General features: G+C 39.7%; 3 protein-coding genes across 3 annotated transcripts; 2 read left to right on the top strand and 1 right to left on the bottom strand.

Moving 5' to 3' along the window:
- Positions 1-3,774: 3,774 nt before the first annotated feature.
- steap2 (STEAP family member 2, metalloreductase) lies at positions 3,775-15,256 on the bottom strand. Its single transcript, XM_051410251.1, has 6 exons — positions 14,781-15,256; positions 11,820-12,276; positions 11,297-11,463; positions 7,733-8,260; positions 6,907-7,071; positions 3,775-6,164 (listed from the first exon to the last, which is right to left on the bottom strand). The coding sequence occupies exons 2-6, from the start codon at positions 12,208-12,210 to the stop codon at positions 5,871-5,873; spliced, it is 1,545 nt and encodes a 514-aa protein (XP_051266211.1). The 5' UTR covers positions 12,211-12,276; positions 14,781-15,256; the 3' UTR covers positions 3,775-5,870.
- A 1,774-nt stretch (positions 15,257-17,030) lies between these two features.
- On the top strand, positions 17,031-29,051 carry alg14 (ALG14 UDP-N-acetylglucosaminyltransferase subunit). The gene is made up of 4 exons (XM_051410287.1): positions 17,031-17,233; positions 18,593-18,744; positions 20,199-20,321; positions 28,516-29,051. The coding sequence occupies exons 1-4, from the start codon at positions 17,086-17,088 to the stop codon at positions 28,744-28,746; spliced, it is 654 nt and encodes a 217-aa protein (XP_051266247.1). The 5' UTR covers positions 17,031-17,085; the 3' UTR covers positions 28,747-29,051.
- A 3,493-nt stretch (positions 29,052-32,544) lies between these two features.
- Positions 32,545-53,477, top strand: cnn3a (calponin 3, acidic a). The gene is made up of 7 exons (XM_051410272.1): positions 32,545-32,781; positions 49,663-49,784; positions 50,075-50,141; positions 50,390-50,527; positions 50,644-50,760; positions 51,543-51,689; positions 52,429-53,477. The coding sequence occupies exons 1-7, from the start codon at positions 32,725-32,727 to the stop codon at positions 52,768-52,770; spliced, it is 990 nt and encodes a 329-aa protein (XP_051266232.1). The 5' UTR covers positions 32,545-32,724; the 3' UTR covers positions 52,771-53,477.
- The last annotated feature ends 200 nt before the right edge of the window (positions 53,478-53,677 follow it).

Raw genomic sequence — 53,677 nt, 5'->3', positions numbered from 1 at the left:
AATAGTTTTTGGAGACTTCGGTCCCCCAGGTGGTGTTGAAAGAAGATGTATCAGCAACAATAGGGAGACAATTTCTTGTAGGCTGAGGAGAAACAGTCACAAAAAAAACTGAAAACTCTTCAAATGTAATACTTTGAAAGTGTGAATGAGAACAAGGAGGCATTATCAGTTTTAAACAGTTGTCCATCTATTGCTCATATTCTTTATTATCTTTACTTTCAGAGACACAGAATGAACTGAATTCTAAACGTATCTAATTCCTAATTTTAAAAATAGTCATAAATGATGAATGAAGCAACTGTAACTGCAGTTATAGAAAATGATTTTAAAACAAGCAAAACAAATACAACTCACTTGTTTCCCCATCAGAGAGCCTTGGCTTCAAGAACAGTTAGAGTAAAGTCATGTTTCACCTTTGAGAAAGAAAATATTAATTATTAATTACTAGTATCAGAAATACTTTCAGATTTCAAGTAAAAAAAACTAAACATTTCATTCCCAACTTACCAATACCTACATACATACCTTTTGTATCCAGGAATCTTGGGAAGGTGGAGAGGATATCAACATTTCTACTTGGGTCATTAACAAGCTTCTGAAAGGTCTCTCACCTCTGCTGCAGTGCTGGTCACACAGACAACTACACAAAACACATTGCAACATGTTTCTGTGACCCCTATGGCCTCTCTGTATGTTAAACTGTGGTGAAGGCAAAAAAGGACTAGCGACTAGCTCTAGCCCTTAAACAAGATTTTATACAGTAAAAATCAAAGATTTTATTTGCCACAGACTGCTAGCCAACTGTTAGCTAATCACCTGAAAGGGGCTTTGTAAATGACATATTCTCTGTAGATGTTTAATCTATATGCTGCAGTTCACAGCATCAATCATTTCAGTAAGTTTGACTGAATTACTGTGTATATGGTACCAACTTGTCTCCAACTGAAAAAGTCAAATGCATTTCTTCTGTGGGCGTAGTTTAATTACATCTATGCAGAGTTGGGCTAACACCAGAGAGGGTTTGCTAACACTGACATTATCAACTCAAACGTCAAATAACTCCAACACTGAACAACATTTAACACAGAAAGTGTTAGAATTACACTTTGGGGGTGAAAATCAATTTGCAAAATTTTAACCCTGAAATTTCAACACTCAATTATTTACTGTTATATGTATTGTATTGCAGCCTGCCCAATACAAATATTCACACACTTAGGGAACTGATATAGAAAGCTGCAGTATGTAAAAAAAACTGTTTTGTAATATTTGCTGAAACTTTCACTTGAGACAGATAATCTGTGAAAAAATCAGGTCAATCAGATTTACAAGAATCCACCAACCCGAACCAAAACATCCAATCAGAGCCGAGAAGGATACAAAGACACTTTGGGCAGCTTCAAGATTCTTATTCTCAGCATTGGTATATGTTAAACTGGGAATGAGACTCAACAATCAGCTACAATATTTCTGGGAACTGATTGGCTGTTTTCATTAAGGATCGGTGGATTCTTGCAGATGCCATTAGGAGCTCTTTTTTTTCACAGATTATGTGTCTCATGTACTACTGTCAGGGTATTGTGAAAGTTTCATAAAATATGACAAAAGTTATTATTTTTTGTAAAAGTTAAGTTTAAATGTCTTTATACTTTATTCGTTATACAAAACTCATCAGATATACTTCTTACTATGTTTATGGCTTGTGAATCAAAGTTTAGGACCCAGTCTTAAGACAGTTTCTTAGAAGTTATGAACATATTTGCTTAGGTGCATATTTGAATCAGGATGTTAATGGCCAGGGGAAAATATGTGAGTATTAACAAATATTAAATTAGTAGGATGGGGAAAGTAGGACAAGTGAGGACAGACTCATGCTTCCAGCTTTCATTGACAGACAGCAGAGGTCACTGCTGCTTCAGAAATCAAAACAGAATATCAGACGATGTGATAGCACATTATAGTTTACCTGCAGCACATCTGACACACAGTGTTACTGTTTTATAGAATACAGTATGTATACAGGTATAGAATGGCCTAGCTTCTCAGTGCATTTAAGTGCTGTGTGGAGAGGACAGGTCAACTCTTACTAGTAGTGTTAAAATGAAAAAGTGTTCTGCAGATATTGTTTTTTTTAAGACAAAAGGGGCATCTTCATCATAAACATTAGGAATAGTTAAACGTTCTATATTTTATGCAATCAGAATTGACCACCGCACACTGGAATAACTTTAAACTTGAAACTGTGTTTTATTTAAGAGCAAGTGACACGTTTAGCTTGCAGCTATCTCAGGTTTGCTCAGTTCTATATTTTATATACCAGCCAGGAACCAGCTGCTGGTCCCTCTTGGAACTGCCATTCTTCTTTTTCTTCTTACCAGGAAACCTTCTTCCCCTTTGTACATGGGTCCAGTTTACAACTTCGTCTTGTAAACGTCTTGGTAGCTCACCTGGTAGAGCTGGCCCTCCACGTACCAAGACTGAGTCCTTCCTGCAGAGACAATGGGCCCTTTGCTGTGCATCATCCCCTCTTTTTCTCCCCCTTTCCTGACACTACTGATTAAAGGCAATAAAACTCCTATACTTGATACACACACACACACACACACACACACACACACACACACACACACACACATATAAAAAATGTATGAAACCTGTCTCCTCCCACATTCTTTTGCCCAATGTACACCAAACTGCACAGCATCTTCAGACTGAATGACCAAACATCAAGGCCACATTGCATCATGTTTTACTGTAACAAATGAAAGTAAATTCTCCAAAATAAATCTCCAGCGTTGTTTTATGTTGTGTAGGTTAGGTACAAAAATTCTCAGAATGTTTAGAATTTTTGACACTAGTTTGAAATCTGCCTTTAGATACACAGACGACTATTGTCACAACCCTGGTGGTTGTGTAAGTCTTAGTTTTTCAGTTCAAGACCCAGCTGATACAGATAAACATGTTATACATACTCAGGTATTGTGATGTGTTAATTAGAAACACATGCCTTAGATGTTTAATGATAAATTTAGTTCCTCCTCTTCCTCCCCTTTCTTCTTCCTCCTCAAAATGCCCGTCCAAACTCACTGCTGTGCAGCAGCACTTTATGTTATAATTCTCCCTTTTTTTCAATGCAGTCTGAACAAAATGCTACTGTTTCACAGCCAGGCCACCACTGCTTTTTACACATTTCACTACAGTCTGATAATAATCATAATTTAGAGTAGTGGTTCCCTTTTTCCACTTTTCTATGTAGTAAACTTTCTCAGTGACATATTTTAAGGATATTTCATATTATAGTCAATGCATAACAATAACACAAGAGAACAACTGATAAAATGTACAATGAACCCAAAATGAGTTTTCCTGATATTTTTAGGAACTTTGTATACAATTGTCTGTCTGTAGTATGTTGTTTTTTAACAGTCATACATACTGAGGCTGCCTTTTGACAAATTCAGTGTTTTCTTCTCATTCCTCTATCAGCTCTTTGTTTGTTTGTACTTTTCTAATGCAGGACGAGGCGTTTTTATTAGAGTAACTAAAGTTTACATCTTAAATAATAATCTAACTTTAAAAATAACTATTTCTAACTTTTTTAGTTTTCTTCACAGAAATGCTGAGATAGCTGTGTATACCCACTGTATATTTTTAAAGATTTCTTACACACCTTAAAATCAAGATTGTGACACCCTGTTAGCTTTGGCGACCCTAGTGTGGGTCCCGACCCTGAAGTTGGAAACCAGTGCTTTACAGATGATCCATCACATCAAATGAACATCACATTTTGCTTTATTTCCTGTTACAGTTACATTACTGCTGCGTGGTTATGCAAGTGAAAGGACTGGTTGATTTAAAAGGTTTTGAGAGTTGTGATTCAGATAAGGAAATTTAACTCAATAAAATGAATGAACTGAGTAGTTGATGATATTTGTTACACACTGTATACAAGGGGACAGTATGGGCCCACTATAAAACACTGGCACACATACATCTAATACACTGAGAAGGACCAGGGTTATCTATGTATAATGTGACTAACAAACTGAATTTGCTGTAATTCAGTGACAGCTTCACAAACTGCATCAGCTGCTCTCAGTAAAGAGACAAATAATATGTTAAAACACAATGCCATGGATCTCATTAATCAAAGCATGACAGATGGACACAACATTCTTTTCTACAGTAATACAGACAGACAGACAGACAGACAGAAAAAACACAACACTGTGATATTGCAGAATCATCAAATACTTCATAACATCTCTTTACAGTATGAAATGTGACATTGTCACCAAAGATAAGAACAGCACAGAAAGAGATAACAGGAACTACTAACCTGATAAATAAATGATTTTTTTCTGTGTCCTTTACACGTTTTCCCATTATTTTGCTGTGAGAATAAAACCACCACTGAAAGACATTTATATTGTATGAACTTTGTCAACCCACAAGCAGAAAAACTGTGCATAATTAAAGTGGTACTACAATTTACTATTGCACTTCCATGAAGCGAGGAGACAGATAAAAAGAAAAAAGAAAAAGTCTGTTCCTAGTATGGACCAGAAATACTGGATCATACATTTCCCATAATACAACTCAGCAGTAAGCTAAAAAACACTGAATCATACATTTCCCATAATGCAATTCAGTAGTAAGTTCAAAAAACACTGGATCCTAGGCAGTGGTGGCCTAAAGATCGGTTCTGACTCTTAATGGGAAAAGTGAAAGGCAGCACTTGCCCCTCCCTCATTACCAGCACCTCAGTGGTGGTAGTGGAGCTGCTCAGTGGCCTGACTGTGGTTGTACTGGGTAGCTTCCAGATGTGAATAGGCTCATTCGAGATGAACTGTGCCCCGCCTGGAAAGTGGACGAGATTGGGCGGCAGCAGCAGGAGGCGGTGACAAAAAGCTGCAGTCGAGTCAGTTTCCAAAGAGCAGCCTTCAAAGAATAAACAGGAAGTTATAGTTTTGCATCCTGTTAGATCATCCTTAGGCTACCTATAGTTTGCAGACTATGTTTGGATATACTGTATAAATAAACTTTATTATTATTATCAACCACACAAGATCTGTTTAACAGATTAAAACTTCATTGCACAACATGAGACATGAAACAGCAACAATCTAGAGTTAAATATTTAAATCACACAGAAAATTAGGAAAATATTATATATAATAGTTTATTGTCAAAACTAAGAGCCAATCAGCTCTTTGATCAAGTGATGGCCAGGCGATTCTTGTCATGCCCTGGGACACAAATCTAACCGGCAATAATTGTGCAGCAATTGCAGCAAAGGTTTTACACTAGATCCTCCACTTCCCATTATGCAACTCAGTGGTAAGCTCCAAAAGCACTGGGTCCTACAATTCCCATAATGCAACTTATATTAGTATTGTCTTTTCATTGGACCATCCCTGCTTACTGTTCTGAATCTATATTCTCCACCCTCCTTGACATCATATGGGTTATTTACCTAGACATGGCACATTATACTGTTTTCACAGGTTAAGTAGAACTAGTAAAATGACCCTTTGAAGTACTAATGATAAACACTCAGCACACTATAATGTCTGTCAGAACACAGGGACAGGAACAAAGTATCGGTGAAATATTGTCAAAGTACTGTCATGGGAAGAATATTAATTTTTACAGTTCAGATGTGCAAACTGTAAGATAATGGTCATACAAGATCAATAACAGCTACGTACACAAGTACACACTGCACATGTCAGCAAAAACAGTTCACAGTCACAAAGTAAGGATATGCCCTCTCAATGGGAATCACATTAATAAACAGTGTTCATTTGCTAACTATGGCAGTATGTGTAAATCCCAATACAAGAGCAGACAGCTCTGTTCTCCAGTGATCACATGATAGTAACTCTCTCAGGTGAAACCTGAACAGCCAAGCCCGCCGGCTCCATCCGCTGACACCGGTACTGACTGCTGTCCATTCCCCGGCGGATCTGGTGGAGCTTGCGGGCCACGCAGGGGAGCAGCATCAGCACCTTCCCCAGTATCACGCACACTGGCAGGGCCAGGGCCACCACGAAGCTGGGGGGCAGGTAGAAACGGTATGCCTCCTCGTCAAAGGCTCGCTTCCAGCCGAACAGCAGGCCGTGGAGGGTGGCGATGAGCAGGGCAATGTAGCCCAAAGTGGACTGGAGCAATGACAGGAAGACTCATGATGGTACATGCAGTAACAACTCCTGTGATCATACAGCAAACACCAGATCACACTTAGATTTATCCATCTAGACTGTATATCGGCCGTGAAGACACCTGCCCTCCCTCCAATACAATTGAACCAGATGAGGTGATCAAAGCATCAAATACTTCCTACATAAAACTGCTCACAACAAGGTCTGTGGATGACCTTGATGAACGTGGTCATGATTTCTGGAGACATTGCTGTTGACTTTTTCAAATGTACATTTTTGGTACTCTGAGCACCACAAGCTGAGTGCTTCTGGTTACATTATATTGGAGAGAAGGCAGACGTCTCTATAGCCGATATCTCCAAAACTCAGCAACTCACAGCAAAGCAGTCTAGATGGATAAATAACACTACAGTCATCAATCAATCATATCAATCATATGCATTTTTGATTTGAACTTGTCCCTTTAAATTACTTTAAAAGTGCCCAGTTTGCATCATAAACCATACTCCTTTCTATCTGATCCATAACTCAGTCAAATCTAAACAGATACATATTTAGTGTAACTTACACTTTCTGGGGATATAATTATCTCCATGTCCATTGTGGATAAATCAGCTTAGAAATCATGGTAACAGAGAAAAAGCTCAGCTTTGTATAACCCCAGAACTTGTGAGAGCCATCACGTTATTTACAGGATCAGAGTAATCCAGTGTCAGAGTTTGAAAACCTGGTCTGTATGTACCTGTATGAAGCTGAACTCCCTCCAGTTGAGTGTGCTATGGACAGATGGGATGGAGGTGATTGCCAGGAGTGACAAGAGCCCAAGGCTCATGATCCCAAAGGACACGTACATCTCCACCCTCCACACCTCTTCCTCATTCCACGCATTCTCCACATTAGCATGGACCTGCCAACACAGAGGATGCTCCACAATCATTATATTTCTTTCAAGTTCTTTACGTGAAATGAAAAATGAGAAATCACATTTATCAAAAATACTAGTCCATGCTTTGTTACTAGGCTGGATTACAGCAATTCCTTATTATCAGACTGCCCCAATAACTCCATTATGACATTACAGTTGATTCAGAACGCTGCAGCATGAGTATAGACAGATACTATGGAAAGAGATCATACTTCTTCAGAACTAGCTCTCTGTACTCTGTAATATACACCTTTCTAGTCTTCCAGGCACTTACGTTTACGCTACATGTCACACACATTCATCACTGATGGCAGCGGCTGCCATGCAAGGTGCCAACTGCCTATCAGAAATGGAAACTAAGGCCATTTACACACCAATGCACAACATTGGGAGCAATATGGGATTCAGTATCTTGCTCAAGGACATACAGTGGGAGGAGCCAGGGATCACACCGCCAACCTTCAGATTAGTGGACCTCCTACCTCCTACGCCTCAGATACTGGTATCATTGTAGAAAAATGATTTCTTAAAATGTTGAACTACTCTTAATTTTTGAACGAAAATGCCTGCTTTGACTGGGTAGAAGGTCAAATTTTTGAGTAACAGTGTAAACACAGTGTTCGGAATCCTGCCTCCAACTGACCTGCTGGTAGGCGGTGTTGAGCAACAGGTACCTCTCAGACCTCCTCATGGGCAGACACAGGCTGTAGAGAACGTGGACAGCAGCCAGAAAGAAGCTCAGGAGGCCCAGCTGTTTCCGACTCTGCAGCCAGCCTTCCAGCCAGTGTGGGAAATGTCTGTACTTGGTACCGTAGTAGAGCTGGTGGGCGGCCGCCAGCTGCCCTGCCAGGTACACCAGGGCCAAGAGAGTGATGGCAACAGTGGGCAGTGTTCGGTTCACCATCTCTATGGGGATCTTGTAGAAATCACTCTGCTTGTATTTCACATATGGGTGAATGATGTCTCTTACAAAAGAGTAGGCAAAAAAAAAGATGGAGAGGGCCACTGCAGCGAGGACAGGGCCCTTCCAGCCAGGAAATAACTGTATGGGCATGTTCTCAATGTCTCGCGAAGAAGACAGGGTCCCCATATCCACTGGCTGGAAGTTGAGATGGCGGGCAAGTTCCATAATTTGCTGTCTAGCTTCCACTGAGTCACTGCAAATGAACACCTACACAGAGACAGGATTACAGAGAGAATGACTGATTAGAGCTGCAGTGAAGTCAACCGGGGGGATGGAGCAAAAGGGCATATAGAGTATATTTTCTTCCTCTGTACCACAGAGCTCCATTGATGCCATAAAAGACATCAGTGAGCCATGCTGTTGCACTGGGTGATATGTTCCTTCATTATCATGAACACACACAGTACTTTATTTAGATTCAGTCCTAAATACACTGTCCTGCTGCCCCCAAATACTTGCTTAAGTAATCTGCCACTGAAAATATTCCCCAACGAATGCACAATTTCCTCCTGTTTGTGCAACATTTTATAAAAACTACAGTGGTTAGCTCTTTTGAGAAAATACTGGGCCTTTTTTAACAGTGAAACTATTCTTACTAATTTGTGAGGTGTATTTAAAGATTTACATACAAACCAATGACCTTGGAGCTGAGAGCAACAGACAAAGTAGGGATGTCAGAAAGTATTAAAGGATCAGTGTGTAGGATTTAGTGATATCCAGTGGTGAGATTGCAGATTACAACCAACTGAAACCCCCATGACTCAACCAAGTGTGTTGGAAAAACTAGGGTTGCAACAAAACTCGCAAAAAAACGCATAAGGCCCTATCTAGAGTTTGGTTTGTCCATTCTGGGCTACTGTAGAAACATAGCGGTTCAACACACCAGACTCTATGGAAGGTGACCCACAGCATCTGTAGCATTCTTATTTTCAGGTGATTATGTACTGATCAAAAAATACCTGTGAATATTATATATTATATATTCACTTACAAAAACACACCTTTTTAAAATTGCTTTTAATGTTGCATAGTCTGATGTGGTTTTAATGTTTTACTATTTGATGTTGTTTTGCTGCTTTTATGTTTTTATGTAAAGTGTCTTTGAGTATTTAGAAAAGCGCTTATAAATAAAATGTATTATTATTATTATTATTATATTCCATTTCTGCCAATAGATTTTCCTAAATGTTACACACTGGACCTTTGAGAAACAGAATAACATGTTGTTGGTTGGTCCCCTTGCATGGGATTTATTGACAATAAGAAAAACATAGCAGCAGTTACACATGTGCCCTCCCTGTGTGTCAAAAAGTAATTTTCTGTCAAAATATACCATAAATGTTATTTATTTCATTCAACATTCAAGTGCTCGATTTTCTTGATACTAATAACCTTACTGTTTCGTTTCAAATTACTGTCAGTTAGAGTTGGTCCAATACCAAATTCCTCCAGTGTTGCCTAAAAATTGGGTATTTGCAGGTACGTTTGTCTGTGCACCTCATTGTGTTTAATAAGTATGTATCGGATTGTTACTTGGTATTGGCAAATACGCAAAGTTCAGGAATTGGAACTGGTAAAGGGAAGGAATATATAGTCTCTACTGTCAATCAATGTGGGTCAAGGTTGAAAACCACTGTTATTACAGATCATTAGGGCTGAGTATATCTGGCGCTATGATAGGTATTTCAATACAGGGGTTACAATTCAATGTATTGCAATATATTGCGATTCTGTGAGCAAGACGATATATTGTGTTTTTTTTTTATAAAATTTTAGGAAAACTGTAATATTCTAAAGAACTCACGACTATATGCATAAACTGAATGAAAGGATTTTTTTATGCAACTCCACACATTTACAACACTGCTGTCTAGTGGTTTGGGGTTTAAACACCAACATTGATAGCGTTTTTGAGAATCGATACAGTGTGCCAAACAAAACATGATGCAATATTTTTCAATATTTATATTCCTACAGTTACAACCTACAGCAAGTCCATCAGAAATGTTGCTACTTATTCATCCAAAACTATGTATGCCTATTCAGGAAAGCATCGATGTTGATATGATCTAAAGCACTGCTTCCCAACCTTTCTGCATGGCTTGTGACTGAATATAGCTGACTATAAGCTGTGAACAGTTAAACAATAAGAGTTGTTCCCTTCTCAGCCCGTTTAATTTGAATGGATTTAAGAGTTCTGAAAGGGTAAAACATCAGCTGTTCTACACCAATGACGAGAACCAATGATCTCAAGTAAAGATGGAACTTGGGAGTTGCCATAACTTGTTCACTAGCAGATACATCTAGTGTTTTTTTCCCTTGCTGAATCCTGAAATGAATATTTTTTTTACAGCTGCAATATTCCTGATATAAAGAGTTCTCCATGAAATTTATCACTAGCTTTAATGCCTTTCATTTTAGTTTTAAGAAGCTTCTTAACAGCAGGGCTAAAGTTGTGACCTGCAGTTTTATAATCCAAACTGCTGATAAGGACAGCTGACTGGCTGGGGGATTAATTCAGGATTTATTCTTACATGCAGGAGCTCCGCTGTTGTGAGTGTCCTGTATAGGAATTAATTTGCTCTGGATGTGAAGGCTCGCTGGGCTTTTTTTAATAATTTGTGCCTAAATTAAAACAGAATTAATGTGTCAGAGAGCGAGAGAGGCAAACTGTCACATGGCTGGCTGCCAACTCTTGCTTTAAGAGAAAACGCAGATCTGACAAATCATGATGCCTTGTAGTGAGCTTTGAAATGGACTCTGAAATGGAGTCTGCCCCACTGCTTTCCAATGCACATTGACTTGTTTCTACTTTTACTGAAACAAAGTGCATCAAACTTAGACACAGCAATCTACAATACTCTGAAAGGCAACATGTGAGTATGGATGTTTATTTTTTGACCTTTGGAATTTTGACAAAATAATTATCACCAACAAGCGTGTTTTGGAGCTTTTAACAACAAGCCATGGCCTTCTTCAGTGGATGGAGTTTGCTCAGTTGTCATGCCATCACAAGATTTAAGTGTGGCACTTCAGTCACATGAAAATAGGGCCTTTTTTTTCGCCCTGTTTTTACACAACCACCTGTGAGCATGTGACTGAAGGGCCATTGACTTGATGATAACTGAGCCACCTTGCTGAACAAAACAAACAACTCCATTCATTGTTGACGGCTGTGGAAAGTCACTGATAACTCCAGAAAAGGCTTGTTCCTTTCAAAGAATAGAATATGTTTGATAGTACCTGTGTGCTGGCATCTTTGGGACAGCTCTGCTGCATGGCCCAAGCTGAGATGACATTGAATCCTTTGACCACGATGGAGTCTGGCAGCAGCGATGCCAGATACTCAGCATTAGATTCTGGATACTGGTTCACCCTCCTGTTGTTGCTCACATCCACCAGGACCTTGCCTGCAGGACAAAAAGACAAACACACGACTTCTGTAGTTAAAGGCATTAAATAATATAATGAATCATTTTATAAGGAGTACGGTCTAGACCTGCTCTTTTTTAAAAGTGTCCTGAGATAACTTTTGTTATGAATTGGCGCTATACAAATAAAATTGAATTGAATTGAATTATATTCTAAACTTGGGCTGTCAGCTACAACTGCAGCGGCACATAGGTCTCCCTAGGCTATATGGGATTGGTGATGACTCTGACTCTAACTACCCTTGTGTTTAGCGATGTGTAGTATGAATGTGATCCCTTTAAATTCTAGTACATTGTTGCATACAATTTTGGAGACTATGTGTGTTGGTGTCTACCTTCCAGTAGATGCTTGAGGTCCCACAGGACAGAGTAATGCTCACGGCGGATTGCCAGGAACACAATGCTGGCCTTCCCCACTGCGTCTTCGTGGTGCGTCACATCCACCACATGGGGAAATGACTGGGCTGCCAGTTTGGGATGGCGGCTGCCCACTACCACATGGAAGCCGCAGCGCAGCAGGCGTATGGTCAGGCACTTGGAGAAGTCACCTGAGCCCAGGATGGCCACTGCGGGTTGGGCAGGGAGACGAGCGCTCCCCACATCTCCTACTCCATTCTTCATGCCGTTGGGCAGAAAACAGGCCTGGGCATGGTGGAGGTGGTGGGAGGAGGAGGCTGTGAGGAACACAGGACTCCTGCGGCCGGCCATCATAGAGATGGAGTCCATCCTTCCTCCCTGTCAATTCTTCTTCTTTGTTCTTTTTTTTTTTTGCTTAGGAGGATTTCACTGTGTCTAAGGGAGGTAGGAGGAAAGCACTGTTAACGGATTAGGATTTCTTGGAAATGTATTCTTGCCACCCTACACATGATCACAGGCAGGATGATTATGCATTGACTCGGGCCATTAGCTGTTTTCCTGTAGCGGGAGAATGAAATCAAACAGCACAGCAAACAACAGCAGCATACAATGAGTGATACACATGCTCCGATTGTATGCCTTTTATTTAAATTTTGACTTAAAGGACCAGTGGCATTTAACGGTGAAGCAGATTGTAGCCAACTGAAACTGCTTGACCCAACTAGAGTGTAGGAGAAGCTATGTTGGCCACGAAACTCGCGAAAAACGTGATAAGCCCTATGTATAGCCAGTGTTTGGTTTGTCCATTCTAAACTAGTGTAGAAACATGGCGGTTCAACATGGCCGACTCTGTAGAACAGTACCCACTCCCTCTGTAGATAAAAATGGCTCATTCTAAGGTAACAAAAACACAATTATTCTCATTTTCAGGTGATCATTAACTAATGAAAACATATCTATAAATATTTTATTCCATTTCTGACAATAGATCCTTCTTAATGTTACACACTGGACAGACCTTTAATATTTACATTCTTACCAAATTTATGAAAATCAGCATTTCACAGGTTGAAAATAGTTCAACACGCCCTCTACTGTTTTAAATCAACCTGAACCCTGCAAGGCCAATGCTGACATAGAGTCAACCATTTGGGACTACTTTAGGTCATGACGTTTATATAAAAAAAACAGCGCTCTAATCAGAGGAGGGCAACCCACCTGCCCAAGCCATCACTTAAAATGTGGGAGTCTGTGAACGCTGCGCTCATTTTCAAATGTAGACTGATGGAGACGCATCATTCACAGGTTTATGGTAGCATTGGTTCCGACTTTAGATGCTGCAATCTTTAACTTGATTCCATACACTGACAGTCCCCCCACACACATTACGGAGAGTTAACCTCTCTGAGCCGTTAGCTCAGCTACAATGCAGGTAGCACAACAAAACTTTTACAAACAGCTGATAATGTGCTTCTGGATACTGTAAAAGCTCCAATGGATCTCTGTGTTTCCAGAGCCTGACAGCAGCTGCTCATGGCTGGTTAGTTATGACTACCAGCTCGCTGTTTCTGCCACGCTGTTGTGGTCAGTCTGTTAATCACAGTGGTCAGTGTCAAGGCCACGTCTACTAAAGTCACTGTCCTTTGCAGATCTCTGATGCATTTTTTAAATTTGTAGAAAGGAAGGTAGCAAGCAGAATTGAATTCAAGTTGCATACTGGACCAGGTTAAAGTGTAACTATAACCTGGTCCAGTATGCAACTTGTACAGTGTGGTGTAGAGACTTGAAGCCACCAGTGCACATACACGGAGAATGGGCTTTACAGTGAAGTAGGAGACATCTCGTGTCCAACAGGAAAACTTTAGAAATCTACATTTGTATATTCATCAATTCTGGAATTCCTAATGAGGCAGAAGAAGTAGATGTTTTTTTAAAGTGGATATTATATTATTATCTTTGCAGACACACATTATTGTTCCAAGCAGACTATTTGTTTATGTCTTAAAAGTGGAGTCAGTCATTCTGATAAAAGACAGCTGATTGAGTCTCATTCCCAGTAATGTAGTAATGATGACCAGTAATGATTATGATTCGTTTCAGAGAAAATTAAATTTGCGATGCAAAAATGATAATTACCACAATATAATGTTTTTATCATAGTCAATTTCAATTAAATTAAATTGCATTTTATTTGTATGGTGCCAAATCATAACAGAAGTTATCTCAGGACACTTTTCAAAGCAGGTCTAGACCGAACTCTTTAAACATTACAGAGACCCAACAGTTCCACCATATTGTGCATTGGACTACAGTAGAAAGTGGCACCAAAACTATTCAATGCCCAGTGCAACAAAAACAACAACAACAACAACAACAATAATAATAATAATAATAATAATAATAATATGATTATCATTATAATCATAATTATTATTTATCCTATGAGTGTTAGGAGTGACCAGGAGTACGGTCTAGACCTGCTGTATTTTGAAAAGTTTTGTTATGAACTGGCGCAAATAAAACTGAATTGAACTAAATGATTGATGTATTTAGTTAGTTACTGTATGTGACTGCGTGTGCGGGGGTCAGCCAGGCTTGGGCCGGTGTGTTGTCCCTGCTGTCCTCCAATAGCTGTGCATCATGAGCTGTAGCAGCTCGGTAACAGTCGTCTCCGGGGAGAAGCTGCGTCCTCTAACGACCTTCTGTCTGCTGAGACAGTGATCTGGTGAAGGACGCGGCCGTGTGTGCGCAGTGCACCTGTAGCGCTGCAGCACGGCCGCTGCTCCAGAGCCACACAACAGACAGAGAGCGCGCGCACACACACACACACACACACACACACACACACACACACACAGCCAGCTGCTGACAACACACACATTTCCTGGTTCAGAGACGAGAGTGCACACACTGGATGAGTGTGATAGTGCGGTACCCACCTATCATCGAGCTGCACGAGGATGCTGCCGTTAACGCAGAGACGCAGACCAGATGCGAGCTGCCCATCCTGATCCTGATCCTGATCCTGATCCTGGTGCTGCTCTGCCTCCACTGCCTGAACACGTGCTGCGTTCACGTCCTGTAGGGAAGATTGGAGATACCAGCTTTTCTTTAAAGCTGCAGTAGGTAACCTTCTAAAAATAACGTTAATAACGTAAAAAACGTTTTGTTATATTTGCTGAAACTTTCCATATATCCCGACAGTAGTACACGAGACAGATAATCTGTGAAAAAAATCAGGTTCTTCTGGCTCCTCCTAGTGCTTCTAATGGCATTTGCAAGAATGTACCGGGATAACCCTAACCCTGAACGAAAACAACCAATCAGAGCCAAGAAAGATAGTGGATCGTTGACTCTCATTCCCTGGTTTTATATCAACGCTTTGAGTCCCAAAGCTTCAAACCATCAACCCAAAGTGTCAATATTTGACAGCCTGGGAATGATCCTCTGTTTTCTTACTAATGTGAAAAAATAAACTGGGAATGGAAAGATTACTCCTCAAGTTCACTCCTATATATAGTCCATGTATACTCTATGCATACTTAGAATATATATATATGAGCACTGACAGGTGAAGTGATTAACACTGATTATCTGGTTATCATGGCACCTGTCAGTGGGTGGGATATATCAGGCAGCAAGTGAATATTTTGTCTTCAAAGTTGATGTGTTAGAAGCAGGAAAAATGGGCAGTGTGAGGATTTGAGCGACTTTGACAAGGACCACATTGTGATGACTAGACGAAAACTGCAGTTCTTGTGGGGTGTTACTGGTCTGCAGTGGTCAGTACTTATCAAAAGTGGTCCAAGGAAGAAAAAGCGGTGAACCGGAGACAGGCTCTTTGATGAATGTGGGGAGAAAAGGCTGGCCCGTGTGGTCCGATCCAACAGACGAGCTACTGTAGCTCAAACTGCTGAAACAGTTAATGCTGGTTCTGATAGAAAGGTGTCAGAACACACAGTGCAGAGCAGTTTGTTGCGTATGGGGCTGATCGGTGTATTTATATGTATATATACACACACATACATTCATATGTTTATTTTTATTTTGTTATTTGAAGAAGTTTAATAAACAAGCATCATCAGTATCAGTGGTTGCTCAGCAAATCCAAGCTGAATAGTGTATTCAATAGTGTAATAGTGAATCAGAAAAGAGAAACAAATATTAAATAATAGGTTGATGATAAAAGATGTTAAATCAATATATAACAAAAGTAATTCAGAGAGACTTAAGGCTTTTTTTAAATCAGTTTTCTTAAAGTTCCAGTGTGTAACATTTAGGAAGATCTATTGTCAGAAATGAAATATTCATAGGAATGTTTTCATTAGTGCATCACCTAAAATGAGAATTGTTGTGTTTCTGTTACCTTAGAATGAGCTGTTTTTATCTTCAGAGGGAGTAGGTCACCTTCTATAGAGTCCACCATGTTTCTACAGTAGCCCAGAATGAACAAAACATTGGGTCTAGAAGCGTTCACACGGGTGAAGCAAGGGAGTTGACATCCATTAAGTCACCACTAGATTCCACTAAATCCTACACACCTTTAAGGATGAAACAAATATTTTCAAGTCATTTAAAGCTTGGAGCAACTTTAAAAAATCTACACGTATACCTGTAATCAAACTATTAGTACACCAAAATTCAACATTAACATCCAAACTTAACAGTGTGATATTCCAAAACAGGAATTACACTCTTAACTAACCACCCATGGATTCTGTCTTATATTACAACAATAAAAAAAACAATATTACAGGTGTATGAAAGATGTTCAATATATTTTTGACAAAATGTACATACATTAGTATCTTCATTAAATCTTACTCTTAATAATTCACTGCAAGGATAAATATCATGAATAGTTTGTAAATGAACCTCCTTCATTTTAGGTTTGAACGTTGACAGTGTCCACTCTTGAAAACGTTTCCTGCCACCAGCTGAGTGGCCACAAACACAAACATGGTTTCAGTGATTCAGTGTAACAGTGTAGCAGTAAGTGACAGACAGTGCATACTGATGTTAGATACTAAGTCATTATTTTGAAAGAAGGTTTCTAATTTTTCCGTCACACTGGCGGAAATGGGCTTCCATCCTTGCTGGGTGCAGTTGATGGAAGGTTGTACTGGGAGCCTGGGAGGAAGTTCTGCCTGAAAGACTGCACTCAGGGATAAAGCAACCCCTCCCATCTGATTGGGTCCTACACATTGACAGTGTGTATGGTCCTACAGAGCTTCCGTAGCCGACATGGCGTTCCTGCTAGAAGTTGTTGTGTTTGCTGTTTTACTTTTGTGTTTGTTATTTATTATCCGGTTATATATAGTTGTGAAGACAGGGTCAAAGTGTCGACCTGGAGCTAAAGGTCCGGTCGCTGTTGTTGTCGTTGCGGGATCAGGTAATGACATTACTCATGTAGCGTTAGCACTGTGCTAAGTGCTGCTATCTGCTGTCAGCACACTTAAACGCTACTTCAGTCATATTCTACAGACTTAAACCGATATGTTTTACTTTCCGACATATCACACATTATTTCTACGCACAATGGCGACCAAGCACAATATGTTTTCAAGTCTCGCCATTAGCTAACAGTTAAGTTAGCTGACTTCCTTAGCTTCCACGCTAACGATCTACTGGACTGTACCAAAATGTTGGTAATGGGGGGGGCTTTAGTGGCGTTACAGTTGGTCAAGTTGAAAATATGTGCATCAAATTACAATATACATAAAAATGTACAGTATATTATAGAATATAACACAATGTAGAAAATAAGAAATTCAAAATATGTATGTGTCAGAAAATTGTAAAAAACCTAAAAATGTGCAACAACACATGATGTGATAACACTGCATTATGTAATAATTGAGTTAATAATAAACAGTCTGAATGCAATATGTAATACAGTTCACTGTGTTTTGTAATAAATGATTGTTGTAGTGGTGATTACAAAATGAGGGGGTTTAAATGTCTAATAAATAAATACATACATAATAATCAACCAAAATGGATGGATCATGGATCATTTGTACACGTCATGTTTTTAAACTTCCCGAATGTTAAATGAGACTGCTATGACCTGTGGTGGCCCCTTGGCGTTACAGTTACTCATCTTACTGATCTTCAGACAGGGCTCCTGAAAAAAGTCCATCAAAAAGCTTCAGTTCATTCATAAAGCACTTCATAAAAAGTACAACTCCCACATTTTGTAACAGCCACTGCAATATGAAACACTTATTACAAAAGTCATTTTTCATGCAAAAACATTAGAAAATGCTTTTTTCAACATTTAAAAATATAAAGATTTCCTGCTTTTCTATGTTTTATACTATATTTAGCTAAATATCTTTGTGTTTAGACTGACAAAACAAGACACTTAAAGACCTCACCTTGGACTTTGAGAAACTGGGATGGACATAATCTAGAAAATAATCTAGTTAGTTGCAGCCCTGTTCCTCTGTGAGAGTGGCTTTGTTCTGAAATATCTCTCTATGCTATCAACATTATTCTTCATTAAAAGTAAGGGGCCTAGACCAAAAGTATGTTAACAAAGTACGTTAACAAGGATGTTTTCTGTGTATTTCTTTACTGACAGTAACTCTGGAGATGTATAATAAGAGTGTATAAGAGATGCTGTAGAAGCTGTGATGGAAATTGGAATAAGAAATGTCTTCCATGCCAGTATCTTCCTTTTAATGTTATTGTCTTGACAATGTGTGTGTCTCTGTGTAACTGACAGTGTGTCTTGTATGTTTTCCAGGCGGTCACACCTCAGAGATCCTGCGGTTGATGGAGTGCCTTTCTGCAGCATACATGCCTCGGCACTATGTTATAGCAGACACTGACAGGATGAGTGAGGAGAAAATCTGTGCCTTTGAAAGCTCTAAACAACACTCAGACCCTGAGTCCCAGGTACACAGCTGTCCACAGGTGTAGGTTAGGGTGGTGGTGGTTTGTCCCTACCACTGTGAGGGCGCTGCTGAATACTCGCTACCAATGTGTTTCATTTTTTCCCCCTACATTATTAGATTGTTAATTATCGTAAGTACCATTTTACTGTTGTGAAAAAGCTAGTTTAAATGACTTTATATACAGTTGGGTAGTTTAGTCCAGAGCTCTAGATCAGGGGGTCACCAGATAAATCTGTGTCATGATTGATGGGGTAGCAAAAAAAGAGAAACGTTTGGAATTTCTATCTAATCTTTGCTTTTTGTAAAATATATGCTTTTTGTAATATATATATATATATATATATGATTTCATTTCAATAATATGTATTATATATATATATATATATATATAATACATATTATTGAAATGAAAGTGAAGTTTAGAGGCTAAATGTATTTTTGGTGGAACTGCTAACAACTCTGAGCCCTGTGACAGGGCCACTTTTGAGGTTGTGTGGCCTAAATCAACACATTGATAGAATCTCAGGTAAGGTCTGAAAATCATTTACAGCAGACAGTTGGTTCAAACAGAACCTGGTTACCTACAGATTATTTTCTTTATATTTATTATGAGAATTTCATATTTCTTTTTTTATTATTAATTTAAGCCTCAGATTCATATAATACAATGTAAAATCTGAGAAAAATTCACACTATACAAGTCCTGTTTTAGGTGAGTTATAGTGTGCACAGATGTGTGAATATTACAGAGCATTGTTTATATTGACTGGGAGAAAGCTGATAAGTGTGCGCAGTGACTGCTGGGACTGCCTGTGGTTTAGTGTTAATATTCACCAGCAGGTGGCATGAGTAAACTCTTCATCTTTGCTTCTCTAGTAAAGATTTTATTGCAGACCAATTTAGTTTTTTAGTTTAGACCAATTAGTTGATTAGCTAATAGGTTAGCAGACTTATCGGTGCAGCCTTTTGTTTGACATTATCTGAATGAAGATATCAATCAAACCTACACACTGGACCTTTTTAAAGGCTCAGTTTGTCAGGATAATAATCCACAGACTTTTTTTCCTTTGCCTTTATTGAGTGTACAAGTCAGATGTAGACAGGAATTATGGTCAGGAGAGAGCTGACATGATGACATGCAAGGTACCCAGCATGAATGGAACCAGAGATGTGAAATACACTTTGCATTGTTTCAAATGTACTTTTGAATGGCTTGAGCGCCACAAATGAAATTTCTTACATATCTGTCCATTGTTGACCTGGAAGCAGGAATTCTCTCCAAAATATTTGCATAGCCACATGTACATTTCTTGGAATTTGGGCGAACTGAACCTTTATTTAAGCCAATTCATTTTTTTATCTAAAGACCACCATTTTTTCTGAATCAGATTTTTTTGCATTAAGAAAAGCAATGTCTCTGAGCACCTCTGAAGGACATGTGCCCTTCTTCCCCAGTTCACCATCTGCCGGATCCCACGGAGCCGAGAGGTGCATCAGTCTTGGAGTTCCTCTGTTATCAGCACACTGAACGCCCTGCGCTACTCCCTTCCTCTGGTGTTCAGACTCAGACCTGACATGGTGAGTGGACCCAGGGAGCAGTCGGTAGCTGTTCTCACACAGCAATCTGTACTCTTATATATATATATATATATATATATATATATACATACACTATGTGGACAAAAGTATTTGGCCAACTTGAATTCAGGTGTTTAAGTCAGACCCCTTGCCACAGGTGTATAAAGTCAAGCACCTAGCCATGCAGTCTCCATTTGCAAACAATTGTGATGCAAAATGGGTTGTTCTGAAGAGGTCAGTGACTCCAAGCGTGGTACTGGATGCCACTTTTGCAATAAGAAGGTTTGTGAAATTTCATCCCTACCTGATATTCCACGGTCAACTGTAAGTGATATTATTAGGAAGTGGAAGCGTTTAGGAACAACAGAAACTCAGCCCCGAAGTGGAAGACCACGTAAAATCACAGAGCGGGGTCAACGTCTGCTAAGGCTCATGGTGCGTAAAAGTCGCCAACACTCGGCTGATTCCATAGCTGAAGAGTTCCGAACTTCCACTGGCATTAATGTGAGCACAAAAACAATGCGGCTGGTGCTTCATGGAATGGGTTTCCATGGCCGAGCAGCTCGGTGTGGAAGAACTTGACTGGCCCGCACAGAGCTCTGACCTCACCCCCATCGAGCACCTTTGGGATGAACTGGAATGGACATTGTGAGCCAGACCTTCTCATCCAACATCAGTGCCTGACCTCATAAATGCTCTACTGAATGAATGGGCACAAATTCCCACAGAAACACTCCAAAATGTTGTGGAAAGCCTTCCAAGAAGAGTGGAAGCTGTTATAGCTGCAAAAGGGGGACCAGCTCACCAGACACCAGATGTGTTTGAATACAATGTTATTTCAGTCCCTGTTGGTATTATGGTCAGGCGGCCGAATACTTTTGTCCATATAGTGTATATACACACACATCCCCCCCACACACACATACACATACACATACAGTAGTTGCATTATGGGAAATGCAGCATCTAGTATTTTTGGAGCTTGACCTATCCTAGAGAGTCAGGATATCTCAGCCTGTGCTGCATATACTGTGAGCCTCCTTTTTATAATCTGTTTGAAGTGATTCCTCCATCTTTATAGAAGTACAAAACTGGATATGCAACAGCTGAATAGGGAGAAGAACAACAGATATCACCATGAAACTTCCCCAGTGTATTACTTAAATTAAGATAATTATTTTTTATATTACAAGTTTTCTGAAATTGTGTTTAAATATTCAAAAAAGTGATTTTCTATTTAAAAATGCTCTTATTTGAACAATTTCCAGAACAGAAATCTGAACATTGGCTAAAACCAGGTTCATAACTTTGTTTAATTTTGGTGACATATAAAATGTGATATAAACCAGGCTGTGAATGATATATGAACAAAGCCCTCTGTAAAAAGCTTCAGAATATAGATAGGAAAAAAAACATGAAGGTTTAGTGTATGTAAGTGAAGTGGAGATTTCTGGTGTGACAAATGAAGGTTTTCTGAAATATAATGTTTAAATATGCAAATTAGGCATTTTCTAATGCTAACTTTTGGTGAAATGTATAGATGCAAATAGACAAAGGGTAGTAAAAATAAACAGCGAAATGTGTATTTTTTTCCACTAGTCTAAAAGAAGACATGGAAGCAACATAAAAACTATAAACTAAATTAAAACAGCAGTGATGATCCGGCCCTCGCACTCAGTGCAGGTCGGGGTGTGCTGCCGTCGCGTCACGCACCAGTACATCATGACAACACCAAGCTACGAAAATTTCACAGAAATCACATCACAATCGCCACACAAGGCTTACTTCCTGTTGCCAGTAGTTGACGCTATGACAGACTGAATATTGGTACTTAAAGACCAGGGCTCTTAACAAACTTGTGAAGTTTGGGTCCAAATGGAGAATCTGTACTGCAGTCAGGGTTAGCAGTAGGGGAAGGGTTTCCATTGTCATGTCGAGGCTGATTTTTGAAGGCATGCCACGGACACACTGCTTGACCAAATGTAAAGATTTTAATAACGTAATGGCTCCAAGAGGCTTTTTTGTACGTCCTGACATGATACATATGCCTGTCAATTTACATTCATGTCCGTAAAACAGGACATCGGGGCTGTTGTTTTGAAAGTTTGTAGAGGCCGCTATCGAGCCATTTTGACGCACCCGCATGCGAGACCCATGCAACACAGTTCAATAAAAGTTCATAAGATTCATAAGATGTCATTGTCAACATTCTAAGGGTCTTCTGACCAAATTTCAGCCAATCTGCTTGGAGAAAAACATAAAAGTGTAATAAATTATATTTCCGGTTGCCACTAGGTGGCGCTATCACTTTTACTGAATATTATCACATAGATGTGTTCAGGGCGGGACTCTTATCAGACACTTGAAGTTTGGTGCTGATTGGATGATGATGCTCCTCCGCTGTCAAGCCATTTTTCTGCGCATCTGTCAGAGACTCATAAATTTGCCAAGTTTCGCCACGACTGAGATGTGCGCAGAATTTCAGGACTTTTCGGATATGATAAAGCCTCCAAAAAGCCATTTGAAATGTCTGAATAATAACAATAATAATAATAAGAAGAATTCCTACAAATACAATAGGGCCTTCGCACGATTTGTACTCGGGCCCTAATAAAGTAAACCATGATTTGCCTGTAGTGTCTCCTTACATTGATTCACTATGGAAGAACACAAACCCACTCAACTCCACCCTGCACCTACAGGCTCTATATGCAGATAACATACAAATATGAACGCTGAAAAATGTTTCCTTCTGAAATGTATTTAAATTGGGCTGCATAACAAGATCATGCTCATTGAATTACACAAGCTCAGTCTCGTGAACAGATTGGCTTTTAAAAGATATTCTTATTCCAAGAACATATTTAACAATATCTAATTCTGAAGTGGAAAACTTAATTAGTGCTGAATGCTATTCATTATTCCCTTCAAAACAACAAAGAAGTAGACTAATGGTCATAGGAATCTAAGTGTATGCTGTTGTAGGAGTGCTAGCAAAATGCACTGTGATTGAATGTATGTGGATAAAGATGTGTCACATATACTAGTAATATGTGACATATTTTATGCATAGTTTTGTGACCAATGAGCCAAATATTCTCCACACATTTTCTTTTATTATTGAAGTATTCTGAGGAGTCACAGGACAATATGAAAATTTCATGTCACAATCATCCTGACCAAAATAGTTTTCCAATATTATTGCAATAATCATTAACATACTTAACATTCTGAAAATGCCACAAAAACAAATCAGTTTATCTTACATTTACATTTTATTAAGACACAAATACATAGGCATCGTATCTCCCTGTCGATCTTTAGTTAGGAATGCAACTCAACCTTTTTTTGTGGGGGATACAACGGGCAAACCAAACCTTCAGCCATGGTGACAGGATTAGGATTTTAGAATCACTAGAAAGATGTGGGTTCTCCCTTCAGGAAATTAATATGGGACTGAACGTTAGTGAGCTGCACAGCTTTTTCAAGTCACTTGTAGATATTCATGATTATCCCGATATAGAATTTCACCACATTATACTTATCTGGGTGCTACTGAGATTATAGGATGCAGAGATCCACCTTTGCTAATGTGTGTTGTGCTGTGCTGCTCTGTAGCTTCACACAGACGACTATAGCGGCTGCAGTCTGGGGGCCTGTTGGATTCTGCCAGTGTGTTTCTGGCTTTAGTCTTGAATATTGTACTGGAGTTACTCTACTTGACATCTTTGTTGGGTCTCTGCTCTGTTTAAACCTGGAGTCCAGACTGTTTGCTCAATTCACATATGATAAATCTATCTTATAATATGACTGGAGAACAAACAATCAGGCACATTTATTGTGTCTGGAAGTTTTATCAGGTTTGTTGGGTCTCACCTGACCTGGTTAACAAAGCAAATACAGTCTGGCAGTGGTATGTTTCATTGTAAACACACACCAGACTCTTGTATAATATTCTGCCTCTTTACTTGTGTCTTTATGCTGCACAATCAACAACCTACACCCAGCGTATCAATATAGATCAAATAAACAGACATGAATGTTTTTGACTAAACTAGTGAATTAAATACTTGACACATATCATCACATTAGGAATGTCAGGTCTTGGTGACTGCTGATGATGATTGGTGCCCAGATTCAAAGCAAGCTGTGCCATTTCTCCCATAGTGTTTTCCCACCAAATTAGCTCTGGTTCTTGAACTGGTCCTGTTCAAGACTCCTGGGACCTTGGTCGCTGCAAAATGGCCCACGTTTCCACCAGTTTTGAGTGGAACCATTGTTCCAGACCTCTGGTTTTCTATCCATATGTACCTTGAATAAAAATAAAGGTGGATGGGCTTAATGTTCATAAAAAGAATCAGGCCTTTAAATGGGCCAAGATCAATGTACTGAACTACTTTCCAGAGACTGAATTGATACTTTAGATAAGGTTCAGACTGTGTCATATTATTTATTTAAACGTTTGTGGTTTAATTTGTCCTAGTTGTAAGATATCTGTCTGAGATTTCTGCCTCCAGCCAATACAATGGAGGTCAATTAGTGCTCCTTACAAAAACTTTATTTAAAAGACTTCAGCAGCACATTATTTTCCAGAAACTGTCCTCTGTACTCTGGACTCTGAATAATTCACTGAACACAGTGTGGACATTTTTCTTCCTCAATAGAAAGTAAAATTTGACTTCCCTGACATCGGAGCACAGTTTTTGTGAAACCTGAATACAACAGAAATGTCAGTAAGTAAGAATCTGTCAGCTTATCTCCTCTGATAATGTAGCGTGCCTCTGGTCTGTGTAAGCTGTATGTTGAGCAGATTCCAGACCTGTGACCGCTCTTTCTGGATGTGTGTCCAGCAGAATCCTCTGGTTATTGGTGGCTGGTTGGAAACAAAGCCGGGGACTTAGTGCCAGGGCAGTCATGCCAGGAATGTTCCAGTCAGGCTTATGACTGTAGCATGGCGGAGGAACAGTCGTAACCCTGGCACTGATTCTACAATAAGGGGATTTTACTGGTGCAACTGCTGAGAACTTGACCATCTTCAGCCAGCTGGGGCTACCAGAATCTCCACACTTTAGACCCCGCTGCAGAAAGTACTTGGTGTGCTTTTATAGGGAGGTTCTGAATAAGACAAATATTGAACTTTTATATCTCATCACAAATATGCCACATCTGGCCAGCTGCTACTGGTTGAGGGGAGCTGTGTGTGGGGCCAGGCCAATACAGGCTTCTGTTGTTGTCACAAAATGTAAACTGTAAATGTAAAGCAGGAAACAAATGAATTTTAAGATGGGATATGATAAACACATGAATTAATTAACAAAAATTGTACATTTTAAAAGACAAGATGCTAGTTAACAACTGATGCACATTAGCTAGCTATTTAGCCAGTGTTTTGCTAACATGAGCTAACTTGTGTGGCTATGTAAATGTTTCTTTTATCTTTTAACCGTCTTCAAAATGTGGTTGTCTTTTCAACATAGATTAGCCTAGCACATAGAATATGTAGGTCATCCACTAATCAGGAGGTTGTTGGTTCGATCCCCGGCTCCTCCCACCAGTAGTATCCTCGAGCAAGATACTGAACCCGGATTTGGGTGAATGTGTATGAATGAGTGAGTTTCTGTTTGATGGGCTATGCCATCACTGTGTGAATGTGTGTGAAAGGGTGAATGTGGTCTTTGAGTGGTCGGAAGACTAGAGAGGCGCTATACAAATAAAGGCCCATCCATTTACCATTTACCGAGGTTCTGACCGAGGCTTGCTCAACTTATTGGAGCACAGAGCACTTAGGGAAAATTAAAAAGAATAAAATACCTGAAACTAATAGAAGATAAAAACAACAACAATAATAAAATAGATGAGAAATGATGGAAATAAAACGGTGTGCTAGAATAAATAAAGGTTTTGAAAAGGTACATTTTGAGAAGTGATTTAAAAGATGTCACTGATTCAGCAAGCCTCAGACTTCACTAAAGTGTTAATGTTTACATGGCCATGAAGTCAGATTCCTCCAACAGGAGCTGTGTTAACGGCTGTGGCTCAGAGGCAGAGCGAGTTGTCCACTAATTGGAAGGTTGTTGGTTCGATGGTCGGTCCATTTACCATTTAACTGTTTTTAATTGTTTATGTTGTAAGGAGCATAAGAGAGCTGACAATTAGCAGATGAGAGTAAACTCAGTGCCTGGAAACGTCTGGGCAGGGGAAATGAGAGTTCTACTTACTGCAGCCAGAGGGGGCTTAAGATCAAGTGGTGAAATCTACTGATGTTTATGGCAGACTCCACAGACTGTAAACTGACCACCTATTTTTACAAGTAAACAAGTGAAAGGTTTGTGATGCAGATGCTTACATCTGCTGCTACATGAACCGTTCTTTTTGTAGGTTAAGGGACTCTTCTATGTCTGTTGTTGAGGTGTAAGAATGACAGTGTTAAGCTCTGAGTGCAGAGTGCGGGGCAGCTCTCTGTAGTTTCCAGAGCATTGAGCAGAGAATATTACAGTTTCTGTACTGTGGAGCTGTATGATGACTTCTCCAGACTCCAGAGCAGCTCTTTCTGGTTTCCTGTAAACCCAAACTCCCTCAACTCCCTCAGCCTCCTTCAGCCCTGAGGCCACTTCTTCATCCCAGTCCCCTCCCCCCTTCTTTCTTCACTGCTGCCACTGAGTCACACACAGTTTCTGCTCTCTTTTCCTTTTTCATCGTCAGACTATGCATTCACCACATTGCTTCAGTTCAGCTCAGTCATGTAGAGCTTAAGCATTGCACATCCTCCACACTCCTAACCCACGAGATCTCAACAACTAACACACAATAATTTCCTGTACTGTCTTCTAGCTCTACAGTTTTTGTCTAAAATGAATCAACATCTACCTGAGACTCCACAACACAGACTGTATACATAAAGCTGTGAGCAGTGTTTTTTTCTTAACATATCATTTCAATAGAACAATTTTAAAAGATCTGAAGAGGCCTGAACGTACTGACTGCTTCACTTGAAAAGGCAAAAGTTAGAGAAAAGTCTCAGTTAATGTGTAACAGAAATATTTTATAATTAAATGTACAACAAGGGGTTATGAAAGTTTAATAGTGATGCCTGTATATGAACCTACATAAACAAAAAAAGATGATTGGAAATGAGAAGATTGGATACTTCTATGTAGTCATTCCTAATGCCAGCCACCAGGTTGGATTCCCATTGAAATCCCATTGATTCCCATTGATTCCCATTGAAATCCAACCTGGTGGCAGGCATTAGATCTATCTATCTATCTATCTATCTATCTATCTATCTATCTATCTATCTATCTATCTATCCATCTATCTATCTAATGCCTGCCACCAGGTTGGATTCCCATTGAAATCAATGAAATTAGGTTGTATTTTGATCATTGATGTTTTATTTTTCTTATAACATTTTGCACATATAACAATAAAAATCAAACCAATAAATCACGCTTTGATACAACCATGGTTACCATTATTCATATTTTAAAGAGACAGAAGTCTGTTGGGTATGGCATTAGCATAGTGTAATTAATCTGCATTTGATAGTTTTGAATTTGAAATATTCAAACTGAATATTGTATGCAATTGCAATTGAATTCACTTTTCAAATTCAGTTTCTCAAAATTCAGTCTAAACTCAGACGCACTCATCTGGGAGACTCTAGATATAAAATAGAAGACCTCTGATTCAATCCAACTCCTTTCAAAGGAATTCTTCAGACCACAAGGATTTCTGGGTATGTAGGCCATGAGCATAGCCGTGTACTCTTTCCCATTTTATCAAAGCTAACAAAAAAAATTCTGTTTGTGCTTGCACTGAAATGACTCCATATACAAGTCTGCCAAAGTATTGAATTGTGAACCAGTGAAATACAGTGAACATATTAAAGTGTGTTCTTTGGAGACTACAGTGCTTGGCTGCCAGCTTTTACAGTGGCTCAAACAGACAGCTGGATCTCACAAGAAAAACTAGATCTCTTGATGAAAAACAAATCAGCCTGTTATGTGTCTCTGTACTGGACACACAGGGATTAAACAGATATTGATCTTAAGACTTTAGCCAGTTTCTGTCATGTAACATGATGTCACAGATGTGCTGATGTCCATCTCCCAGAGGCTCCTTTCTATGAATGTGGGTGTCACTTCCTGGAAATGCGCTTATCCCCCTCCTCTCTGTGTGTGTGTTGTTTCAGGTGCTGTGTAACGGCCCCGGGACCTGCGTTCCCCTGTGTGTGGCAGGACTACTGCTTGGAATTCTGGGAATGAAGAAAGTCCTGATAGTTTATGTTGAAAGCATTTGCCGGGTGCGGACGCTGTCACTCACGGGGAAGATCCTGTACCCCATATCGGACTATTTCTTTGTACAGTGGTCCCCTCTGAGGGACAAATACCCCAAATCCATTTTCCTTGGAAGGATAGTGTGAAAATGTCTGTTACCTAAAGTATACACAAATGTAAGATCAAATATGTTGTAATGGTCATGGATAAATGCTATTTTTTATTGTTGAATTATGTTTATACGTTATGATTCATTGTGCAACATACTTGCAGTTACATAGAAAAACATTCATAATTGGTAAGATTATAGAAAGTATTATTGAGGAGCATCATTTCTATAGCCTACAGGAGGTCCTTTTCAGGTCTTATCAGAATCTTAATTGCATTGTTTTACATGTTTATTGTTAGATAACATGAGATATTTTAACTGTAATACAATCAAATACAACAATCCTATCATCCAGCCTATCTTTTTAAAACGTTACTAATATGTTTGATCAACTGTTTAAGACTAGAAATTCTCCATAATTTTATTATAATTAATGTTAAATAATGAAATCAATGGAAAGTGCAACAGCTACATAAGTACATCAGTCAGCCAGTAATCAGAGTTTCAACTGGGACTGAAAAGATCAGAGCAGAGCTAATATAAAACTGGCTTTTCTGACAACTGAACTTGAGATTTACAATGAATAAAGCTTGGTGCAATAAGATTATAAAGGAAACCATGATTTAATCCAGATTTAAGGTTAATCCTTACACAGCAAAAACAGTCCTTCTACAAACAAGCCAGATATTCCTAAATGCGGTGGGTACGGAAAGTATTCAGACCCCTTTACATTTTTCACTCTTTGTTTCATTGCAGCCATTTGCTAAAATCAAAAAAGTTCATTTTATTTCTCATTAATGTACACTCAGCACCCCATCTTGACAGAAAAAAACAGAAATGTAGAAATTTTTGCAAATTTATTAAAAAAGAAAAACTGAAATATCACATGGTCATAAGTATTCAGACCCTTTGCTGTGACACTCATATTTAACTCACATGCTGTCCATTTCTTCTGATCCTCCTTGAGATGGTCCTGCTCCTTCATTGGAGTCTAGCTGTGTTTAATTAAACTGATTGGACTTGATTAGGAAAGGCACACACCTGTCTATATAAGACCTTACAGCTCACAGTGCATGTCAGAGCAAATAAGAATCATGAAGGAACTGCCCAAGGAGCTCAGAGACAGGTTACAAAAGAATTTCTGCAGCACTCAAGGTTCCTAAGAGCACAGTGGCCTCCATAATCCTTAAATGGAAGAAGTTTGGGACGACCAGAACTCTTCCTAGACCTGGCCGTCCAGCCAAACTGAACAATCGTGGGAGAAGAGCCTTGGTGAGAGAGGTAAAGAACAACCCAAAGATCACTGTGGCTGAGCTCCAGAGATGCAGTAGGGAGATGGGAGAAAGTTCCACAAAGTCAACTATCACTGCAGCCCTGCACCAGTCGGGGCTTTATGGCAGAGTGGCCCGACGTAAGCCTCTCCTCAGTGCAAGACATATGAAAGCCCGCATAGAGTTTGCCAAAAAACACATGAAGGACTCCCAGACTATGAGAAATAAGATTCTCTGGTCTGATGAGACCAAGATTGAACTTTTTGGCGTTAATTCTAAGTGGTATGTGTGGAGAAAACCAGGCATTGCTCATCACCTGCCCAATACAATCCCAACAGTGGTGGTGGCAGCATCAGGCTATGGGGATGTTTTTCAGCTGCAGGGACAGGACGACTGGTTGCAATTGAAGGAAAGATGAATGCGGCCAAGTACAGAGATATCCTGGAAGAAAACCTCTTCCAGAGTGCTAAGGACCTCAGACTGGGCCGAAGGTTCACCTTCCAACAAGACAATAACCCTAAGCACACAGCTAAAATAACAAAGGAGTGGCTTCGGAACAACTCTGTGACCATTGTTGACTGGCCCAGCCAGAGCCCTGACCTAAACCCAATTGAGCATCTCTGGAGAGACCTGAAAATGGCTGTCCACCAACGTTCACCATCCAACCTGACAGAACTGGAGAGGATCTGCAAGGAAGAATGGCAGAGGATCCCCCAAATCCAGGTGTGAAAAACTTGTTGCATCATTCCCAAGAAGACTCATGGCTGTAGTAGCTCAAAAGGGTGCTTCTACTCAATACTGATCAAAGGGTCTGAATACTTATGACCATGTGATATTTCAGTTTTTCTTTTTTAATAAATTTGCAAAAATTTCTACATTTCTGTTTTTTTTTTTCTGTCAAGATGGGGTGCTGAGTGTACATTAATGAGAAATAAAATGAACTTTTTTGATTTTAGCAAATGGCTGCAATGAAACAAAGTGAAAAATTTAAAGGGGTCTGAATACTTTCCGTACCCACTGTATATTGGCTTGTGTTAAGCCAAACAATCTGCCAATCGGGTAAACCAATTTTGTTAAGCTAAAATGTATAAACGTAGAAATCTAGCTACCAAGACTGTAATGGGCCTTAAAACTAGGAAAAACGCCAGAATTTAAGCAAGTTGTGCTTAATACAAGCAATGAAAACTCAGTTATTTAAGACTTATAGAAAGACTTCAAATAGATCAACACTGGGTTATCCGACTTTCTCTAAGTTATGCAAGTGGTCTAACTCTTAAAACAAGGAAAATAATGTTGTTCCTCTGCTGGGATATTTTGCAAACCATTGTTGTAACTTCTTACTGGTTAAATCTAGCTCAATATATGCTGTAATATATTATTAAGACAAAGTTAGATTTTCTTAAAACCAGATTATCTTTTCTAATGCAAAACATGCTACAAGATTAGATTTCCCAGAAACAAGGCTTTTCCTTCCTAAGATTCCTTTTTTGTTGTGTAATTTGTGGAATATGAAAGGTCAACAGAGAAAGCAGCATAATTCAGGCTTTAAGTGTTCAAAAGCACAACTACAACACAGGGCATGTCAAAAAGACCTCTTTCTATGTAACAAGCCTGTTTCAAACCCATTGTAGTCTCTAGAAGCTGACAAAAATCCACAATCTCCAGTTTTAAAGAGAAAAAAAAATTCTACATTGAGCAAAACAAAAATCAAGATGAATTCAGTGGCTTTTGTAACTTGTTTCTAAATTGAAAGGTCACTGTCAAATATTACACCCAGGTTTCCGACTGCAGGTTTGACATTTGTAGACAGGGAGCCAAGATGTTTCAGACAGACTTTGGAGGAAGGTAGGAAGGAATATTGTATTTATGCATGATATGTCCCAGTTGAAGCACGTACACACAGAACGACAGTGGGCCAAGGATGGGGCCTTGGGGAACCCCACAGGTCAGAGAGGCTCCCGCCGTCAGTGGGTGAAAATAACATTTTAATACCAAATGTAAAAAGCTTTTTTTGCCCAAAACTGCATGAGATTATATTACATGGGCATGTCTGCAAAGTGGAAACTTACTTACTTATTTAATTACTGTCTTGCCCATAGAACCAATTTTCATTCAGATATCTTGAAGTCTTAAGTCAAGGGATCCCTTTGAAAATGGCCATGCCAGTTTTCTATTGCCAACATTTAGCCTATGTTTTGAGAATTATTTAGGCCCCTTCCTGAAATGGTAGCATGACATTGGTCATTGGTTGGTACAAATGGATGTGTTAGGTCATCTAATTTCATAAGATACCAGTATCTATACCAGTAAGGAAAATGGGGACTTGGGATGGCCAATCACATTTTCCCCCTCTGCACAATATGCCTGATCCCAACCCACTTTTCAATGCAATCCAATAGAACGAAATAGAATGATCAACTGTGCCATTTATTTTTTACCCTTTAGACTAGGTTGTTTTTGCTCAAATGAACCAACCTAACCTGCACGTCTGAGAGCATCCAGAGAGGGAGGAACCAGCGGCTGCTCTTATTGGCTGCTGTGGCTACGTCAACCATTTGACGACATTTTTTGCAATCTGTCCCACAGACAGTTCAGTCTTTGGTCCTCCTGTGTGAACCCTCTCGGAATACTTCCCTCCTGCTCTTGCTGTTTCTGGGACCAAAGCAAACCGTGCTCGGTAGCAGTTTTCCACTGCGGACTGTGTGCTACATTGTAGCTGAGGATATTCGTGTGAAACCGACAAAATGACACATTTCAACAAGGGGCCAGCCTACGGACTGTCTGCTGAAGTCAGAAGCAAAGTAAGTGTTGTCCTGTCTCTACCTTTCTGACTTTAAAGTGAACCCAGGTTTAACTAAAGCATTTGTATCACTGTGTCTAAACAAACCAGTTTGCTCTCGTTCTTTCTTTGTCCCGTTGAAAAGCAACACACCGAACTCTGCTGTTCATCACAGCCGCACAAAGGCTGCACAAAGTTCCCCAAAGTTCCCCAAAGTTCCCGGATTTCGGGATCTTCTTTTCCCTTCGGTCACGTTGTATTAGGTTAAAAAGAACAACGGCTGCATTTGGTACAATGAACGGCCAACTTTAACTTTACACCAACAAAGGCTGAAGAAAGGAATGTGAGCTAAGGTTAACAGAGGTGTTAGTATTACGGTCTACCTGGGGGTTGGATGCAGCCTACAACCCGTTAAAGTCCAGCCCCTAACTTAGGTTGTCCAAACCTCTTTTAGCCACCGTCTACTGACTATAGTAGGCTGTAAAGTCAATACAGACATTGGGTCGATACCGCCGTTTTCCCTCAGTGATGGGAAACAAACTTTCCTTCCGTTCCTCTTTGTTTTACAGGAGCCAGTGGCGGACTCCGCCTGTATGAGGGGCAGGGGTGAATAAAAGGAAAAGTTGTGATGCATTTATGGTGAAACAACTTAGTCAGAGTTAGACATTTGCATCGCAGAGGGTACTTTATCTCTTTTTCTCCACTGAAAGAGCACCATAGTGGTTACTTTATCTCATTTTGTCCATCTAAGGACACCTTAGAGCAGTAGTTTTTCCTTAAGGGAAACTGACAACCCCTGTTATAATGACATATTTTATGGATATTTCATATTATATTCAATACATTACAAAAACAGTAGAGAACAACTGATAAGCTGTACAATGAACCCACACAGTGAACACAATAACTGCAGGAAGTTTATGTAAAACCAGAGATTTGGAGTTTTCCCCATATTTTTAGCAACTTTTCATACCATTCTCTGTCTGTATGATGTATTTTTTTATTTTTAACAATCATACATATTGAATATGGTTCTTTTGGTCATTCCATTCATTCTGTGAAAAAGTCTAAATGAAATTCTTATTTTTAAAGTTTAGATTATTATTTAAGAACTAAACTTTGAACACCTCAACCTGCATTATAAAAGTACACAGTTAAAGAAGGAAACAATGAACTTCACAGGAAATAAATCTGGTTTTACACAAACTGTTGTTATTGTGTTCACTGTTTGGGTTCATTGTAAAGTTTATCAGTTGTTCTCTACTGTTATTGTTTGCATTGAATATGATATTGAATATCCAAATATGTCAGGTAGTTAGGGATCGTCAGTTTACTCATTGGAAGGGCACCCTAGAGGGCACATGTGGTCATGAAGGGGGTAGATTGCCACCTCACACAGTCCACCAGTGATAAGAGCACTTTTAAAATGTAGTCACAGAGTTAAAGCTGTCATGTGAACTTATTTTGATGTTATGAAGCACTAACTTTGAAATTGAAGTTATGGTCTGTGGAGGAGAGCTGTTTTCCAGCTGGGGCTGTGTGGCTGGCTCCTGGCGTACGATATATGATCGGGGAGAACAGGGTTGGTTGTCACATTTGTTAGATCTTGCTCCATAGTGGGGGCTGTTAAAAACGTTGGTACTGAAACTTTCCGAATTAGGGTCAGAGGTCACCTACAGGGTCATTTCAGGAGTGAGACACTTGACATTGAGGTCAGAGGACTTTCATGTCAAAATGTAAATGTGCAGCTCTTCCATCTATTCTCATCCAGGCTTTTACACACACATCTCAAGGAACAGCATATCTGCTTTGACTGTTAAACTGAAGTTATGTATTTGTATGTGTAGATTGATTCATAACCATGTTACAGATGTGTGTAAGTATGAAGATTATAAAAACATAAACAATATGTTGTAAGTCTCTGAAAGTTGACTTTAAAGAGGAGTTCCACACTAAATTTCCTTTGACGCTGTTACACTTAATGACATAGATTCATGTAGACAAATAATACAGTTTTCCAACAATATGCAGGTGTAAAAACTGCAGTTTCTGCTCAAAACTAGCTTGTATTTGTCTTCTTGGATGTGTTCAGCCAAATTCCCTTCCCCTCTGTTACCGTGACAATGACTCTGATGTGTATTTCATAGTGTATGTAGACACATAGCAGGGCTGTGAAGCGTTTTTTGGCGCAGTGGCTGTAAAATGTGAATACTTTTGCCCCTGCAAAAACTCTTGTTGTTATCAGATTTGATCCATTTGATCCAATAACATTTGGACCATCTTTGAGAGTTGGATAATTAAATTATTATAATTAAATTATTACTATGGTATGCATTAAAAATGAGTCTGCCACAGTGTAATGGTTTTAAATAGCCAGAACATGCAAAAACACACTGCTATGGCCCTGGCATTCGTTCACGATGGTGTCCGTATAGTAGCTAACTGAACTGGCTTCTGCTGCTGTTCACCTGCTCGTCTCTGCCAATACTTTCAAATCAAACCTTTTCAGGACAAATACAGGCTGGAACAGCAATAGAAAAGCGATGCACAGTGATACACTAGCCTGTTTGTGGTTATCCCATTTAAACCTTAAGCGTGTGTAAGGTCACAGTGGAAAATATTCTCCTAACAGGAAGTGACTCATCTGAACTGTCAGGAATAGAACTGGTGTTCTAAGAAATTAGCTCTTTGGTCTCTGAAGAGAGATTAGAGGATGGTACCAGAGTTGTCTTTGTCTTGTACTTAGTAAACCTACTGTCCTCAAAGCCTTCACTAATTGTATGAGTCACTGTTCAAAGTATAAAGGTATGTGTTGTGGTAAGCAAAGCTGGTACCATTTTATTATTTAGCTCATTGCAACTCATGATGGTACTGTTATAATTCATCTGCCTAACTTTGTGTGTACTTGAATTATGCTGCATAAAAGTGCTGGTTTATGAGTTGGCCAGCACACTGTACACTAGAGATGTCCCGAGCCGATCCTGAAGCTCAGTATTGGGGCAGATCTGGACATATCTTGATGGATCAGTGTTGGCTCAAATAATATACAGTCACAGTGGTTACATCCACTATTTTATATATAGTCAGTGTGTTTACTACTGTCAGCTTAACAAGGCTTCAGACAGGCACAGAGGCACTATATATTACTGTATCTGGAAAACGTTCAGGTCAAAAACCTGCCACATTAAACTTCTTCAAGTGTGACTTTCTTTAACTGTGACTTTTTTACACGCATGTAGAGTGATGAGAAAACTAATGTCTAATGGAAATGTTTACATTTCCCTGAGCACTTTAAGGACCTCTCGTCCATGTTGGCCTATGGGTACAGCAAGTATCATACCCACAGACTGCAAATGTTACCACAGACACTTATGTAGTCACCCAACGTAGCATAAACAGAACGGTGTCCTTTTTAAAGTAGATCTGAGCTTTAAGAGAATATGGATGCAAAGAACAATACAAATCACCACAGCATGCTTTGATATTGAAATATACTTCATTTGAAAATTGGCTTAAGGCTTACTATATGAGATTTTAAACAGCAGAATAGCAGCAGAAACGGTTTGCTATGTAAAGATATAGGGGAGTCATGGTGTCCTGATCAGAGAATGAAGTCCAGTCTGGCTACACATGCAATGTGTGCATGCGTGTCCAACCAAATCAGCGTTGGTGATTGTTGGAACAGTGGAAAGAATAACAAAGAAGGTTTTGGTGAGTTTTATTTATTTTTTCTATCCACTTTGAATGAAGATGTGATGTTACAATGTGCAAGGTAAAATGATGGTTGTGTCTGTGGAGTCTGATGGTGAGCAATGATGTTATACCAAACGTCTATCTCTGGAAGGATCCTTTCCATAATGTTGTCACACACTTAGAATAACATTCTGCACATTTGTCCCCAAGGATTAGCTGACTGGTAGCCATAGCAACCTGTTTCACAGTTATTTTCTCATCTATGTTGGTGAATTCTTTATTTTGACCACATCACTGCAGTAAAACCTCCTCTGTCAGAGACTGCACATAAAAAAAGGAGGACAGGCAGGGGCCCATCTGGGTTCCATTGCATAAAGTGTGATCAGTAGTCCATGCTCTTGTCTGAGCTGCATACATCACATTCCTGAAATTCTTCAGCAGAAACCCCTTGATGAGGACCCCAACCACCAGGCCTTCAGCCCATTGCATTCACTTTTCCCTCTGCCCAGTTGGCATCGCACTGTTTTTCTAGCCTAAAATGTAGACATGTACAAGTAGCTTTATTTCTCTATAATATGTTTTGTGAAAAACTAAAATGTGTTAAATGAGAAATGTCAGGGTATTCAGGTTTAAAGGGTTATTTAGATGAACAAATAGTTTTTAATCTTAAAGAATTCAAATGAAGTATCTAATTAATGAATATTTTAGCCTTTTCAACTCCCCCGGTTTTTGTCTTTTTTGGGGGGGGAATGGATATTAAGGGGGAGACAGGAGATCAACAGCATATGGCACATAGAAGTGGTATACATCATTGTAAATCTGAGAACCTGGAGATGTATAAGGGCTTAGAACATTACGGTTGAAGTGCTGTATATGATGGCCATTCCCATGCTCAGTTATTTCTCTTTAGTTGCTGCAGCTGAATTTGGGTTGATACCATTTGTTACACAGATGTATTGCAAAATCTATACATTGTTTGAACAATGAGCATTTTTTTGGAACTAAAATCCCTCCAAAATACCACATTAAAAGACCAAGACCTTGAGGATCACCTTTGGAAAAAGCCATGCTGTGATTTGGTATCAAAAGCTTTTGACATTTGGGATATTTCTGTAAGAATTGCATTTTTCTGCGATTCGATGGCGAGCACTTCTGTTCCAGAAATTGCTCAGAAACCCCATTACAGCAATATATTTAGGAAAGCCATCGTTCTCTAGTTGGTCCTTGAAGAGTTTCATCAGGCTGTGATCAGTCTAGAGGTCACAATAGGTCATTTTATGCAGTGATCACATCATTACACATAAATCCAGTTGGAATCCACACAAGAATCGGCTTTACAGTCATACCGAATGTATGCAATTCCAACACTGTTTATGGTCCCAGTATGTAGAAATATTTAGGTACATTAGCTCCTCAATGGGCTGCTTACCAAGTTTTTTTTAATCTACTCTAGTTTTTCCAACCAACTAATAGTAGTAGACTTTTTCTATTGAAAATGTTTTATTTATTTTTATACATCCGGTATGTGTGCCTAAATAGTAATAGTAAATATTCCACAAACCTACAAAAAATGCTGAAATTTTAAGCTACTCGGCGGTCTGAATACAGCCAGTGTCACATCAATGACTGTGATTGATTTGTGAACCAGTTGTGTTATTAGCAAGTTCATAAGCACTGGATTTTAAAATGATTGAAAACAATATCCCCATAGTGTTGTATTGGTGGGCTTTGGAATATGTTACCATGATTCCATTTGTAACTAAGGACCTTTGTCACACACCAACTCTGAATGCTTCAGTTAATTACTCATCTATGTCAATAAAGATGAATAACGTTGGAGCTGCTGTTGGTGCTGTTATTCCTCTTTACTCAGGTAGTCTGTCTAATCTGCACTATTACAATCATGCAACATTATAAACATTTCAGCAAAGCAGTTTCTAACTTTTCTTTGGCAGTAAGCAAACATTTTTGAGGGACAGCAGCCTGTGACGGAGACGAGCAGTGAAAGTGAATAAAGTGCTAGTTAAGCAGCGCATCCTTTCGAAGAAATGTTTATGAGAGCCTGCTGCTTCCCTGGAGACAAAAAGTTCTTTTGTCTTTTCTGCATCCTGGTTAAACAGGTTTTAATTTATCAGCACTAACATCAAATGTGAGCTATAGAAAGAATATTATAAACAGGAAACAGAAACAAGTGCAGCATGCCATAAGAGTGTATTATTTTAGAGTTCAGTTCATCCAGGTTTCAGGTCAGAGTCATAACTCAGACAAAATTCATCTCTCTGTTACAGAGTTCACCAGACCATGTGAGCAAACTGGAGCAATGAGAATGTCTGCTCCTTGCTCACAGAGCTGTTAGTTTGCTCTGCTCCTCCAGTCAAAGCCTCTTGATGCCATTCTGCCCAGAACTGCTTCTCGCTCAGCTCAGATTTCACCCCACTCCACTAAAATCGCTCACTGCTACTGAAAACAGAAAAAACCTGGCTTATATTTACATTTTTATCTTAAACCCTGTTTAAGCTGTATTATATATCTGTATGTGTCATACTGGGCACATACAGATCAGACACAGACACACACAGGTAGCAGGAAAGAATCCCCTCCCTGCAGATCATCACAAGATGGCCCTTTTAACTTCTTTGTTGGAGAAGAAGTGAAGATCAGCTGTACATGTGTTGAAGAAATGAGGAAGAAACCATTCAAGTCCAGTTCAGAAGTTTGCTGCGGTGGTGTGAGTTTATTGATTTATGCCGGCATACTGGTGAGTCGGTGAGCTGACCCAGAGCAAATGAAATGAAAAACTTTTATACAGGTACATAAATGGTAGCAATTGAACAGGCAGTCACCAGACCGGCTCCTAGAGAACACTTGTGACAATTTATTGAATCTAAATGAGCAGCATCACTTGTACAGCATGGAGAAATGCGCTTCTGATAAACAGCCAGGCTCGCACTCTGATGGTGGTGGTGACACACACAGGGGTACTGGGGATAGGTATACTGACACAGAAGCAAACCTGGAGCCAAAATGGAGTGGAGTGGTGCAGGAGATGAGGAGTCGCTCCAACTTTTTTCAAAATCTGCTCCGCTTACATGCTCTGGAGTTCTCTCATCTCCAGTTCTCCCTGCAAAGTTAAGTCTGCACACATTTCTGTCCATCATTGCACCTACATGTGCCTTTTCACTTTCTGTTTCTGAGACTTTTCCACACAAATGGCAGCATAAATTCATAATTTCATTCCAAGAAGAAACTTTTTTTAAGGACTCATTTTATCCAGCTCTCTGTATCTCTAACTTTGTTCTGTCATTCATGAACCTAAATCCTCCAGTTTTAAACCCACGTTATAAAGTGAAGTAAGCTGCTCTGTGTACAAAGGAAGAGTGAAACGTGAAACTTCCGCTCGTTCCACTCCAGGACTTCAGGTCACTCCAAGTCCATCTTTTTTTCTTTCTTTTTTTTTTTTACAAGTTGACACTTGACTTGTGGTTGAAGTGCTGGTTAAAAGTCTGACTGGTCTGGCAGCAAGAGCTCTCTCCCATCAACCTCAGCCCACATCTTTTCACCAGGGTCATGGACTCTGCAGTGACTGACTCATCAGGCTCTGCCAGTTTGTCATGATTTGATAAGAAGATCACATATGATCCACAGGATAGATCGGAAAAGTTTTTTGAGTTGTTTTATTTTTATTTCAGTTAACTAAAATGTTTTCCTAGTTGTTAGTTTAGTTTTCGTTATAATTTGCTATAATAACTTTGCTTCGTTTGCATTTAAATACCCTCTGAAAGATGACCTTGAATCACTGACAACAGCACACATTACTGACCGAATTCTTCAGTGTCTTTAAAGGCCAGGACTCACCAAACCGACACCGACTGGAGTGTACATTCGAGAAGGGTCCAGCTGCAGCTTGGGCGTTCAATCACAGTGATCTTGATTTTGGATACGGACGTTTATTTACTTTGACAAATTCCATACCAGGACTTGAATTACAGCGTGTTATATGTCAAATCACATGAGGAAATTATTGCCTTGGTTTTTCCGTTCAGTACGTAGTACGACGTTGTGACGTACAAAAGAATAAAAGCATTTATTTTGATGGGCCATGTTGCAAAACCTCGTAGATAATTACAACACCAGAACATTGAATTAAACAATGCAATTGTTGTTAGTTTTAATTTACTTGGGTGAAAGCAAGCGCAGCACTGTTTTTCCGCCTTCGCGGAATGAATGCCAGGGGAAACACAGACGTCCTGGCAAGATCCTTGATTAGTTTACTGGGTTTCGTTGCTGGAGAATGATGTTCTTGCCCGCCAGCCAGTAGTTGTGACGTCACGTGCAAAGTATGAATTGTCATCAACAACTTGTAGAAATATAGACTAGTCCTACACCTAAATGTAAGCATATTAGGATGTAATTGGACTAACGTTCTGTAGATGGCTTAGCTTGCTAACGTTAGTTCTATAATACATTTACAGACTACTAGATCTTATTTTGAAACTTCTGTTGAGAAACACTAACTAGCGAATGTTATATTAAACCGGATTTTGACAGTTACAGTTCAGCAAGAAAGGCGAAGAAGAAGGGGGCGTTCCAGTCAGCGAAAACGGGAACCCCCACCAGAACGAGAACTCCCATTTGTGGTTGCAGTTCGATGATATTGGTACGTTCTGCACGTGCACGAGGCATAATACGTCCCCATAACAGGAGGCGGCGCTAATCTGTGTTGTCGCCCAAAAAAAAAGGAAAACCGGAAATGACGGATCACTCTAGACCTAGTAAACACAGAGCACGCTGTCAGTCAGTCGTTGTTTTCATCAGAGAGTGTTGATAGTCGTCAAGAAGGATCGTTATTGTCATTACTCGCTGAACGGAAAATACGATGGCTAAAAATAACAAGATACTGGGGTTGGCGTAGTATGTTTACCATCGTCACTTCCGGTTTTCTCGTGCACTCACTGATTCGCTAGTCAAGGGCTAGCACTCCACCAATCAGATTGGTCATTGAGGCCGACGGCCACTGGCCGATTCTACACGTTAATTCGGCCAAAATGGACGGCGACTGACGACAGCACGGGACACACTGAACCAACTCGAGTCACTGACCTCGCCCGACTGTTCGACGACGTGCGACAGCCGATAATCGGGTTGGTGTGTCCGGGCCTTTAAACCCCCATCCTGAGCGTCTGTTTGTTTTCATGCCCTCTGTGTGCACTTTGCCTGTGGGTGGCGTCTGGCTGTCCTATCAAGCAAACAGATTGTGTTTGTGTGTGCAGAGCTGGTAGAGAGGTAAAGTCAAACAGCTGTACATGATGAAAGTACAACAATACAGAGCCGGAACACACACACCTGACAGCTGTATGTCGAGGCGGACTGGTTGCCAGTACACTGAACAAATCTTCATCTTTCTGAAATGCAAAGACACAATTGTGACACTTGAGTGAATCTGGAGGCCAAATGGATGTAAGAACCAAGTTTAACCAAGCTAATTGTAGTCAGTTGGTTTGTGTTGTCTGACTGAAATCACATAACAAACAAACTGGAGGCAGCCGTAGACCAGCATCTCCGGTGTTCTCTGAGGTAACATGTTGTCACTGGAGTCTCGTGGCTTTGAACAGAGCAATATAGCTGCTGGTCAAATAAAAAGGATGTTTCTCTTTTAAAGAAAGGTCTATCTCTATGGAATCCCTACTTTGTATAATGTTGTCAGATACTTAAAATAAAGGATGTCACAAGAGAGTCGATGCCAAAATTGTGAAAACTTGATGGTACAGCTGTTCACCTGTGTTACCTAGAAAAATCCAAGTAAATGCTGCAAAAGGCAAAAGGTCTTAGATTGCCGGAGTGTAGAACTGAGAAAAAATACACAATTGTATGCAGAATATTGGTAATATGGGAATTCTTTGTAGTTATTTATCTACAAAAAAATCTTGAGGTTTGGTTTTGTTTGTCAAGTAGTCAGCCTAAGCTAGCTTACAAGTAATTTTAGTAGATTGCCTATTTATCTTTCTTGTAGCCTGACGTAATCTTTCTTCCATACATCTTGGTGTCTGTGTTTCAAAGCTCCAAAATCACTTCACATGGAGAGCAATGGGCCACTGTTAAAAGCTAGCTGCAGCACTGTTTGCTTTGAAACTTTATTTAAGCTACTGTGTCTGTGTCAGAAATGCTTTTATTACAGATATTAATGGATAATAGAGCAGGTCTAGACCGAACTCTTTATAACATTAATTACAGAGACCCAACAGTACCACCATGAGCAAAACCTTGGTGACAAGGGCAAGGAAAAACTGCCTGTTAAAAGGCAGAAACCTAGGACAGATCCTCCGGCTCTAGGTGGGTGGTCGTCTGTCTCGACCAGTTGGGGTGAGAGAGAGAGAGTGACAGACAGACAGACAGACGCACAGCAACAACAGTATTGGCAATTGCAGTCTAGCAGGACCATGGCAGGAGGCTCCACCAGGATCGATCAGCAGTGTGCTGTGTATAATTGTGTATGTGATAATAAAGTTTATTCTATTCAAGATAACACACATTTAGCCGCCTAGACTTATTGTTTCATTGTGGCTGTCTTCATGAGATTGTTCAGACAGTTGATGGGGAAAACAGAGTTATTATAGATTTATATTTTTCATTTCATTAGTTTTTATTTTTATTTGGTTTTTAATTCAATTTAGATCCGGTAAGGTTTTGGGTTTTCAGTTTAGTTTTTATTGTTTAAGAATGTTTTGTTTATTATTATATGGGGGGTATTTGTCCTGGGCAAGATGTAAGAGACACTTAGAAAAACAATCTGAGCCTGTCAGTGACAAAAACAAGCACCGTCGGTGGAAGTACTATGAAGGGCACATGTGGATTATTGTTGGATTATGTTGCCGACATTGCAGCCCTTTTCAAGTATATATTCACATCTAACTCTGTGAATGAAGAGTTTATTTCAACAAACCACAGTTGGTGATTGTTGCAAAGACTTGTGCTTTATTTTATTTCTGTTCCATTGTTTTGGTGCAACATTCAGTAAATTTCATATATATATATATATATATATATATATATATATATATATATATATAAATATATATATATATAACCTTTAATTGAACAGATATGACATAACTATGGGGCTTTAGTATATTTTTTGGGCTTTTATTGCCTTTATTATAGAGACAGCTGAAGATAGACAGGAAAGGGGGGCAGAGAGAGGGGATGACACGCAGCAAAGGGCCGCAGGTCAGATTCGAACCCTGGGCCGCTGCAGCAAGGACTCAGCCTCAGTACACAGGTCGCCAGCTCTACTAACTGTCTTTATCCCAAAATTCCACCGGGTGCGGCTTCATGACATCGTGTCTGAGAAACAGTTTGGCTCTGAGATCTGTGCGTCTTAAAATCCCACTGAGCGCGTTTCAGAAGCATAGTGCCCTCAGAGTGTGTTGCCTGCCTAACATTGTTAACTTTAACTGTTAACTATTTTGTCCTTAAAAAGGATTCAAAATGGTGTGTTTCTTCACTTCAAATCTCCTCAAACTGGTGCCACAATGTTGATGAGACCAGACGCAAACTTTCCACTAGGGCTGGGCAATATGGAAATTCTTTTTATCACGATATGTTTTTCCATATTGATCGATCTCGATTCTTATATCGATATGTAGTTTTTGCAGATGCTGCCAGTGTGAGGGACATCCTGAAGCTTGAGGAAACGAGATTCACTGAAACTTTATAATAAAGTTTAATAACATAAAAAATGAAAGAATATGCCTTCCAATAATGAGCACAAAATGTCTTTGTTAAGGTCTTCATATAGACAAAGGATTCACATTACACTCCCACATTGTATGAATCTTTCCATTGGTCAAGAGAGCAGCAGGGCCCACAACTGACAAAAGAAAATTCAGAGCAGTGCTCTTTCACTCATACAGAGTTTTATATGCTTTCAAACAAGTGCAAACTAATAAGTGACTGGTCACTTTTCACTATATTTTACATTTTTTGATTTTTTTAAACAACAACTTATTTAAACAACTTAAAAAACAATTATTAAATAATAATAATCTCAAATAATCTCAAATATTTCATATTATTACGACTGGATGGATTGTTGTTATTTAACAGAGCCGCTCCTGCTAGCGATGCTGACGGCAGACGTAGTGGTCTTGCTTGGCTGTGTGTGTGGTGTCGTGCCAGCTTGAGCCTGCAGAGTCACACTCTCAGTGTAATTACTGGGGTGGTGCCGTCTCAGGTGATGGAAAAGATTTGTTGTGTTCCCCGTCCTGGCTGGTACCAACCGCTGGCATATTTTGCAGACCGGCTTCACCTGCTCCTGGTCGCTTTTACCGTATCCAAACCACGTTTACACAATTGGCGTCGTGTTACCTTTTTTTTCAACAATGTCTTCGGTCTCGGGTGATGTAGTGATGTCGCTTTCACGTTCTGCATTATTTTTCCTGTCCTCGACTTCAGTTTCGCTCATTTTTTCTCCTTTTTCCAACTTCTTTCCCCGTAACTGTAGCCACGCTGCTCACAATGGGAAGTGGGCGTTTCCTACCGGCATACGGCAGCCGGCAGACTCTGATACTGTTGTTGTTGCGCTTACTTTTTCATGTGATATCGAATAATATGTCCCAAGCTTATTATCGAAATTGATCAAAATTTTATCACGATCCCGAATCGAGATCGCATTATCGCCCAGCCCTACTTTCGACAGAGCATAGCGGAGAGACACTTCTAGGTTGCGCCACGGTGCTTTTCTAGAACAGGTGCAATCAGCATCGTGGCCCGTGGCTAAAACAAGACATTTGATGTGTATTGAAAAAATTGTGATGACATACCATCAAAATCAAGTCAAAAAATGTTTAGAATTTATTGATAGATGAATAAAATAATGATTACTTGCAGCTCTAAATCTACTCTTCCTTACTCCTGAAGCTTTTCTGCTTGTACTCCCAGTCCATGAAATGGCTCTTCTAACCAGTGTGTGGTATGTTGCATGTTTCTGAAGCTCAGAGATGGTTATATATTAATGACCAGAAGCCTCTCTCTTTGCTCAGCCTTGGCCAGTTGGCTCTATGCTGATGAACTACTGTGTTTCCGTTTTACTGTCCCACTGGTTGGACCATGTGCAGCTGAATTCCTGTCTGAAACCAGTTCAGACTACATATGCAGTTCAGAATACATGTGCATTCTTATGAGAGTGTTGGACAGTAGCACTGGATTCTCTGAACCTATTTTCCAAAAGTGTGCAGTTTTGTGCTGTCATCAGGAAATGCTTTTGGGTACAGAGCTGAAATGGGGAGGGGGTTTGTCTGCTTTTCACAGGCTCAAATCGTAACCTTCCAGATTTTTCCCTCACAAGCTCAGTTTAATGGTTCCATCAAGATAATTAGATCCCTTTTTCCAATGCCAGATTTTTTTCTTTATGAGACTTATTGGCAGGCACCCTTGAAAATAACTGCTGGAAGAAGTGAAGAGAGAAAAATCCCTTTCCTCTGACCATTCCAGCTCTTTGGCCTCTCAGTGGGGTCGCCCTGTGCTGTCCGCAGACACAAAACGTCTCACATTCATTCCTGAATGACAGAGAAGATCTAACCTTTAACTGACTCACAGATTGGAACACAGCACACCCTTTTTTGGCTTTTTACAAGAACTGGGAGTAGGAGAGGGCATATGAAAATTCCACACTGTCTGTAAATTACGCAACAACAAGCCCAGTTTTTGACTGTACACTTAAGGAAGTGGAACAAAGTGTCTGATGTGACTGCTGACAGGCTGCAGTGGACAAGTGATGAACTACAGCTGAAATGAAACAACCCTTCTGTGACAGAAGTGTAAAATGTTTTGCCCCTGAGGCTTGAAAATAAATGTGTCATATAGTTTGGATATTGTATAACATTTATTACTCCTAAATATCTGTTTAAAGGTCCAGTGTGTAACAGAATCTATTGGCAGAAATGGAATATAATATTCATGTTTTCATTAGTGTATAATCACCTGAATATAGGAATTGGAATGTGTTTTTGTTAGCTTTGAATGAGCAGTTTTTATCTACAGAGGGAGTGTGCCGTCCTCTGTGGAGGCCACCATGTTGAACTTCCATGTTTCTACAGTAGTCCAGAAGGGACAAATACTGGCTGTAGATGGGGCTTTTCGCATTATTCGCGGGTTTTGCGGCCATCGTTGTTTCTCCTACACACTTCACTTTGATCATTTAACCATCTGGCCGTCCGCCCCATTCTGGTGAACACGAGGAATCGAGAAAATTTCATCAAACTTGGACTGAACGATGAACTGATGAGGTTTTGGTGTTCAAAGGTCACTGTGACCTCATGACCCTAACAACATGTTTTTGGTAATAACTCAAGAATTGATGAAGATAAAATGTCACACAGATGTTTTATGTTATACAAAAAAGAAGTGATGACATTTTTTCTCCAAAAGGTCAAAGGTCAACTTCACAGTGACATCAAACTGACTTTTTTGTCCATAACTCAGGGACAGAAGGGGAGACCAATATTGCAATTGCAAAGCGATTAGTGGGAATAATAATTTTAGCATCATAATTTAACAAAAAAAACCCTACTAAAGTCATTTTTTGAGGTCTCATCCAACTACTGTAAGAAACAAATGTTAGACATAGAATTCTACTTACACCCCCAGAGGAGAGTGTAAAGAGAAAACAACACTGATATTTAGAGTTCTCTTTCTGAGGATTGACCTGAGATGTACAACAGATGTTTTCTCTCGGCAGTTCCTCTCTGACTGTACACTGAAGTGGACACTTTGTCCTGCAGTGGATGAGCAAAGTGTCTGTGGGATGTTTATGCAGCGTCAGCCAGCACTAAAAAGCACTTTACTCTTTCTGGAGAGCTAATGTGAGGAGGATTACTGTACTGGATTGTTTTACATTGATTAAAGTGTCAGAGAAACTCTTTTTCCTCTTTGTTGTAGCTTTTCAGTTAGTAAGAATTCCAATTCCTCCATCACATGATGAAACAGTGTGGAACAGACTGGTTACTTGCCAGCATTTTGACATTGTAATCAATGAGGAGCGTATTCTTTATCCTTCTTCCCACAACCTATTGATTCTGGTGAGCATACAACTCTATATCCAACTTCTGTTATCTATGTAGTACAATGTTGACCATAAGAGTCTTGGGTAACTGAGGATATGATTCAGTGTGCTTAAAACAAACTACAATAGTTTGTCCTCGAGTCTCGTAAAAAGTCAGTATTTGTCCCTGTGCCACACTGGAAGGCGTGTGTAATAGAAATGGAAAATGATTCATGATTTTTCATTCATGCTCTCCTTCAGAAGCCAAAAAAGTTCACTCTGCCACAACTAACAATAATTACACAACAAATAAAATGTTGTCCTCCATCCTTTTAGAGTGCTGTTTAGGGGTGTAGGGAAATATCAATATAGTTGGATAGCACGGTTGAGTTACACAGTAACAAAGACTTCCTTATTCGGAGCCTATAAAGCCAGTCTCTCTGATGTCTTTCTTCAACAGGCAAAGAAACAACAAATCATAACCTCAGTTAGTGGTTTAGTTACGACAGGGGAGAGGCATATCAATTTAGTAACCCCTAGAATTAATTATATTCTTCTGTGATTGCTTCACTCATAACATATCATTGTAACTCAAGCTCTTCCAGAAGGCACTGAGCAAGGGAGAACAAAGCTGAGCAGTTTGAAGCTGTTTCTTTTATCAGTTTGAAAAGAGATTTAATAACCCACAACACATAGCAAATTAGTTATTCTTATCACAGCAGAGAAATTAGCTAGGCAGCTGATGAGCTCAGATGTTTATCTGAAGCCATGTTTGTGTCCATTTATCTCAGTCACAGTGTCCAGGACAGCCTGTAAGTAACACCGGCTTGCTTTTTCCTTTTTTCCTTTTTCATTATTGTGATCTTCATAATGTGCTTTTTGTGAACCAGTCAGGTTTTGGCGTGTTTGTGTTTTGATTATATATACTATATATAATCTCAAATTGAGTTCAAATGTATGGCACCTGCCTTAGTGGTTCCCCTTATATAATGGTTACACAAATAAGGGTTTAGTCAGGAACACCCACAAACACACACCTGATAGACGGTGAATTAACAGTGTTATGAGTGTGTTTAATTCAGCGCATATCTGATCCCCCAACCAGCAACCAGTTCTGAACGTTTCCAGCAGTTGTGGCTCAGAGGCAGAGCGGGTCATCCACTAATCAGAAGGTTGGAGGTTTGATCCCCCGGCTCCTCCCTGTCTCCCTGTTTATCTTTATGGATTATATTGATGCAGAATTTGACCAGAAGACTGTTGACATATTACACACTTTATCGTGTGTTTTTAGAGTTATTATTGCTCATCATTGAAGGTGTTCAAGTGTTCATTAAATTAAAATGTTCCTGCCATAAACTTGCACCCCCACTTTGCACTATAAATAGATTCCTATGAGTCTTATCACACTGTTCTTAAAGTTCACCACAGGCTTGGGTGCACATTCAATTTTTTATTTGTATAGCGCCAATTGCCAACATGCATTCCAAACTGCAATACCCCTGCATACCCAGCACTTACATAAAGGAAAGTCTAGACTTGCAGAGAACATTGCAGTAAGAGTACCTAATAGGAGGTATTCTATGTCAGAGCACAGACATCCAGACAACTCTAGTTACTCCCATTTTCAGCATTTTAACTCAATTGTCTAACCAATGGTTGCTTGGAACCTTAGCACAAGAGTAACGAAGAAAAGGGGCAAAAAGGAGTCAGGTTTGGCCAATGGCAATGCAATAGCCATTCTAATGTGAAAATAACTGGACTAGACTGCTTGGAGGAAACATTGCTTACAAGCAATACCTGGGTGGCTGTGAAAGCAAGCTTTTATTTCTGTCATCCATCACTTTATCAAGTGTTTCCTCTGTTGTACTTTTCTGGACTTTCTATCATCTATTAATAAATAAGATACGTTTCTACTACTGGACTGGCTAATAAAAACAAAATACAATAATTCAGACCTAGTCTTACTCCTCATCACTTGTCATCACTTAATGAAAGACAGAACAGGAGTATAAAAATACATAATTCTACTACATTGAAGGATTTCTGGGGCTTAAAGAACCTAAAATTCACATGCCTCTTATCATGGACCTACTGACTGGCAAAGGGTCCTACTATTTTTAATATTCATAGATTATTTGGAATCCAGACTTACCATGATGTTTTATCTTTCAGATTGCTCAGAAATATGATACACAAAGGGAGGAGGAGCTCCGCTTCTGGATTGAGGAGGTAACGGGAATGTCTATTGGAGAGAACTTCCAGAAAGGCCTGAAGGATGGAGTCATCCTCTGCGAGTAAGTCGTGTGTGTGTGTGTGTGTGTGTGTGTGTGTGTGTGTGTGTGTGTGTGTGTGTGTGTGTGTGTGTGTGTGTGTGTGTGTGTGTGTGTGTGTGTGTGTGTGTGTGTGTGTGTGTGTGTGTGTGTGTGTGTGTGTGTGTGTGTTGAACTCTGTAGTCAATGCTATAATGATCAGATGTTAACATGGCAAAATTTGGCAACCAGTCTACTGTGATGGCAGAACTTAAATAACTAAAACATATCCTCTGTAGTTGTTGTTAATACGTCTTGTTTCCTTGCTCTCTCAGACTGATTAATAAGCTGCACCCTGGTTCAGTAAAGAAAATCAACCTTTCACAACTGAACTGGCACAAGGTAAGACCTGTTCTCAGCAGGGGTCTCACATTGTTTGCTCATAACAAAAAGACATTTAGAGAAAGCTGCTCAGAAGTCAGCAAGATGAAAAGCACATTCAGACTTGTACCAGCATGTCAGCTCATTCATGAAGCTTTTTATTAACAGTATTATTTGTGCTCTTATTGCTTCCTCTTGCTTCTGTTTGAGTCCCCGCCCCAACCCCCATAACTCATTTTTTCCCCCTTTTTTTCTCTGTTGCTCTACAGCTGGAAAACCTTGGGAATTTCATCAAAGCTATCCTGGCCTATGGCCTAAAGCCCAATGACATCTTTGAGGCTAATGACCTGTTTGAAAATGGGAACATGACTCAAGTCCAGACCACACTGCTCGCACTGGCCAGCATGGTGAGTGAACACACAGTACAGAGGCTCATTGTCTGCCGAGGAACACATTTTCTGTTGTTATAGGAAATACATCAAATGTCACATCAGTTCTTTGACCAGTATGTCCTCTCTATTAGGCAAAGACCAAAGGTATGGACACAAAGATTGATATTGGGGTGAAGTACGCAAACAAACAAGCTCGACATTTTGACGATGAGAAGATCAAAGCTGGTCAGTGTGTCATTGGACTGCAGGTAACTATGATGGTAAATGGTAAATGGACCTGTACTTGTATAGCTCCTTTCTAGTCTTCCGACCACTCAAAGTGCTTTTACACTACGTGCCACATTCACCCTTTCACACACACACATTCACACACTGATGACACAGCATTAGGAGCAACTTGGGGTTCAGTACCTTGCCCAAGGACACTTGGCCATGCAGCCGGATGAGCCAGGGATCGAATTGCCAAACTTTCTGATTAGCGGACAACCTGCTCTACCTGTTGAGCCACAGCAGCCCTTATGACCAATGATTAAGTGCTTCTTACTGTTGCTGCTAGGGTTGGGTACAGAAACACAATTTGAATATGGCGCCAGTTCCAGTACAACCGGTATCAACCAGACCGAATTACAGCGCTGTTGAAGCTTTCTACTGAAGCAGTTACCCTTTGGTACAGAGGCATTACTGCATGTGTGCCATCACTATTATCAATCATAATGTGTTTTTAAAGTATGTGTTCAGGCACTGTTTAGGCACCAGTACCATTTTAAAAGTATCACCTAAGCACTGGTTTGAAAAAAAAAAAATCCAAACAATTCCCAACACTAGTCACAGTCACCGTAGGTTCTCTTACATGCTTGGTAGTGGAGGGTGAGGTGAGGGGTATTCAGTTTACACTCTCACTCAACCTCACTGCTAGATGCTATTAAACCCTACAAACTGGACCTTTTTAAAACGTGGATGGTTCTTTTAAACAAGATAGACTGATGTGATTGGATGTACTGAGATGCTATAGCTAGGCTTTTGTCCACAGATGGGGACAAATAAGTGTGCGAGTCAGGCTGGAATGACTGCATATGGAACCAGAAGACATCTATATGATCCAAAGACTCAGACTGACAAACCCTATGACCAGACCACCATCAGCCTGCAGATGGGAACCAACAAAGGAGCCAGCCAGGTTAAAACCCTCTCCTCTTTTAGTGCTGCTCTTATTGGACCTTTTTATTTTCAACAAATCCCCTAGAAGAGACCAAAACCAGCTATTTAAAACTTAATATGACTAACAAATATTTTCTTTCTGTCCGAAGCCTGATATAGCTTAGCGACACAGTTCATGTTCACACTCTTTAGTTACCATGTTGAAATGATAAAGCCATATCCTGGAACATTTCTTACCTACATAGAGTTGGGCAATATTGACAAAATAAAATATCACACTATTTTTTACCAATTACCCTAATATTAATATTTCAACAATATTTTATGAATGACAATTGGTGCTTACACAAAATATTTACACAATGAGATTTTTGATGATTAATCATCGGTAATGTGGACATAATGACTGAATGGATAAAGGCATATAGTAGAACAGTCTGGTAAGTTCAGAAATCAATTAATTTTATTCATATATATTGTGGGTTCTTTACTACAGTCTTTAGTTTTCCTAAAATTTGATTTAAAAACTTGCAATATATCGCGTTACTTACAGTATCGCAATATATTGAATCTTAACTTCTGTATCACATCACGTATCGTATTGCCAGATTCTTCCCAATACACAGCCCTAATCCATCGTGTGAACTTTATAAAAATGCAATTATGCACACGAATCTGTCCAATCAGAACAGAGCATTCAATATATGTACCACCTTTATCATGTTGTGAAGTTTCTGCTACGTTGTGGCTTCCTGCAGGCGGGCATGTCAGCTCCCGGTACCCGCAGGGACATCTTCGACCAGAAGGTTGCACAGCAGCCGCTGGACAACTCCACCATCTCCCTCCAGATGGGCACCAACAAGGTGGCGTCTCAGAGGGGCATGAGTGTGTATGGTCTGGGCCGACAGGTGTACGACCCCAAATACTGTGCCCCGCCGACAGAGCCCGTCATCCACACTAACGGAAGCCAGGGCACTGGCACCAACGGCTCGGAGATCAGCGACAGTGACTATCAGGCTGAGTTCCAGGAGGACGAGTACCACGGAGGTTACCATGACGACTACAGCACCCATTACAATGATCAGGGCATTGACTATTAGTGGAGACGTCCACCTCCAGAGCAGTATTAACGAGTGTATTTTATCAACTACACAACAGAGCCTTTTGCTATCCTGACTAGTCTTCTTCTTCTCTTGAAACATAAAATGAAACGTTGCCTTGAGTGCTTTCCTTCTTCACCTAGACTCCTTGATCCGAGCAACAAAGGTTGTAAGAAGTTGTAGTAGCATAGAATAATGAGATACAGTGATGAAATGTTTTTTTAAGCTTAAAAACATTCTTTTTAATACCCACTTTTTAAAAGACGTCTTAATAATGGAACACTGAAGTAGTGATAACTCATTAGGTGTCTGTCAGTATGTTTGTGTTCCTCGACACAGTGCAGATGATACATGAGAAAGAAATGCGTACAGTAGTCTTCCACAGTCTCCCCGCAGTGTTCAGTTTGTATTCATACACCCAGTCACACTTTGTGATACTGGTATTTCTTAATGTTTTTTACTACATTTAATCACTAGAATGTTTTCTTTATAATGATGACAGCTGTTCAGATAGTGCAGGTGACCAAACCCAAGCTGACTCTATTTTACAGCTAGGCTTCTTCGTTCTGTCACGTGACGTATATTTTCATATTGTTCCCCTGTATTCCCAAACTGTATTTATTGCAATGACTCTCATTGTAAAACAGTCCACTGTTGTATGGTTCGGAAAGAAAATTATATGTTATAAATAAAGCCTTAAATCCTTACTTTTCTGGAAGTCTGTCTGCCCAATATTGTTACAAACATACCACATGCAGCCAAAAAGAGAAAGTGCTACATTCATTGCTACAGCTTTAATGTGTTAAAAGAACATCTGAAGTAATTTATGTGGAAGGATTGACAAGGGTGTCAAATGTATGACCTGACTTATTTTTAACAAAGATAGATGGATATATAATTGCTAACT

Source organism: Dicentrarchus labrax, unplaced genomic scaffold (assembly GCF_905237075.1).
Source record: "Dicentrarchus labrax unplaced genomic scaffold, dlabrax2021, whole genome shotgun sequence".
Lineage (NCBI taxonomy): Eukaryota > Metazoa > Chordata > Actinopteri > Moronidae > Dicentrarchus > Dicentrarchus labrax.
This window is presented reverse-complemented; position numbering and strand designations above follow the sequence as displayed.

What these genes read in the sequence shown, in the direction of transcription:
- steap2 (XM_051410251.1), bottom strand. Translation starts at nt 12,210, where the DNA reads ATGGACTCCATCTCTATGATGGCCGGCCGCAGGAGTCCTGTGTTCCTC. An exon ending in CCTCAAGCATCTACTGGAAG is followed by an intron (nt 11,464 to 11,819) that starts GTAGACACCAAC and finishes TTTGTCCTGCAG; the next exon opens with GCAAGGTCCTGGTGGATGTG. An exon ending in TCAACACCGCCTACCAGCAG is followed by an intron (nt 7,072 to 7,732) that starts GTCAGTTGGAGG and finishes CTGTGTTGGCAG; the next exon opens with GTCCATGCTAATGTGGAGAA.
- alg14 (XM_051410287.1), top strand. Translation starts at nt 17,086, where the DNA reads ATGGCGTTCCTGCTAGAAGTTGTTGTGTTTGCTGTTTTACTTTTGTGT. An exon ending in TGTTGTCGTTGCGGGATCAG is followed by an intron (nt 17,234 to 18,592) that starts GTAATGACATTA and finishes TATGTTTTCCAG; the next exon opens with GCGGTCACACCTCAGAGATC. An exon ending in TCAGACTCAGACCTGACATG is followed by an intron (nt 20,322 to 28,515) that starts GTGAGTGGACCC and finishes GTGTTGTTTCAG; the next exon opens with GTGCTGTGTAACGGCCCCGG.
- cnn3a (XM_051410272.1), top strand. Translation starts at nt 32,725, where the DNA reads ATGACACATTTCAACAAGGGGCCAGCCTACGGACTGTCTGCTGAAGTC. An exon ending in TGCTCGCACTGGCCAGCATG is followed by an intron (nt 50,528 to 50,643) that starts GTGAGTGAACAC and finishes CCTCTCTATTAG; the next exon opens with GCAAAGACCAAAGGTATGGA. An exon ending in CCAACAAAGGAGCCAGCCAG is followed by an intron (nt 51,690 to 52,428) that starts GTTAAAACCCTC and finishes GGCTTCCTGCAG; the next exon opens with GCGGGCATGTCAGCTCCCGG.